Source organism: Molothrus aeneus, chromosome 2, assembly GCF_037042795.1.
Source record: "Molothrus aeneus isolate 106 chromosome 2, BPBGC_Maene_1.0, whole genome shotgun sequence".
Classification (NCBI taxonomy): Eukaryota; Metazoa; Chordata; class Aves; order Passeriformes; family Icteridae; genus Molothrus; species Molothrus aeneus.
The window spans coordinates 107612478-107684566 of record NC_089647.1 but is presented as its reverse complement, the minus strand read 5'-3'; the positions used below and the strand labels follow the sequence as shown (position 1 = coordinate 107684566).

The window sequence follows — 72089 nt, the reverse complement described above, 5'->3', positions numbered from 1 at the left end:
GGGGGATCAGTGAAAAGGGCTTTTCTTTTCTTTTGGGGGATTACACTGAGGCAGAGTCATGAATCATTCTTCACTTACTTTACATAAGTCATACTAGGGGTCTTAAAATTCAGGTTTTATGCCTTTTGATATATATTTTTGCACCTCATGTAAGAATCAGCAATCATGCAGAGAACTTGAGCAAACCCCAGGACTCCAATGCCAGTACAGACGTCTGGGTTTGAAAAAACACTCATTTCAGCACTAGATTTATGAAATCTGGAGGTAGTGGATTTCCAATTTCTATTTTTTATTTATATTAGAAACTTGTTTATGTTTATCTAGTAGAGACCCATGAACAGGCATAGACCTATGAACAGGCATAGACCTATTTGTACAATGAGTGAGGAGGATGCAAGGGGCTGAGTGGTGACCTACCAAAATTAATAAATGTAGATTCTGTTTCCATCTTTACCTGTCCCTGAGAATACAATACCTATCACCTGATTTTTCTCTCTGGGCTACAAATAGTAAAACAATATCGTAAAACAAAATCAGTAGATGTCTACTGTTTTTAAATATAACAATCTCTCAGTCATATTTTCTCTGCTTTGATTTAATTCTCACTATAAATAAACTTCAAAATAAAAGATAATTTTATTTTCAATTAATCCAACTTTTTTCTTTTTGAAAATGACAAATCAATGTATTTTGACAGCTCTGACATTTTTACCAAATGTAAATTTGGTTAAATCAATTCTGTCAACTGATGTATTCTGATCAAAAAGGCATAAAAACTAAAAGCAAAGTTCCTGGTTAAGTTAACTTGATAAATAGTTGGTGATTATTTATTTTTCTGCAATGAAGGCAGTTAGCGTTACCGACTGTTGAACATATGCTGCACTTGAAATTTAGTTGCTTAAATACATTTGCACTGAAACCCTACACGGAGACTGGAATAGGAGTATTTGCATCACCTTCCCATCCTCATCCTCCCAATTTTTTCCCCTGGTAGGCAGGTCTTGGGTTTCGTGTTGCTGGAATGGCTCCCGAGGTATTAAAGGGTCTTTTTTCCCAGCCCCGTGACTGAAGAAGTTGGGATTCCTCAGCTCTGATTATCAAGGTTGTTTATTTTCTTTTATCTATTACATTCTTTCTCTGACCTGCTGAGATCTGTCCAGCAGGTTGGGTTGAGGCACACTGACCACCCTTGGGGTGGTGTTATCTTTTTATATATAAAAACTATAAAACACTACTAAAAACTACGTGTACTTTATTTACAGTAATTTTCCAATACCTATCACCTATGTTAGACAGTCTCTCTCTACTCTAAACCAATCCAGAAGTGCCACCATCACAACAGAAGATGGAGGACAAGAAGAAAAAAGACAGGACACGCCCAGATTCCTCCATCTTGCCTCTTGAATCCCCATTCTAAAAACCCCAATATTCTACTTTTTCACCCTGTGATAAATTCACTATCATTCTACTCAAACTCTTGTGGCTTGTAACTCCTCACACAAAGTTGGTAACTTTTTCCATGGGCTAAAATCAAAGGCACAGGTGTCTTTGACTGTGTGCCAAGGTCTCTGAGCCCCCTGCCTGGGTCTCGAGTCCTCCAGGGCAGTCAGAGCAATGTCCTGGGTTCTGACAGGCAGGCACATAAAGAGCAGTTTCCAGCATGGCAATCCCTATGTCCAATCCTGTTTGGGGTGTCTTTGGCTCTGGTCCAGCCAAATCCCACGTGGGACACAGCTGGAGCTGGGGGCAGCACTGTCCGAGTATCCCTAGGCAGAGCTCCTCCAGCAGCCCAGGGCAGGACAGGGAGAGAGGGGAGAGGGGCTGGATGGGGCTCAGCCACCCTCATGTCCAGTGTGTCCCTCCTTGGGGAGACAATGGCAGCACACAGCTGTTGCGGGGGATGTCCCCCCTACTCTGCTCATCCTGGACTTTCTGAGCCATCTGCCTTAGCTCTGGTCACAGAACCCTAATTCCTCCTGTAACTTTTCTTTGCAATAGGTCTAGATGTTTCCAAATCCCCTGCAGACAAGCTGTGCAGGGTGAGAAGGGAGCAGGCAGCCTCCGAGCTGGGGCTGCCGGGTGGGAACTGATCCCTTCCTTACCTCGGGAGAGCAAAGCTGTGGCTCAGTGCTGTGAAACCATGGTGTGCAACCAGCACCATACCCAGTCTCCCAAACACCTGCTGTTTGTGAAGCTGCTTGCTCAGGTGTGAATTAGAGGTTGTGAGAGCCAGGCAGGATCCCTGTTTGATTCCCATCTCTCCCTCCCTGCGTGGTACCCACATCTCCTCTACTCCCAGCGGTGTGTACGTGCTGAGAGCATCCCTGACTCCGAGCGAGATGTCTCAGCCTGGAGCATCCAGAACTCTCAGTATGTTCTGTTTGCTATTTGCCATTACATGATGCCTGCCTCTTTGATCAGCTCCTGTCACAGGCTCCCATGTGAATCTTCTTGAATGAGCAAGTGAGTGAATGTGCCTCAGAGACAGCAAGCTTTAGGGGAAGGTTGCAATTCCAGCTGACTCAGACCAATTTTACTGTCACCTTTTATCAAAGGCAGAAATCAAAACTTATGAAGGAAACATGAGTAAGCTATGTGCTGGAAGTGTTCTTTTTAAATACATAGGCACATTTACTAAATGTAGAAATACAGATATACCTACAGATCTGCTTATCATAACATGTATGCAGGTAATATGTTATTTTTCTAACTAGTCAGTTCAATTCACAATTTACAGATGCTTATATATTCATTAGGCCATTAATTTAACAGGTTAACTGGAAAGGAATGATTATTCTAATTTCATCTAATCGTGAATACCTCCTGGTTAGTCATCTAGTGATAGGAAAGGAATTGCATTATTTTCTTTTAAAGATGAGGGATTCAATGTTCTCTGACAGAGCATGGCTTGTATTGTCACACTGAAACCATCATTCCCAGATTTTTTTCGAGCCTGCATTTCCACAACTGACAGCTCTGAGACAACTGTGTAAACAGCATCATAAATAACAGCCCCAGTAAGGGCATATACACTGCTGTCACTGCCCCTCATTAGTGGAGTATTTACATTTTATGAATAAGTAGCAAAAAATAATTTTAACTGTTGACTGAAGTCTTAGTAATTCTTAGAAGGGGCAAAATTTCATGATGTCTGTGAAATACAGCTGCATGTGCATTGCACTTCCCTAATGCCTCTTCTGTTTTCTGAGTGGTTTAAAAGACAGAGGGAAGAAACAAATTTCCCTGTACTGAGCTTCCCACATCTGCCTGGCTGAAAAACTACACTGATAGATGGTGAAATACAGTTCTCATAATTTTTTTAACACAGAAGGCAGGAGATGCAATAGCTTTTAGACTACACTTTAACCCAAATTAGAGGCAAAATGCTTCAGCACACAACTGAAGCAGTACAAGGAAAGAAAATGCAAATCCCACACCCCCCTGGATAATTAGTAACCTACACAGCCCTGCACACTTTCTAAATGTTGCATTAAATAAGTACATGTAGTTCTGATTAACCATTAGATTGCTGACAATGTTTTTCTCCCTTTGATGAGCATTGGACAGATTTTTCTCTTGGGAAAAAAATGCTTCACATAGATTTTTGTAATTTGTCTCTGCTATTGCAATTTTCTGCTATTGTAATTTTCTGCAATTACTCTAAAGTCCATTACTTCAAACTGATTTTGCTACCTGAAAGAATATGACCTCACAGTGTGTCTAATGGTATTTTGATAGCAGGAAACCATAAAAATTAGAAATACAAGTAGTTAATTTTACACTGTAAAGGAAGTTAAACAAATCCCACCTTTTGTGTCTGGGAAAACAATCAATTTGCCATGGGAGCTGCTCCAGAGATATCACTGTTGGTTTTGGTTTGTTGTTTTTTTGGGGGTGTTTTAATATGTTATTGATTTTTTTGAACAGTTGAGTGTGGTTTATAATAGCAATAATCTGCATGAAGCCAGCCATCACACAGGGTAACACCAAGTTTATAGAACGTTAACTTATTAACTTTTGCCTTTAGTAGTTAACTGAGAAATTAGCTTGAAAGGTGGGGGTTAGTTTTTGTTCATTTTGTTGTTAGTAATGAGTGACATTAAGGTGAACATTACTTGCATATTTCCAGGTGCTTTTGGAGTGGAGGGAAAATATAAATGATCAGCTGTCACTTTATGGTTTTCTAAGGGATTAGCTGGCCAGTAGTTTTGCAGCTAAATCACATAAAGGCTGCATTTCATCAACTTATTTAAGTATGTGTTTACTTCCTACTGGAGTGGCATGGACTGAAAGTTAAACATGAATTTAAGGGTTTTGGCTGAACTGGTTTGTTTAAAAGAGCTTTGTTTCCTAAATGAGATGTGGCAAGGGGTTGATTTGCATGTATCCTAACTCAAAATATTGGAACCTGGTCTTCATGTTTTGCCCTAAAGCAAGAAGAATACTGGCCAATTTATCATGTGCATTAGATGTGAAGGATCCTGGGTTGTATTCAATTCTGGTATTATTAAGAAGCCTTAAGACAAGAATATTAAAACTATGAAACACAGAAATTATTATAAAAGCATATTTCAAGTGTACCTCACTGCAGGGTGTAGCTGTCATCTTCTCATGCTCTGCTACCTGCCCTGCAGCACTTTTTACTGGCTCCATCTCTCTTTTGCTGCTTTTTATTTTTTACCTTTTTTTAATAAGCATATTGTTTTCTAACACACTTCACCTGCAAGTTTCGTGAGAACATCATGTTAGTTATTGCTGGTTGTAGCTAATTTATTATTATTCATCTTGGTGTGGAAACTGAAAGTCAAGATTTTTTAATCCTGTAGCCACAAAACTGTTTATGCCATGGTGTCATCTCTTGTACTGTGTCCTAGCTCATTTCTACAGAGGTTTGAAGAGTTCCAGGATAATTTTGTTGGCTTATCTCCCTACTGGTTGTTTAATTTTAGCATATATGTACTAGAGTTAATATTTTTGAGAAAAAAAAAAGTCCAGTCATTATTATATAAAACATAGCAAAATCCCATATTCTTGCTTGTTTGTTTGTTTGTTTGTTTGTTTGTTTGTTTAAAATATGTTCAAGTTGACAGGGAGTTACTTACAGATACAGACTGTGAAAATGTCCAGGCTAGGATATGCTCTGACCCATAAATATGAAATACTACAATAGTAATAACGATAATCTGCAATGGTTTGATTCTGTTCTTCAGCCTGAGGTGCTTGGTTCAGGCCTCTAAGCTCATTTGTCTTTAATCAGCACCTGTAAAACCTACAGTTTTAAGGGAGTCATTATTCATAGAGAAAGCTTTTCTTTCTTGTAGAAGCCTGAAAATTGAAACAGCAGCCATGCAGCTCTCAGCATGTACAGAACTGAAATATATTCTGTGTTTCTTGGTGAAGTACTGGGTTTGGGGGGCGTTTCTTAGTTTTTGTTTTCACATAAATGCATGATATGCACAAAAGGTACCACTTTTGAAGGATATATTGCTAAAAGGATTCTGAAAGCCAAGGGGCAGTAAGCATTTAGGCTCTGTCTATCAAGTCTGATATTTTGACCACTGTAAATTGTAGTCTTCTACTTTTGGCACTATTTTTGATATTTTTTTAGAATTAATTCAGTGGATTTAGCATTCAAATAACAACTTAAAGGTAGGTAAAATCTAAGCTCTAAAGGATTGCATATTGGTTGTTAAATAGTTTATTATGACACCTCAAAAGATGTGTTTGGATGAACTTAGTGGAGCTATTAATTACTTTCTGTACTTATTACTATTAATATCATTTCTATAAGCCTTGGAATTAAAAATGTAAATAAGATATTAAGCTGGCTGAGTATTTAAAAGGTTTAAGGGAAAAAAGGCTTATTAGGCTGTTTAGTGTTTAAGTGACCTCCAAAGGACAGATAACAGAGTAGACCAGCAAATTCAGATATTTACTGCAAAATAAATTAACTTGTTATTATCACATATTAACACATTATATATCCCTCACTCTGCCAAATTGTGATTACATGTCTGAAAGCTGTAAAAACATAATTAATTTCTTCATATTTTTATTAGAATGCAAATATATCTACACAGAAGCAGGGTGATTTGTTGGTGGGTGGATACCTTGATTTCTTTTAGCCTGCAGAGTAAAAGCACAAAGAGAAAGACAGGAGAGACAGCACAGCAGAAGCTATGGATTTGGAAAGAGCAGAGTGCATTAAGACAGTTAAATCTATAAAGGCAAGCTTTGGTTAGGTCCACATTACATTAGATTTTGTTGCCAGCTTAGTATATTTTCCATACAAAGTATATTTTTAAAATCTGTAGTTTTATTCATAAACTAAGAGCTATCAACTTCCATATAAACTGAAGTCATTCCTCTTTCAATGGTTGCTCTTCAGAACCTCCCCATCCCAAAACTGAGGGAAGCATTGCACAGCCCAGCTAGGTTAAAGCAGATTAACAGACGTGTCTACCAAGCAGAAAAACATTTGGAAATAAATTTCAGGGTAGCTCAGTAACAGCTGCAGCAATCCCTGGATGAAAGGCCCTTTGTGAAATTCCCACTAATGGTGTGACAGTGACCATCCAGTGAGAGCCCTGGCACTGGCTCCTGGTGCTCCTCTCAGGAAAGTGTCACCTGTGGGCTGGGACCCTGTGTGTCCTCAGCAGGCTCCCAGCTCTCTGCAAAGGCACCATGCAGCTCCCTTGGCACAAACCTGATGCTGGGTGTGGACTTTTCAGGCATCAAGTGGAGCCATGGTCATGTTGAGAGGGTATTGTGCAAAAGCTCACAGCTCTGCAGGGACTAGAATTCCTTGTCAGATAGCCAGTACTTTCCATTCCACAAGCACTGGAATCTGTCTACAGAAGTTGTTAAAGTCCACTCAGAATGCTTTGCTTTTAACTGAAAATTCTAGTAAACCACTGATTCTGAAAACCTCTTGCCTTTGCTTTTAAGCAGAAAGATGAGAGCCTACCTTTGGATTCTTAATCTGAATGGAACAGATCTTAATCTGTTTTCTGATTATCTGATTTCAGATTTATCTGAAATCAGATAATCAGAAAAGACACATTTATTTATCTGATTAAAGATAAATGTATTATCTGATTTCAGATATTACTCAGCTTTTCAATTTGCAAATCTATTCTTATTCTATATGTCCAAATATACAATTGTAGTATAAGTTATTACATTGTGATTTTTAAATAGCTCTGGAATGTTTAGTAATTGCCACACTTGCAGCATATGAATTATTTTCATCTGTCAGTATTTTAAGAGAGAAGGAAACATTCAGAGGGAGAATGGAAATATTTTTCTGGGAATCATGTGAATTGTGTTGAGAAAATAGAATGCAATCTGAAAACAGAGAAGACCAGAGCTGAAGTAAATTCCCTGACAAAGACCTAAAGAAGTCAAAGGCAATATGGTTATCTTTCATAAAGAAAATATAGCCTCTTATTGAATCTGATGCGAAGTATAAAACCTGGCCGATTCCTCTACTGCCTGGATGATTGCTGTTCTCAGCAGCCATAAGAGAGACAGCTCTTTCTTTGTCTCTTGATCTTGTTAAGGACACTCCAGGCTTTGCTCAGCCCTTGAGAAAGGAAATGTTTTAGTCTGCTCTGCAGTGATTGTGTTATTGCCTGCAAGGAAAGTTGTTTACCTGGGGATTGTATTTTATGCAATCATATAAGGACATGGCACAAGATACAAAAAATTTTGGAGACTTGGAGTTAAAATCTGATAATGCAAATAAATTGAGGCATGTGGAGAATCATGTGGAGAATATTTCACATTTGGAAGACCCAGGCTTAGCTATGAATTTCTTTCATCTCTGTTTTTTGTTGGTTTTTTTTGTTTGTTTGGTTGTTTTTGTTTTTTTTTGTCAAACAGGCTTTTAAAAATCTTTTCATGCACTTCTTTGGTGCATAAATAACAACAAGTCAACATCAACCATCTGTTGCACATTAAGAATTTTCATTTTAATGCATCCACTGGTGCCCTGTTTAATGGTCTTTTTGACTTAGTTGCCAGTATCAGCAGGATGAGCTTGATAATTGACGAGGACATGTAATTGATTGTCACAGGTGGAAATGCACCACTTATTACTGTGTACACTGAGAACAGAGTCTCCAGAGATGGTGTGGTTTGATCTCTAAAAATGTAAATCATTTTGGCTTTGAGGGATGAAATTTGGACTTTGAGGCACAGTCGAGGGCTAGCTGAAGGAAGGATAAAAGGGTCCATTGAAGAAAATGGAATCTGAGCTGCAATCTTGCTGTAAATTTCTGGCAAAATACCTTTTCTGCAGACACAGTTTTCAACAGCAGCTTTGACAAAGGACAGCGAGCAGCAGTGGAAACTCAAGAGCAGAGCAGGTGCTTCCAAGAAAGTGTCAGTGCCGTCATCCAAAAGCAGTAACCAGGATCTTGTGTCTGATGACAGTTGAAAAGGCAGAAAAGGGAAAAAAATTCTTGTCAGCACTGGAATTGCTTTTAAACATGATGTTTGGCTTGTTCCACAAGGACAAAGGGGAAATATGCATCATTGCTCATATCTCAATCTGAACAGAAATGGTAAATTCTGCTACTTTTTGAAGGAAAATGCAGGCTTTCAAGTGCAGTACAGCAAAATACAAGATTAACTGTGCTTTTTTTTTTTTCTCACCTTCACAAATGGAAACTAGAAAGAGCAATAAAGTAGTTTTCTTAGAAATAAACTGGCACCATTCTTTGCACCCACATATTTAAAATAGCTCTTTAATCTAAGAGTCAAACATCTGCTAAGCTCTTTCATGTTCAATACACTTCAAAATTTTCACCACAGATGGTTCACCTGTGGAAAATATTTCTCATCACTACTTGAAATTTCCCCTCACACAGCAAGGTAGTAACTTCACAGTGGAATTCAGGAGCTACAAATTACAAGGGGAGACAGGAGATGTCCAAAGATGCCAAGGCAGCATTTGTTCTGAAGCTGGGAATAAGATGTATGACCTTCCTGTCATCTCCAGGAATGATAGATAAGTGAAGTGGGCTAATGGAGCAACACAAAAGTGCAGTGTGAGCTATTCATCCAGAAAAAAATGTTATCTGCATTTTAATGGTAGGGGTGGTAGCCACCTTTGAAGCTGGTTTAAGAAAATAAGTTTTGGAAGTTTTGCTACTTCACTGTAATGGATGACAATGCAATAAAGTCAGACCTGTTACAGTATCAAAAGAGCACCACTACTACAAAAGAGAAGTGACACTTCCATGAAGTTGGGCCAATACAGCTTGCAGGTTTCTCTGAGCTTTTGCTTTCCCTAGAGTTTTTGTGACATTCTCTGGGTAATTTTATATGCACAATAAGTTCCTTACTGGGAGCCAGCTTCCCACTTTAGCAGGTTTTGTTTTTGGTAAACATGCCAGTTTTACTCTTCTTCATCCCCCATTAGCTTAACAATGGGGGAAAATCTGCTCCAAAGAGAATCCTGCAGCACACCCTGAATGTCATCATTAGTCTGGAAGTCCATTTATCAACTAAATATTTCAGCTGAAATATTACATTTTCCTCTCTTGAATACTTTGAGACAGGTTCTTTAGCTTAACTTTTCCCACAAGATTGCAACCACCTTGACACATCATGGTCAAAGACTTGTCTAGTTTGACCCTACCTTGCTGGAGTTGTTGAAAGTGAACCTTAGGTTGGCATTAGAAGTCTGCAGGAAGCTCACAGAGGAACCAACACAGCAGCCCTGCTGGATCAGGAATATGCCATATATGAGCTCCCTTCCATTTCCATCCCTGATGTGCTGAATGTCACCACTCAGACTGGAACTCCTCGTGCTGGGACATGGACATGAACGGGGGGTCTGTGGGGCATTCCCAGGTGCCTGGGCCAAGAGAATTTTGTCTGTGCTAAGTGTGAGAGAGCTCCAGAGCTGTGCATAACTCTCACCAGCCACAGAGCCCAGGCACAATTCCTTCAGACCATTTCCCTGTTGCAGCTCTTGGAGTTTCTGTCCTGCCCACATGAGGCTCTGCTCTGGTCTGCAAAAGGTCTTACAATTTGTTGGTGTCCTGTACTTTTAATGGCAATCCAATTAATCCTTTTCCTTGGGGCATCTTTTGTGACTGAAGCCTGTGAATTTGTTTTTCTGGGTTTATGATCTCACTGATTTATTTATATATACTTATTAATCTTAATCTGCATAATAATTTTAGAAAAAGTGTTTTCTTCCTACTGGAACTGGTCTCCAACAATTACTTTTATCTAAGAATTTTGTGAAGAGTGGAGAAAGGAAAAATTCTTTTAAACTGTAAAATGCCATAAGTGACCTCATTTTCATAAAAGCTGTCAAAGTTTTGTGAATCATGAAGAAATTAGTAAGACTGTAACCTGTTTGTAGATGTCTTGTGTGGACCATTGCATACATTATTTTTAATGGCCAATTTTACCACTGTTAGCTCAATCAACACAACAATTATATTTCTGAAAGCTAAGACAACTTGGACAGATTTTCCAAATTTCTTTCCAACATGTTGGAAGCAAAGAAAACTACTGTGTTTACTGAAGAGGACAGCTTTCCTGTGCAAGTTTATTTTTATTCCTCTTCTTACTCAGTTTCAGGGAGAGATCCTATAATTATCGACTATCTTTTAGTGGTGATTTACTTGGCAAAGATTGATTAGCACAATCAGTCACTCTAAAGCAATTTTCATCACCAAATATTAGATGGTTTCTTTTCCTGCTTGATTAGCAGTCTTGCTGCAGGTTACACTGTAGATGTAATTCTATAAACATGGCTTGCAAAGTGTTGTTATATGAAAAATCCTCATCTAAATATAGAAATTCTTAAATATTTATGGGTACTAATTGTGTGCATGCACATGTGTATACATGACTGTATATATGCATATGAAGAAAATATGAAAATGTTGATTCTATTCTAAATATGGAGCTAAAGATTTGTATTCAGAGATTAATCTTCCATATGTGTATATGAATAGTATTTTTGTTTGATCTTATCATCCTGCCCCAGCATAATCTGGGTAAAAGAAATAAAAAAATCCTTACATGTGCTTAGCAGAAAATAATTCAGATTTGCCCTTACAAACACCACTAGCTTAATACATTTTGACTCAGGGAATGTGTTGTGCTGCTTCTGGTTGGAGTAAAGTTCTCCATCCCTTATTCTGCACCATTTATGTCATGCTCACATCCTACAATATCCAACAATTTAAAGGCATGTCCAATACAATCTCCACCCCTGATCATTCTGAACCAGGCTATAGCGTTTACCATCACAATTAACTCCTCCCCTTGCTCCTAGCCTTCCTGCTATAGCAATTTCATAACACTCCACTCAAATCATGAGTTATTTTCACATAGGTTTCATGTAAAACCAGCCAAAACCAGCCCATATTGTTCAGACTGATTTGATTTCTTGTGTTTTTTTGTTTTGCTTTTTATTTGGAATGTTTGCTTGTTGAGCTATTTTGTTTTAAACTTTTAGCTTTAAAGGCTCCACAGTTTGTGTCTGTTTTCTAGGTCTGACTTGGGTGAACTGCTATTCCAGCTGAAGAAATCATGTGTAATTCCTATCCTAAAATCTTCCTCAGATTGATAAGAAAGCAGAAGCAACTGTGATCAACTACAGATTCAGCAGAGCTGCTAAAGCGTCTGCAACTCCATGGCAAGGGAGCATGCATGGTATAGATCAAATAATACAGCTCACTCTCAGAGCCATGTAAATTATACATTTGCCTATAAAAATGTTATGTGTGCATTAAGAAGCCACATTTTATGAGCAACTGAACATCATTGATTTCGTGTTTTGGGGCAGTTTCCTCTGCTGTGCAAACAGAAGGGTGAGTGAACTGCAGGTGCTGCACAGGAGGCTCAGAACATCTGTCTGAGAGGGGGCTCATTGCCTTGAGCAATTTCTTAACCTGGGGCTGATCTAGAAAAAGGAGAGAGACTTCTACTGCCAGCATGCCTGGGGCAGGAGCCTTCCCTCAGCAAGGAGCTGTGGCTATGCTGAGAAAGGAGAGGCTGAGTGGAAGCCACTGTAGGGGATGCAGGACTTGGGAGGGGGACGAGTTCCAGGGGCTGCAGCAGGGCCCTGTCTCCCACCTGTGCTGGCAGCCAGCATCAGGATGTTCCAAGCCTCCTTCAGTTCCTGACATCAAATTATTTCCTGATTTCCCCAGAATTGATTTTCCTGATGAGTAAATTCAGTTTTTCACTTTGTCCTGACTTTCCTTTCAGTGCCTTGACTTTCTGTTCAGTTCAGTTGGAACTGGCTACTCAGTTCCAGCAGTGGACACAGGATATCAGACCTAAATTTTTTTATGAAACAGAAATGAAAGCTTATTGAAGCATCAGTTCACTTTCTCAATATTCAAGTGGGACAAGTCTTCCAGTCCATAGTTAAGCAGAAGTGAAAATATCTGTATCTATATCTATCTCTATATATATTCTATTCTCCTATAATTCACAAAGGAAGATAAATCCAGGAAGACAATTTTTCCAAAACTGAAGAAGGCTGTTGTTTTTCCTTTGAATTGCTAAATTTATAGCCCTGTTTTCAGTGAAAACTTAGCTCTATTTATATGTTACTTTTCTGTGTACACATGTTGTATCTAATATAAGAGTTAATGGAGTTGTAGCTTACCACATACAATAAGTGAACATTAGAAAATTACGTTTTTATGCAAAATCACATAATTGATGTCTTATAAAATACTGAAAAAAATCATATTTTTGCACATATATCTAGACTTATATAAACACCCAGTGCCAGAGGAAAGTGTGTATCTCTCTGATCTGAGGACAAAAACTGTGTGTTCCCATAGGAGTCCAAGTTTGAATTCTTGCTTACCAAGTTGCAAAAAATAATAAGTAAGCAGGCTAGTACACACAATTCATTTTTCTATGCACCATACCTGGCTGTAAAATTATAAATACAAAAGACTGAGGAAAGAAAAGCAGATATGTAAAATTTTAGAAATGTATCTCTGTTTATTACTCTAACACCAAAAAAAAAAAAAAAACAGTGACAGAATTATCACAAAGAAATGTTATTATTCTGTTTAATTCCATCACTCTTCCTGACAGACAGGCTTTAAGTCACTAGTGTACAACACAAGTTAACAAAAAGATTAGAACTTCTTGAGTCTCCAATACTTCATTTTTCAACTTCTAAATGCACAGGATATTTGGAAATATCACTTTTAAAATGTACTTTTTACAGTGTAAGAGATGTCAGTAACAGAAATTGTCAGCTGTCATGGTTTAAGCCCTGCTGGAAACTAAGCTACACTCAGCCACTTGCTCAGCCACCATCTCTTCCCCTGAGCCCACTGGAATGGGGAGGAGAATCACAGTAAAACTTTTCCCTTGAGATAAGAAGAGTTTAATAATCAGAAACAAAGTAAAACACAGTAAAAATGGTAAATGATAATAAGAATGATGAAAAAAGTGAAAAATAAGTGATGCACAACAATACAGCTGCTCACCACCTGCTGCCCAGTGCCAGAGTCCCCCTCTGAACACAGACCAGGTCCCACCTTTTACACTGAGCATGATTCACACAGTCGGGAATATCCTCTGGTCATCTGGGTCACCTGTCCCAGCTGGGACTCCTCCCAAATTCCCACTCACCCCCAACTTCCTCACCAGTGGGACAGTGTGAAAAGCCACAAAGGCCTTGGCTCTGTGTAAGCCCTGCTCAGCAACAGCAAAAAAATCTCTACACTGTCAATGCTGTGCTCAGCACAAACCAAAACCACTGCCCTGTACCAGCCACCGGGAAGAAAATTCACTCCACCCCAGCCAAAATCAGCACACTAGCATTTTAATTTCCAACTGTAACCTCTTTGCATATTTTTTTTTAAACTCTCACCATTAGAAGCAGTGATGGCAGCAGGCAGCACGCAGCGGGGTGAAGGTTTTCTTGTCAGGCCTTATTCCATTTCTGAATCAGATAATCACCTCTGTACCACTAGTACTATACACACACCACAGGTTATAACCCCTAAAGTTACACCAGGAATTTAGCTGAAAGTGAATGCATATAGAAGGACTGCAAAAGTTTTTACCTAGCTGAATGAGAAATGATGAGATTATTTCAAGTAGTATTTGTGGCAAATCACTATATTCCACTTGAAAAAAAATGAAGAAAACTCACTGATCTGTAATGATTCCTGTTTCTTGCAGAAGCTTTGATTATTGAGCTGGAGAAGATCTCTCAGATCACTCAGTACCAGCTCCTGTGTGGAGCACAATGTTCCGGTACAGAAAGCCAACAAGAAATGTACCTAACTTATTTCTGAACACCATTAGTGAAAGTGACTAAGGTGCATCAGTAGAAAGCATTTTTCCATCATCTAATCGCTTGTCTGCTAAGAAATGTTTCCTTTTATCTAATTCTGACCTTTTATTTTTAAACAGTTAATTCTGATTTGATTTCTTAAAAGAAAGCAAGCTGTTATTCCTTTAGCTTTCTCTTCAGATGTAAGGAACTGGTTAATAGCTTCAAAGACTATTAAGTAATGCCAACTTAGTGCACCAGCTCCATGATATATGATAATCACCTTTGCCATGGCTGAGATTTAATGGAGACAAAAAAAAAAAAAGAAAAAAAAACAATCTGGAAAGGTATTGGATTTAAAAAATATCTCCCAAGTAGACAAAATGAAAGTATTAGACATAGAAACCAAATCCAACCTTTTATAAATAATGAATTTTCTGCTGAAGTGAGGGATACATGTAGTTTTTGTTAGATCTGTGTGGGTACTTTCAAAATACTCTGGCAGACCAAATATTGGAAATCTCAATAATGCATTTGCACTGAAGAACATACTACTAAATCAGATTTATTAGCACAAAATCCTGTGATAAGCTGTCAAATTCATTTGAATTCTCCCTGTAACTATTAGAATTCACAAAAGCAGGAATTAGAAAATGCATAACCAACCTCTAATTCAAGTCCTGAGCTGTGTCATTGAAATGTGTGTTGTAAGTTGCAAATTAAAGACGATATCAAATCAGGAAATAATAAGTATCTTTTATGACTGGTTTTCATTGTGATACAAATTTTGCAGGAAACCTATTAAATGATAGGCAGGAAATGAAGGTTTTCTGCTGTAGAACACCACAAATTCCCATTTCAGTGAGTGATTACAAGCATTGCCTGATGTCAACTGCCAGTGTGGTTGTTTATACCCTGCTCAGCTCTCCTTTTAGATCCCAGGCTTATATCACAGTATTTTCTCTAAACTCATCAAAGTTAGGACTAAAATGTGCCTATAAGTCACAACATTTTCCTAGAGACCATCTGGTGTCCAAAGCCACGGGAATGTTGGCTGCCCTGCCTGACCCAAGAGGACATTAATCTTAATGTATTACTCTTCATTTAGTAGAGGAGAAAATTAAGTCAAAAATTTCTCCTTTGGTTTCAAAGAAGAAAAGTCAAAAAAAGGAAGCATTTGAAATAGATGTCAGAAAATTTAGTGATAATATCTAATCCTGTGGAGCTGAGGTTGAGCGCTTAAGAAGCTTGTTTCTAATTTTCAGATGAAGGGTAATTATTACACAGCAAAAAAGATAAAAAACCCCACAGTAAATGCTGCAACATGAGAACTGAGACAAAAGACAAGTGATTACAGAGAAACAGCCCTTTTCTTTTGGTCACAGATGGATTTATGAAAGAGTTCATCCTTTCCAAGGAGTGAAAGTCCTGCCTGCTGCTGTGAGGGGCTCAATCCTGCACCCCATGAGCTGCTGGATGTGTCGCCAGGAGCTGCCTTCCTGGAGCTGGGGGTGTTTGCCTGAGAGCCCTGGGCTGGAGACTGTACCTGGGGACACTTCTCTGAGGAGATGTGCTGTACTCCTGCTGGGCAGAATGCTCTGTCCCTCCAAAGAGAGCTGTCACCAGCAAAAGGGGATTTCTGCTTCCTTCCCACCTGTGAGCCTCAGCCACAGCCACCAGCTCCGCATCCTGCACCTGCAGCTCCTCCTCTCTGCATGGCTGCCTGGGGATGTCTTCACCCAGCAGTATTTTTGGGCCAGTTTTCCCCTTTGCCTTCAACACAAAGCTAACCCATCATTTTAAAGCTGCCCAGGGTTGGTTGAGAATTGTTTCTTGCACTCTCTAAGGAGAATCCCAGTGTGTAGATGATGCTCAGAGCAAATTCTTTTTATCCTGATTCTATGGGGAACTAAATAGAGTACTTGCCTGCCAGTGTTAGTATTCACATAATCAGACATGGTTACTTTCTTTGTATTTATTTTATACAGTGAAAAATACTCCATTCTTTTTCCAGAAGAGATTAATTTTATTTTAGTTTTTTGTTGTTCTACTTTTGGGGTTTTTTTTGAGATAAAATATCATATCTCAATTGAAAAATGTACACTTAAAGACATTATAACACTGGAAATAATACAGCAACCACTAATCCAGCAAGAAGTCTGGGCATTGTCCTTAAAGACAAATAATAAAACCCTGATTTTCTGGTGGTGATGCCAGCTCTAGACAGACAGTGACAGTTGAGCATCAGTGATGGATGAAGCAATTTCTGTGTGTGTATACATAAGCTGTAGTAAAGCCACCAGGACTTGGTGTTCTTTCCAATTATTTTAATTGGGTTTTGCCATGAAAATTAGCAGACTTAGACCCCTAATCATGATGAGTCTGATTCTAAACATCTACAAGAAAGCATTTAAATATATAATATTCTTAAGCCTCTCCAACTATATAAATATCTGACAAACAAATATTTTTAAAGTGAGATACACAGAGACCTTCCAAGCCTCTGCTAAGTGGTTGATTTTAATTAACTAGAGGATTTTTGAAGCTGCAAAAAGATTTAGAACATAAAAATCTTGAAAAGAAATGCATTAATGAGCCTACCATTGGTTGTATGTATGACCACCACCAGAAAATAAGAATATATGTATTTTCTCTTACCTGCACAGAATTACTGACATTAAAAAAAAAAAAAAAAAGTCCAGATACACCAATGTTGTGACCCTCTTTACCAGTACTCAAAGTACTTTTTGTTATTTCTCTGGCATTCTGGATTCTAGCATGGGGAAAAATACTTAGAAAGGACTCTGATCTGAAAGGCACAACTGTTTTAGAGACTGACACTTAGCAGAAATGATGATTAATTTTTGCCACACCAAGTATCATGGCTGAGCAGTGCAATCTGTTTCTTTATTGTAACCATTTGATAGCAATCTATGCACAATGTTCAGATCTAAAATTATTAGTTCAACTATTGTAAAAGAACTTTGGCTGACAGACAAAGTCTGATGGAAGATAACAATACCAGGATCCCTGCTAATAGTTGTACTTCCTGTGGCTAAACTTATCTGAGTGGGACTAGAGTACCAAGGTGGTCACAAGGAGATATATGAGTGATTCATTTAAGGGACTGAAGTTCCTCTCAGTTTGTCCTGTGAGATGTGCTTTCCATCCCACACTTTTAAAATGCACAGGGACAGTAAATAGTCAATGATAATCCCACTACCAAGAAAACTAAAGTTTACTTTCATTCCAACTGAGCTCTTTTGGAAGATATCTGATCTTGCTTTAGGAGTTTGATAAAAATACACAAAGTTACAAAATTAATAGTCAATTGTGAAAATTTCTGCCATTTATATACAGGCCCATATATCTTGATTTGTGTATCTTGAGTTATCTTGTTTATAAAGATTAATAGAATTATAGCAAGTCTCATTGCCTATGAATATAATTACCAAAAAATTGACATGTAGTTAAACAGGAACCTTTAGCAGGTCCTGCTGCTGGGTACATGTTGGTCTATTAGAACCTCCCTGCTGAAGTGCAGACATTCATTTTTACCAGTGCTTCAATGAAATGTTGGATTTTGAACCAAAATGAAGTAAATTGAAAGGAATAGTGGGCATCAATACTATTTAAATTATTTCTACATTTTGCATTCATATGGGACTTTAACCAGGACAGAAGAACATGAATTTCTGACTCTTTTCTTCCTTCACTGAAAATATACACACATATATATATACACCGTTTATAAGCATATTACATATATGTTGTATTTTATATGCATGTGCATACATACATTAAAAAGTAAAGTAAGAGTATAAAATATGAAATTTTCCATTTATTTACACTGTTTTCCACAACAATAAGTATGTGAAAAGGTGATTTAAAAACCCACTGTAATTTAAAATAAATTATAAGGCAGTTCCGACATCTAAATGAATGCCTGTGTTTCTGGAAAAAAATAGATTGCCTTTTTAAAAGGATGAAGGCACCTTCTGCTGTGACTAATCTTATCCAACCATCTGAGAAAAGCATAGCAGGAAGGAATTTATTGAGTGTAATTATTCAGTATGCAGGTAGCAGTAAATAGCAAACAGAAGCTTCTTAGGGCATAGAGTCAATAGAAGAAATACTTATTTACTGAGGGCTTTTGCTAGTCTGTTTTCAGAGCAGAATCAACATTCAGCTCTTAGGAAGGACACATAATTATCTGCTGTGGAAAGACTTTGGACTAACAAATTAGCATTGGTTTTTGTCCCTGTACTATCACTCTTAAATATAGCAAAATATGGATAATATAGAGGTCTCATTTTATGAAATATAAGAAACCATAGTTTCTTTTAACAAGCTGTTAATGCAATAAAACCAATTCTAATTAAAAGCTCCTGCCACATTATCCTCTTCTCTGGCGGTAGAGGATGTATATAATTTCAATTACAATATTTTGAAATCTATCAATTCATCATCTTCTAGATGGCTATTGTCAGAAGCTTTATGATCTAGAGATATAGGATGGCTAAAAATGTCATTTAGACTTCATAGTCCCTCTGAAAGGAAATCAAGTATTCATGTATTCATTACATTGATCACCATATAGAAGGGAGCCTAAATGTGCCTTCCAGAAATTTGGCATATGCAGCTAATAGTAATTTTCCTCTCCTCCTACTGTTCTGCTCCTTTTTAGCCTCCTTTGGCTGCTTCAAACAGAGAGGTGAGTCTTCTGGTAAGAGGGTAGTCCTTATTTCTTGGCCTCATTCTAATAAGATAAGAAGTTACTGGAAATAGTCTGTAGCTCTTGTTCCCCTGAGAAAGAAACTTCCTATTTTTGTAAAAGTTCCTTCCTGTCCCTCACTCTATCTATGTCTATCAATCCTAACTTATCTTCCAAGGAATTGAAGACCCTTTAATTTTATAATTTCATTTTAATTCTACACACATTTTTATCTTTTCTTTTAGCTCCTCGGTAATGCAAATGGAATAAAATAATTTTTAATTTTTAATAAAATATTTTAAAGTATATTTTATTTCTCAGTACTAAAATGCTATTCTAAGCACCTTTATTAGAGAAATCAAGGAAGCTTAAAGTAAAGACAGTGCTGATAGTATCACCTTTCTTTTTTCACTTCTTTCAAACCCGTGAAAGATTTGCACATACATCACTTGGATATTTTGCTTTATACTGTCTTGTAGATTCTTCAGGGAATATGTGAAGAATTTATATGGGTGGTAATCTTATAGACAATGCCACATTGCCTAGTATTGTAAAAGCTTGACAAAATTTAATTTGTTAATGGCCTAGTGAATAGTCACACTGGGGTTTTACATATTTTTTCCTTGTGTGCTGGTATTTTTGATAGTGGTTAACAGCTATTCAGATTGCAATTTTATATTTTAAATCAAATTTAATCACCTTTACTTAAATGCAGACTCATTTTTTGTCATTCTTCTTTGTTGCTGGTAGCACATAAAGAAATATGGAATAATCCCCCAGTAAAAGCATTTAATTCACAGCAGCTCTGTGGGTTTCTGGGTGACCCGGATGTGTTATTGCACAATATTTCATCTCCTTCATCCTGCCTCTTTTGCATGACATATCTATTATTTAAAACATAGGCTGGTGTCTTCCCATATCTTTTTCAGTTTTCAATGTCTTTCCTCCCATAAATATTCTTTGCCCTCCCACTTTATGGCTTTTCATTGCCATGATATGAGCTTAGTCCCATTGCTTCTCTCAGTTCTGTCATCCTCATATTTACAGCCTTGCTGTTATCAGGTGAGGTATCTCCTCTGATGGTCCAATTTACAATCCTGTGCTGCATTTTTATGTTGTTTTGGTTTATTTTATACTTTCAATTGAATTACAGCTTTCACTAGTATTAGACTTTGACAACTTAGGATGCCTTTCATCTATTATCTGTCCTAGCTCATGTTATTCTTAAAGCCTTATACTCACAGCTTGGTCTCACTGTGAACTGTATTTAAAAAAAAAAAAAAAGTCCATGTGTTTTTTTGCTCATTCCATTCTCATTTGAACATTACATTTTTAATATGATATACCTATTAAAAGAGCACTAATTTTTGCGTCTTTATGAGTAATCCATATTTTCCATGTCAGTGATAAAGAGCATACAGACTACCAGGTGTCCAAGCCTTTGAATTCAGTGACATCTGTGGGAATCTGAGTTTCCACAACTGACTACTCTTACCATTGTGATAGGGATTACAAATCCCATTGTACTGCAGTGACATTTCTGCAGTTTCATGTTAGCACTTCAACCTTGCTGCCACTTCTTGCACAGTCTGAATACCTCCTTGAACATAATAATTCTTTTCATCACTTTGAAGGTATTTCTGGTGTTCTATTTTTTTTCATTTTTACAATTTCTGCCAGTATCCTTGACATTTAGTCCCCACCCATCTTCACCTTCCACTCCAGCCTTCTTAACTTTTCATTGCATTTCTCCCTATTACCTCCCCAGCATTTCATCAGCTTTCCTCATAGCTAGCAGTGCAAAGGGATTTGGAAGGCTGTTGTATTTTCTTTTAATTTCTCTGTAGACTCTTTCCAAAGAAAAAACACATAGTTTTGAAGCATGGAAAAAAGGCAGAGTTCCCAGACACCTGAGTAGGTAAGGTAAGCCTGATCCTGGAGCTTCCATAAAATCTTATTAAACTCCTGCTACACATTAAGTTGTTTTTTAAAGTTCCCAAATGCAAATATAACAGCTACCAAAAGCAAGAATAAATCCATATGGCTCATTAGTACAAAAAATAAACCAAAGCATAGAGTTAGAGTCATCACTTCAAAGGGATGTGAGATAGGAAGACTCTTCAATATTGGACAGAAATTATTGTCCCCAAATTGCATATCTATTTCTAATTTTCAACACAGTACTTTGTGTCTTCCTCACACTGGGAAGTATTTTTCTTGCCATAGAATTCATCCATTTTAATTAAGTAGCCAATTTGTAAAAACCAACACATTTTGCTACTACATTTTGAAATTCATATTCTTCTTGCTTCTTTCTTGGAGTGGGAAGAAGAGAAAAATTCACTATGACAAACCCAAATTTGCATATTTTTGAAGCCAGGGACATGGAGTCGCTCCAAGTCATTATGGAGGTGCTAGTTTATCATGTCCACATGCACTTGTTCATACACTGCACCATCTGATGCTTTTGTGTGAAACAGAAATATTGGCGTTGAGTTAAAGTTGACACAAAATTCAGCAAGTTTTGAAAATAATTATGGCACAGACAGTTTGGATCTGATCCCAGCCTTCAAGGATGTCACAGAATTTCCATAAAGCTGAAACTTATTAAAAAAGAAAAAAAAACCAAAAAAAAAAAAAACCCAAAAAAAATCCCAGAGAAAACAACCCCATAAATTTAAAACCTTTGGTCATACAAAACAAAACATTGTAGCTCACTTAAAATAGCAAGGAATGGAGATTTATGGGAAAATACTTTGAAATTAATTTCTGTTTTCTTTGGTAATAGTGAGGCCTAAATTTGCAGCATTTAAAAGTTTCTGCTCTCTGCTAGATTTTTTCTGGCAGCTTGTGAGACTGGTTCCAGCCCTGTTCTCCTGGCAGATGGAGCACAAGGAGGGAAACATCTGCCTCTGTCTGCCAGGGCACTGAAGACACATCTAACCTAAAGTACGTGGGTAGTCCTTCCAGAGTGGGAATTGGTGCTATAAAGCACAGAAAGAGGCTAGACAGTATTTTCTGCTGTACCAAAACAAAGTGAATTGTTTCAGTGAGAAGGTGACCCAACACTGATGTAAAATCATTGGCATTCCCACAGAGAATTCCCTGTCAGGCACACTATTTTCAGTGGGGAGGCATGAGAGTGGGATAGGTGTGATGTAGGCTGAAAAGAAGATCTAACTCTTGGAACCAACCCCCATCTCACACTTGTGGCATTCACATTCTCTGAAAAAATCCCTTTGCCCAGGATTTTTCTCCTGGGAAGATGAGAAGCCTCAGAGAAAAGGGAAACAATTCTTATCTCATTTGCTTCTCCTGTGTTGTGCTCACATGTGGAATGTGTTTGGAGATTGTTTATCAAACAGGAGTTTGTTTCATTGGATTCTGCTGTGAGTTGTTTTGACTCATTGGACAATTACGGCCAAGCTGTGTTGAGACTCTGGAGAGAGTCATGAGTTTTCATTATCTTTTTAGCATTCAGTAAGTATCCTTTCTGTATTCTTTAGTATAGTATAGTATAGTATAGTATTCTTTAATATAATACAGTATCATAAAGTAATAAATTAGCCTTCTGAGAACATGGAGTCAGATGTATCATTCCTGCCTTTGTCAGAGCATCCCAGCAAATACAATACACACCCTTACTTCAGAGTGGTGGGAATCAATTTGCTTTTAGCATTGTGTCGCTGTTTCTAGTCAGTTTTTGGGTCCCAAATGCCATTTTTCGAGAGCCAGACGTACGATGTAGCAGGGCCATGGGACCTTTTCTTCTCAGCCCCAGACCTGCAGCTGCCTTCAGGCAGAGGCAAGCCCTCACCACTTGGCTCCCTGGCTTCCTAATTCTCCTTGTGCATTCAGGCTGCATCTGCTTGTGAATCAGTCCCTTCATTCTTCACACCAATGGGGCTCTTCAGACAGACGAATCCCACTCAAAACAGAGAGGCAATTTCCAACCCACATTTTGGATGAGCAGTGTGAAAGGTCTATAATGGTTCATCTCTAATGAGCAGCATGCCACAGACATCTGTTCTGTGTGTGCCGGTGCAGGCACTGCTCACAGCCAAGGGCAACACCAGCCACGCCGCTGCCAGCAGCTGGCTGCCATCCCACTGTGGTCCCACAAGGACAGAAAGCTGTGGGGATTATATAAAGTCTCTGTAAGTGATAAATGAAAAGGGAAAACCTCACTGCAACCCTGTACTCCTGAAACTGAAAAGGAAGTTGAATTTTTAAAAAAATTATTGATTGATATAATCAACACCAAAACACAAATATTTTCCCCTGTGACAGGATAAGAGGGGAGAAAGGAATGAACCCATACCCCAGAAGGGTATGGGTTATTTATTACCAGTGCTTGTTCCCAACTAGTGTGCATTCCTAATGCATTCATCTACTCAACTCAGTAAGAGATTGGGGTATGCAAAGAATCTGGGACTGGGTTTAATTTTCAAGCTAGTCAAAGTGATTTTTCTTCAATCTATCATATACTGTATTTGACATATGGCTTTTCCCTTAATCAGTAATTGACTAGTACATGCTTTGTGCTCCAGTGAAGGTAGATTTAATACACTGGACATCAGAATGAGCTATTTTTTTTCTTTTGAATGACAAATTTAATTTTTGTACGATGTATTGTACCATTTTTTCTACTAATTTCACATGCTTCACCAGCTCTTTGGTCCATCATTTCATAACTAATGTTTTCCTTCAAGTGAACAAGGATCCTGAAAACATCAAAGGTGCCTTGACATCTCTCAATAGACCATGACAGCCTCTTTCATTCTCCATATTTCTTAATGTGGAGACATCCAGAAAAGGAAGAAACACAGGACTGTGGTAAACAGACTTAGGAAAAGTGAGTCACTGTTTTTTCAGTGATTTTAAGAGTGGAATTTCACTGTCAGATTAAGTGGACTAGGAGATTGAGCAATTTACCTGGCCAGCTGGTGGAGAGACACACATGTTAAAGGAAAATTTAAGTCACCTTCTATGAGAGAGTTTTAATTTAGTTTCCTAGTCTAAAACTGATTTTTTAAGTCAAAATAATTTTTCTGGTTTCATTCTGAATCTTGGTTTATGTTATGTTTTTGGGGTTTTTTCCCTTATGAAAACAAAGCATTTTGGTGGGGAAAAAAACCACTTAAAATAGATCTAGGGAAAAGTCTTAGTAAATATCCATTATTTTCTCAATTGTCTAATAATTTATCACCTTATTCGCTTTGCATTCAATTCTATTAAGAAATGAAGTTTTGAGACTTCTCAATGCAAAACTTTTTTGGCTGTATTTCTGATTGCAAGCTTCCCTTCACTTTTATTTTCACTACTTCTTGTATGACTGACAGAAGCCAAATGAAACTCTTTTACTGGCAGTCATAATATGAATAACAAAGCAACTAGAGCTGTGAAGCACCACTTCCTGGCTAAAAACAAGTGGTGAGTGTACAGTGTGGAGGAGGGAGAAATAGGAAAGGGAACTGCTAGGTCTCAATTTTCTTTTTCTTTAATGTTAGACATGCATGAAGTTAGTCTGACAGAAATGGAGATTACAAAAAATGGGTGGAAAACACTATTTATAGATTCTCAAGGTATCAAAAAAAAAGCCAGACAGGGTTTAAAAAAAACCCCAGCCAGGTGACTGTCCTTTCCCTCATTTAGGAGAAAGATCGGAACAATTTGCTTTGAAGACAGCACAAAGACTATGACAGAAATTCTGCCATATTATTATAATAAAATAGCCTTGCTAGATTAGTAATAGGATTGTCCTCAACAATCAGCCCTCCCCTTCCTCATCTGCATTTCTAGCAAGAGCAATACAGAAAGAGAGGAAATGCAAGGGGACAGAGAGGCTAGAGGTTAGGGAGAGGGAACTGCAGGACTGCTGCTGGAGGACAGGCCTGGTGCCTTTGTCAAATGCCAAATGGACCACAGGAAGGTGTAAAAAAAAGCTTGAGGGAGCACTGCACTGGGATGGTCACACCTGAAACAGCAGCAAAACTTCCAGGCTTGGCTGTCCTTCCCACTAGCAGGAGACCTAGAACCACAGGATGGATGCTGGGAGGGACAGGTTTTCTAGGTGACCTTCATGCTACCAAAGAGCACAGCAATATACCCCTCTTTTCAAATGCTGAGTTTTGTCATTAATTTTAATTAGATTAGCTCTAACATTGCAGTTAGAAGCATTCTCTTAATACAGCAGAGTAAAATGAACCAGCTTGCTCTCTTTAAATACTTTATCATTTAAAGTAGAGTACTAGGAGAAAAAAAAACAAAACAAAACAAAACACAAAGCAAAACAAAAACAAATGTCACATTACAAATGCAATGAAGAAACAGCAACATCAATTCAGCCAATGAAAAATACATTTCTGTTGATGCTCGAGGGCATATGAAAAGTGTTAAAATATATGAGTGAGGAAATGCACTCAGTCAGATGTACAAATGACAACGATTTGGGGAAAGATTCAAAACATTGTGAAAGAAATTCCAACAGGCATCAACAAGCAGAACAAATATACTTTCCCAGATATGATGTCTGGGATGTTGCACAGTAGCTCATTTGGCCACATGAGGTGACAATACATCAGGAGATAATGTTCCTACAATCCCAGCCTCTGCAGAAAATGAAAAAAAAAAAAAAAAGAAAAGAAATGAAAAGGATATTAAAATTTGCAGCAACTATGCTCCTCTTCTTAGCTTTGGATGAATCAGTCACATTGACTTTTCTGTTTGACTTTTCTGTTTGTCACTAACTTAATCATACATTTCCCCTTGGTATGAGTGTACCACCTGGTGCAAAGAGTAGTTTCAACTCACCTTTTTATTTTCTTTGATATGTCATATTCTGTTTCATCACAATTTTCAAAACACATTTTGTTTTCTTGCATGGACATAACACTATTTTCCATTCCTACTAAGGTAAACTTTTCACATGCTTTTTCAGTATCTGCTTATTTTTTTTCATAGTGACTGTGCATTTTGTGTCGCAGCCAATACTAAACCACCCAAGGTTTTCTCCTTCCACATTGTGACAGGTTCACTGTGAATAAGGGGAATGCAGCAGCTCTTAGGTGCTGCTGTACTTCCCAGTTTGGGTGCTATTTGGCTTTGGAGTCTAATTTAAAACCATGCATGTTAGCAGCAGTGACCTCAGCCCATGCATAATTCAGACCCTATCCCACTCCAGAGAAAAAGAACTGAGCTGCTGCCTCAGTGCTCCTGATATTATCACAGGGCATGGTGCTAGGACACTATGCAGAATAGAAGTCCCACAGAAACCAACATCTTGCTTGCTTGGATCCTTGTTTAAAGGTTGCAAGGCTGGAACCATCTCAGGGGACCTCTGTCACACAGCTTTTCCTATTGAGTCTGCAAAAAAATGATAATAGAGGCAGCTGTGGGACCAGGCTTTGACTGCTTGCTACTGCTCTCCTTGTAAGAGCTGTGTTTGTGACAGAAGAGGGAAAAGCTTAAATCCCTCACTTTTCCCTATGCATTGTCCATCATATTCAGGCCAATTCCTTCAGCTCTTTGACTTGGAAGGACCCTTGACAAGGAGAGTGACTTAGGGTGGCATGAAGAGCAACTCTCCACAAATCTGCAGGTGGCACTGACCCAGAGGAGGAGCAGGCAATGCACTGGAGGGCAGGACTGGGATTCTGAAGGAGCTGCTCAGGCTGCAGTAATGGTCTGGCAGAAACCTCACAAAGGTCAAGGATGCAAATCCAAACCTTGCACCTTAGAGAGGATTATACCACACACCAGTAAGGCTGGGGTATGAACAGCTGGGATCAGCTCTTGATCTCAGGATGAAAATGACCTGGTGATCAAGACGGGCAGTGAGGTGAACAAGCACCACCAATGTCATTAATTTTAGGGCTCTTGCCCTTGTAGCTAAGATGGCCAACAGCATCCTGGCTTGCCTTGGTAAAAATGCAGCCTGCAGGTCCAGGAAGGTGATTCACCACTTCTATTCAGGATTTGTAAGATGATTTCTGGAGAGCTCTGTCCACAATTTTGGCTGCCCAGTGCAGGAAAGGTACAGTCATGCTGAATGAGTCCTGCTGATGGCAATGAGGATGGTCAGAGCACTCTATATAAAAAAAGCTGAGAGAGATGGGATTGTTGAGCCTGGAGAAGTAAAGGCTTAAAAAGATCTCACTATTTCCTGACCTGAAGATACAAAAATGGTGGTGCCAGACATATGAACTAGTACAACAGTAATAGTAGTAGCAGCTCACTTTCTTAACATCTTTTTGTATCTTGGAAAAATAGTACTGATAGGAAATGCTTTAAATTAGAATTGTTCCATTTCAAGTAATATGCAGAATAATACATCGTACTTTGAAAGATATTGTTGCTCCAAAGTGTGGCACTTAGAAGTGAGGGAATGACAAGATTTAGATGTATTTAATTCAGCCATTTCTACATGTGCTCTGACTAATGTAAATGGTGGCATACTAATTAATACATGAGCATGAGCTATGTTTCCCAAGGATCCCTGCCTCTCCAAGGAAATGAAGCAGGCAGACAGTAAGGCTTAGAACCTTTACTATTAATTCATTGAATTTTATCCCGATACTGACTTTTTATTGAATACAACAGTATTAATTCTCTTGAAATACTTTGATGGTTTTTGTGACTTTAGCATATGGTTTCTCATAAACAGTAATTATCACGGTTATATTTTCTGGAAAAATCCCTTCACCAGGATTTCTTCTCCTGGAAAGCTGAGAAGCCTCAGAGAAAAATGAAAAAAAAAAATTATCTGATTTGCTTTTCCTGTGTTTTGCTGCTTTGGAATGTGGTTTGGACATTGTTTACCAACTGGTCAGTGTTTCATTGGTTTCATGTGAATTGTTTTAACTTAATGACCAATCACTGTCAAGCTGTGTCAGACTCTGAGGAGAGAGTCACAAATTTTCATTATCATTCTTTGTAGCCTTCTGTCTATATCCTTTCTCTATTCTTTAGTATAGTTTAGTATAGCATTCTTTTATATAATATAATATCATAAGATAATAAATTAGCCTTCTAAGAACATGGAGTCAGATTCATCATTTCCTCCTCCGACAGGGGACCCAGAAAATCCATACAGTAACGAACATCTCTGTTAGATTTAGAGATGGTGTATTTTTCCCTGTTTCCTGAGAGAGATTCCATGTACAGACTTACTGATATTCATTGGAACTGCCCACTTATGGTAAGGGTGGGCAGTGCTTTGCACTTGGTATTTGGAAATATCCAACAAGCTTTTAATGTCTTACATGTTAGAAAGGTCCTTGTAATTGATTTCATTTTCCAGTTTGAGCTCCGAAGATGAAACCAGGTAAGTCATTCAGAGATTTCAAAAAATTACTTATTTGTACAGATGAAAGGCACACTGTGTGAAATTGTGAACTGAACCACAACTTATGTCATCAGCAAAGGTCAGGTTTTCCTGGGGACACAGAGGAGATCCCTATCACTTGAACTAACAGCTTCAGTGGCTGTTCCTTCTCTGGACTGACCACCCAGGGGGGCAGGGCAGACTTTTGCAGTTGATTTCACATCCATTTACCATAGGAAAAGAGATAGTCACAATCTTTAAGTCAAAGAGAAATTTCTGAAGCAATGGTGCTTGTTACTTTGTTATGAACTCTGCTACTTCGGCTTTCTCGCTGTCTATTCCCATTTTGCCTCTATTCACTTAACCTTCCTTGTACATTTATGCTGCCTCTGCCTTCTTCTCAGCCCTCCTTACCCTTTGTGAAGCCCAGGCTTTCCTAACCCTTGAACCCCCAGTGCTGGGAGGTGCCTTAGGACAAGTGGTCCCACCATGTGGGCTGTTTTTAATAAGATCTGTGAGTGTCTTTGAGGTGGGCTGACATGTCCCTGTTCCTTTTCACTCCCAGACTGGCCCCAGCACTCTCTGAGGTACTTTGTGAACAGTGGGTGGCCAGAAGGTGGAGGCTGGAGCCTGCCCAAGCATCCATTTGCTGATACATCATTTATTCAGATAGAGAAGCTGTAAATGGATTCCGCACACTCACCTCAGATGAATTCTTGGGAGACTGTAAGATACCAGAGCATCTCTCTAGAGCACAGCACACTGCGCCGAGGTGTGCAGGCTGTGCTTGGGGCTGTTTTTGGGGGAGGCTGTATGTCAACCTTCTGCTTCTCACTGAGTAAAGTGTTGAAGTCTTTGGGATTTTTTTTTTAGATGGTGAAAATGTCTACTTTTCAGACTACATATGACTGAATTTTAGCTGTAACTCTTAAACAAAAAATCAACCTGAGGCAGGTATCTTGTATAGGCAACTCCAGCCCAAACAGCAAAGGTTTAATTAAATAAAAACTGAGTTTTTACTGCCAGAAAGTACTGGCAACATTAACTATAGGTGCCAGTGTTATTTCTGTATATAATATCACAAGTTTTCACATAGTCTAGCAAGGTGTTTACTTTTTCTCTCCCTTTTATTTGAAATACTAGATCAGAACCATGATTCTGCACTTCATGTGGTTTTGAAGTCTTTAGCTTGGCATGTCTATGTTATCAATTATTGTTTAACTCCTTCCTCTTTTTTTTTAATTATTTTTGTTAGGTTCTTCCAATACTTTACACGTCTTGGAACGTAATAGAAACATGACTCAAACAAACAAATTGTTTAACATATGTGTCTGGTACATACCTAGTGAAGTAAGACCACACATTAAAAAAAATCCAAAAAACAACAAACTCCACAAAATTCCACCTCCAAATTTCTAATTTTTTTCCAAGTTCTAGCAGAAACAGCTTATGGAAATGAGTTTCATTTTCAGGATTAATTACAGACTGGTGGTAGTTGAATTCACACCTATGGCCAAGAGCCCATTAGAAACACACCAAATTCTGCTAACATCAGAGTATTATATGCACTGTGATACACCTGCTATGGAATCAGGGTACTGAGCTTCGGTGGTTGTGCTTCTAGCAGAGGAGACATCTAAATGAAAAGGAGAAATTGTTGCAATATGCTGTAAGTGTTCTCTAACATAACACCACTGAGAAACCAGGACTAGACCTCATATGCTAACTCCTACGAGCAGCTGTAAGAGCAAAGCTGTTTGTGCTCTGAGAAGTTTGTCATGTAAATAATATTTTTCCTTTCTGTTTCAGCCTTAAACTGTGAACAAAATGAAATTAAACTTGGAAGGAAGCAAACCACTAAGTTTTAATCCTGCACCTTTCAAAATTAATGTGAATATTCCTATAGTTAGAAGGTAAAAAAACCCTCTAAGTACTATTAATAGGGATATAATAATTAGCACTCATGGACAAGATTTTCCCTGTTTCTTCACTAGATAATGGCTTTTCTGGCTTAACTTTTATCTTCCCACTTGCTAGCTCTCCCTCAAATGTAAGTAGCAACACTCACTTTAAAATCTACAGGTTGAATCTTTCTGCTCTTCTTTTTTTAATAATCCTTTATGGACATTACACTCCACCTTCGTGCCTGTGTGTGTTTGTATCTCGAGGAAGAGCTCCTTTAGACAGTGAATTATACTAGTGCCTTGTTTAATAACTAACCCAAACATTTGCCCTTGACATTCTTAGCACCTCAGTGCTAATTAAACAAAATAAGCAGAGACTAAATGGAAACCGGGCAAAGTACTTATCCTTCCTCAAAGATTTAATTTAGGATCAGCAACGCCGCTGACGGGAGACGGAAGCGCGAATCGCAGGTAAGTCTACACACGAATAATGAAACGCTGAATTATTTTTTTAAACCCTCCACTAATATCTTGTGATTTAAAGGTCACTCCAGAAGAAGAATCAAGGTCAGGCACGGCTAATCCTGCATCCGAGGGGCCTTTCCTTTCGCCCAGTTCCTCGCTGCAGCGATACCGCGGCGGGGCCGGGGCTGCGGCCCGGGACCCCCCCAGTGCCCGGCCACACCGGGGGCTGTGGCTCGATCGCGGGGCTGCCGGGGCACAGCCGGCGCTTCTCCCGCTCCCGGGGCGGCCGAGGCCCCCAGGGAAGCCGGGGAGGCCGCTCGGGGGCAGCGGGAACCGACGCGAGGCGCTGCGAGCGGCTCCGGGCGCCGCCTGCGGCCGCTGAAAGTTGCCCAAAGTCGGCCCCGGCGGGGCGGAGCGGGGCCGGCAGGGGCCGCGCCCCCGCCCCTTCCCCGCGGAGCGCGGCCCGGCCTCCCCCGGCAGGGGCGGGCATGGGGCGGAGCGCGCCGCGCCAGGCCGGGCCGGGCCGGGCGGCGCCGGAGGGCCGGGAGAGCGGCTGCACCTGATACACCGGGGCGGGAGCGCGGCGGAGGAGGGCGGGAGGGAGCGGCGCTGCCGCCGCCTGCGAACGCATCTCGCCACCGTTAGACAGCGCTGGTCTCGCCGCTTCTCCCTCCGCCCGCCCCTTCTGCGCGGAGCTGGGCTCTCGCTCCTGTTCCCCTCGGGGCCGGCGGCAGCGCGTCCTCCTCGTCTCCCCTGGGCCCCATGGCTTCGGCCGGCAGCGGCATGGAGGAGGTGCGCGTCTCGGTGCTGACCCCGCTGAAGCTGGTGGGGCTGGTTTGCATCTTTCTGGCGCTGTGCCTGGACCTGGGAGCTGTGCTGAGCCCCGCCTGGGTGACGGCGGACCACCAGTACTACCTGTCCCTCTGGGAGTCCTGCCGCAAGCCCGGCAACTTGGACAGCTGGCTCTGCGAGTCGACGCTGCACAGCGGTGAGATTCGGCTGCCCCCGCTGCCCCGCTCCCCTCCGCCGCCAGCCCTTGCTGCTTTCCCCCTTCTCGTCCGCCTCCGGTTCCCTTGACCGCACCCCGGGCACTGAGAATTCTTTCCCCTCGCCGTGCCGTGGCTAACCCACCAGAATCCCTCAAGCTGCCTCTCCTTCACTCTGGTCTCCTTCGGGAGTGTATCCCAGCCCTTCCTGGGGCCAGTCCCCCCGGACCGGAGCAGTGCCCGGGGCCGTGCCCCGCTGCCCCCGCCGGTTCCCTGCCTCGCCCCCTGCCGCCCCTGGTCACCGCCCGGCTCCCAGCGCAGGCAGGAGTCCCCTGCCTGCACCTTTGTCCGCCCGCCCTCCGCACCCCTTCCCTTCCCGGGCTTCTTCACCCGTCCCCATCCTCCTCCTTCTCCCCGTCCTCCTCCAGCCTCCCCGAGCCGCATCTCGCCGGCGGTCGGGCTGGGGCGGAGGCGGCGGCGCTCCCAGCGAGCGGCGTGTGCGGGAGGGGCAGCGCCGAGCTCGGATCGTGCCCGGGGTGCGGGAGGTGTGAGGCTTCAGTGAGCGAAACGAGTCACATATGGTGACTGGTTCCCTATGTGCCGTGGTACTGTCACAAAAGATCCCGAGTTTGAACTAGTTTTGATTATTTTTTTCCGTGTGGTGGCTTCCCTATACAGTGAGAAACTGTTTGGGATCGAGTATCTTATACTGCCCCTCTGCCCCCATCTGAGAAGTCTCAGGTTCCGGAAAGTTGGGGCTTCCTAAACCAAAACCGGTTGCTACTTTGTCCAGAGTGGGGACGCCTGGGCTTGGACTCTCTCCATCACACCGGGTGTGCTTGTGTGTGTCTTTCTCTAGCACGTACTGATCTCCCCATCGTCTTTCACGCTCCTTTGCCTTCATGCCACACTCCCCGTTGTGATTTCTTGATGCTCATTCGTACTTCACCTTTTTAGGTCTTTGATCACAGATAGTTGTTTTTTTTAACGTCATTTCACTATTGCTTGGAGTACTTCAAAAACGGGTTGTGAATAATAAAAACAAGCTGCCTGTTGAATATTTTTCAGTAAATTCTTTTGTAGTGTGATAATTGTTTTGGTTTTCATGGGTGGTTTTATTTACTTTATGCCTGATAGCAACTTCTGGAGCCCCAACAGAAACACTGACAAATGCAGCCAGCCTCCCTCTACATCGTTTTTATCCCTGTCCATACACACACTTGCATTGATAAATCATCTTTTTGGATTGCTGTGCTTTTTGGGTAAACCGTTCAGGGACAAGATGTGTGTTTTGGGAGGGAAAGCCAAGGACTGACTATATTCTTGGTGTGTTTTGTTTTCCTGTGTTCTCTGAAGTCCTTGTATAGGTTCTGGGAAATAACTGATCTCAGTTTGAGTTGGAATTACACAGGTTCCTTTGCTGCTGTGCTTATTTTGGTTTTTCTGTCGTGTGCAGTAATATTTGAGGGTTAAAATGTTTTTTGGGGTTTTGTTTTAAGTAATATAAAATGAATTGTAAAGAAATGCATGTTTCAGTCAGTTACCAGGGTGTCTGCACAAAGTTTGGAGTGCTTTCTTTTCCTTCCCTGGTATAAATGGAAATTTATGTAGGAATGTCAGCTTCTATGTGTCTCCTTAGCAACGTGAATCCTTTGCCCCTTCTCCCTGTCTCCTGAAATAGTATCCCCTTGATTACAGAAAGACTTTTCAGATGGCTTGAATGAGAACCTGCTTCCAGTCCCCCCCAGCTCCACACGCTCTGCTGGGCTCCCCCCTCCATCCATCTCCCGTCATGCATGCGTGTGTACACACACACACAAAAGTGGGACGGGGAGAGAAGCAGGACAGCTTATGGAACAGCATAAAAGGACACTAATCTCTCTTGTTCCTCTCTTGGTCACCTGTCTGTCTGTGGGGATGTGGAAGATGAATGGATGAGGATGGGTAGGAATGAGATGTAGTTTTCTTTGGATGCTGTGTGTTGAAAATCTGGTCTGTCCTCTGCTGGTGCCTTCTTCTATCGTGCACAAATTCCTGCCTATCCGGTTTTATTCAAGTTTCTTAAATGAGCTTTACCCATTTTCCTCAAATACTTTCCAGTCTAGTATGATTGTTTTACTTGAGGTGACTGGGATAAACCCTTCACTTTCCTTGTGCTCAGCACAGAGTACTGCATTCTGACCAGACCTGAAATATGAGAAACTGCACTGTTTTCCTCTTGCCTTTTGCTACTGTGGTACAATTGCCATTGAAGCCAATAGGAGGGCTCCCACTAAGTTCACCAAGTTGGATTGGGCTCATATTTAAGACCGTTTTGTGTGCTGGCATTAATATTTTAAGTGCACTTTCCACCTACATTGTGAATCCAGCAAGCAGGATTTTGCAGATAGTGGAGAGCTCCCACAGGGAAAGCTCTTTTAGCTTGATACCAGTGCAGGCAGCTTTGCAGCTAGCTGTGAGAAGCAGCAGCGCACACAGGAAAAAAAGCATCTTCACCCATGGTTTTAAGAGGTTTACTTCATCATCCCTTGAAGGAGAGCACCTCAAGTGGCACCATCAAGGGCATGCTCACACTGGAAGCTGTTAAAGCATATTCAAGGTTTAATTAAAAACTTCTGTTGTAATTAGATGTAGGACCCCTGACTGCTGTCAGAAGGGCAACTTGATAGTGGAGAGCTGAAGGAAATGCACAGAGCATGGTTGCATTGGCTGTTGTAGCAGGGAATAATCTCATTTTTCCTGAAGCATTGCTAGTGCTTGGAGCATGTGTTCACATTCGTTCTTTCACTGTTCCAATGGCTTTTTTGTAACTTGCAAGTGTTGTTTGCTCACATACTATTTTTAAACTTGTGGAAGTACTTCACAATAATAATGGTTCAAGTATGTAAAATAGTGAGTCAAATTAATTTTTGTACACCTGAAAGTTATAAAATATCTCATCTTAATTTGCTTTTTTTTTTTTTTTTGGAGTCTTTAGGATCTGAGTAAATCTCCCACTAGCAGCAACTTCAGGAGATGAATAACAAAGTTGCCAGTGTGGAAAGCTTCATTATGAAATCTTGAAATTCAGAAATGCAGTTGTAAAGCTCTGAAGTTTCACCACCTGTCTTGGCATATAGCTGTTTTCTGTGATCAAAGCTTACCTTGGCTAATGCACAAGTTGTCTTTAGACCCACTGTATTTTAAACTTGTGTCTCTTTAAACAAATTTATTTTTTAGACCTTATTTGAAATGCATTATATCTCATTTGTGGTGGTTTATTTGCAGATTTATCAAGAGTTATATATGAATATTTATTCCTGTCACAGCATTAAAATTAAATGCATTCTGTACAAAACTGCCTGGTATATCTATACCGTCACAGGTACTTTTCTTCTTCCTGCAGATTAATAACAGTAAATTTGAATTTTTGCAACAGACTGCAGCCACTATGGCTCTTTAAATCAAAGATACACAAATGTAATGTAGAAGAAATAAAGGGCTCCATAGAATTTAACCTGCAGGTGAACATTGTCTATTTTGACTTAAATAGGTGTATATTCTATTCATAGAAAACAATGGCTCCTTTGCAGCCTTTCAGTTTATTGTGAAAACAGCATATATAAAAATACATTTGAATGGTTTTGATTAACTGTATTCATTTTGGTGAATGTGGGGTATATGGCTTTGTTACTTTACAACCTGTGGATTTCTTTATGCAACATTCAGTTTTCTTCAAGAATATTATGCCCTTTTACAACTGCCCATGAATACCTGAAAAACAAAGCATCTCCAGGAAATACATGCAACAGAGTCTCTGAGTCTGTATTAAACTTTGTGATGAGCAAACAATGAAGGTAAGCTTAGCCTGTAGCATAGTGCAGTAAACAACTTGAGTCTAGTTTTATGCTTGTAATTTTGTTCTAATTTGTTCTTAAAATAAAAGCAGCACCAGAGGCTGTTCATTCGGTAGCACTTCAAGGGGCTTAACCTTAATTACACATTAGATGCAGATATCTGAATTGACATGCCAGAATACTCTTGGATGGTATCTCCTTGTTCAGAATCTAAGGAGCTGTTCCAAGGGGAAATTGCTAGCTCAAAAGCAGCTTCCTCATTAGAAAATCTGGATCATTGCTCAGATTTGATGTTGACATGTATTTGTAAAAAGCTCAGCAAGGCTGGTAGTTTGCTATGAAATAACAGAAGAATGAATGTGATTTTACTTACCTGTAAAAAGTGGCTCATACAATCTAAGGAGGAATTAATGTTCCTTCTGGTTTTGAATACTGTAGTCTTTCATTTTGTGTATTAGCTCTAATAATCATCCCCAGCGCTGTATCTGAAGATGAATATAAAATCCAAAGCCATGCTACTTCACACTCAGTGTCTAAGGCTCTGAGCAGGCTGATCTAATTTTGAAGTTGAGTCTGACTTGAAGGTTGGCCCTGTTTTCCATGGGGAGCTGAACTAGGTGACTTCCAGATGCCCTTCCCACTTAAATTATCCTTGATTCTGTGATGACTGACACTCTGTTTATGCCTGATGCCTATCTGGCTTCTTCAAACTGTGCAGAATGCCTTGAATTGGCTTAACTACCCCTCACAGCAGCCCCTGATAGAATATTTTAAGGAATGTTCCCTCTCTTACAAATGGACCGAAGGCCATGGGAGCAGCAGATCCTGTTCAGTCTGGACCTTTTAGTATGGTGGAGGCTGCCATTGCAGCCACCCTTCTCCAAGCAGTAAAAGATGTGGTTAGAGCACATCTGTGATGTTTGTGTGATCAGGGCAAGAGCACCTCACACCTTATCAGTGATAATACTCTTAAAAAATAAATAAAGACTTGTAGCTATAGTGGGTTATTGCTACTGCTGTTGTTCATTGCAATTTTAAAATTAGTAATGTATCCTGTTGCTTTAAGTTCTGTTTATTAAATATGATGTCCCTGGAGTTAGGGATAATGCAAGAAGTTTTAATATTTGATGAGATTTTTATATTTAGAATTGCATAGAGAGTGGCCTTGCCTCTGCTACTGATTTGTGGCCCAATATGACCACATGGGATTCAGAGTAACAGGAGGAGTGGTAAAGTCCAGCCAGCTGTATTGCTTTATGTATTTCACTTGTTCCACTTGAAGTCATCATTCTGATGGGAAGTACACCTCAAACTCTTTAAAATGCTAATTGTTCTTCTCAAGGAACAATGGAATGTGTTTTGAAAGTTGCAGAAGATTGCCGTTTTTCTGGAAGAACATTGATAACTGTGGAAAATAGTTACTTCCAGTTCCAATGCATAGTATTTCAGATTGCTAAAAAGTAGTAGCTTTTATAGAAGAGGTCAGAAATACTGAGCTTACTGTGAAAAGCTTGTATAACACATCTCCCACACTTCTTTCCTAATGGCAGAGTTCTAAGAGTTCCAGGTTTTTGTGAAGTTCTCAAAGTTGTGGGTGTGTGCAGTTGTTTGAGGGTTTTTTTATTATTTTCATTGAATGAATGAATATACAATAATTAAAATGACATAGTAACAAGCAAATCTCAGAAGAATGCTGTGTATCCAATAGAGGAAATGCCTGAGTACATGCTGTACTATTCTGTGAATGAATTATAGATTACATGATTTTCTGTAATGCTGTGCTTGTCTTGAAGTCCTCTGTTGGCAAAAGCAGCGTGCAATGTGTGTGGCTTATAAATGGTAAAATAAAGATCTATATAATGGCACCATTTAATTTTTTATTTGAAGTTGTGCTATGTTTAAAGGACTTGGTGATTTTAGAAATAAAGATGGACCACAGAGCAGACATACAACATTCCTCATCCCAACCCACATCTCTGCAAAGTGTATATATTTCTTATAAACAAGGAATGCAAGCTTGATTCTTCAGGAGAGGTGTGTGTCCGTGGGCAGATGAGCAAGCACCTGCTGCATTTCAAGTTGCTCATGCATCTGCACCTCCCCAGGCATTTAGACCATTTTGTTGTCTTGCTGTCTCTTTCCCACAGCAGTAGAGTTGCTTACCATATTTTTACAGATAGAACCCAATTGTTCCCTGCTCTCCCAATGGCATCTTTGGGTGGAAGGTGAGGCACACTGCTTTCCATGGCGAGGTGAGCAGTCTGAATAGTGGCTGCTAGTTCTTCCCCCAGACTATCAAGCATGTTCTTTCCAGGCTGAGGAGGGTGGCTGGGGGGAGAGCACCTTCTGCCTGGAGCACCCTGCCAGTGGGGGCTGTTTGTTACCTTACCTGGAATAGTCAGCCTCTTCCTCTCTCATCTCAGTTACTGTCACCCTGATTTTTTAGGATTTTCTAAGCCTTCTGGATGTTTACATTCTTGTAATGAACTTTTTCACACATTTTCTGTAAATAACTTATTGTTTTGCATTGTTTTATGGAGGAGGAGAAATTTGATGAACTGTTGGTTTGTCCAGTGTCATTGGAGAGGTGGCACTTTCACCCTCCAATCCACTGTCACTTTTGGAAATCTATAAATGTTGGAGTCAGAAAATAAACTTCCCCTTTTTTACCTTGAGAACAGCAGTGTGTGCACGTCGTGTTGTTTCATGTCTTAGAGTGACAAGTTACCTTGCTCTTGAGAAGAGGAAAGCCACAGGAGGAGCCCAGGTAAGAGGATAGCAGCTTTGTAGGGAGCTGCTAAGGCCTTTTTCCCTCAAAGGTGAGAGAGCCTTGAGTCTGGGCCACCATCCAGTGATGGTCAGCATTCCTGTGCAGAAGGGGAAAGCTGCATCAACAGCAACAGAGCATTGGAAGGGACCAGTTAAATAAGAGGTTCTCTGGAGCAAGACTCAGATCTGGATTTCCTTGTACCTATTTGTTCATGGAGCTCATAAATCTTTTTGTGCCTTGGGTCCAACAGACAGAGGAGGGCAGTTACAGCATACCCTAGCAATCAGGAAATCCCACTGGGAAAAGGGGGCAGAGGTGTGAGGTTAGGAGTCTGGAGCCAGAGCTGGGAAGGAAAGGCCTTGCAGCTTCTGAGAAACTCTCTAGCCCCTGGGTATGGCAGCTAAGGAGTTCTCTGCCTTTCCTCCTTCACTGGTTGGCTGCCTTCATTATCCATTAGCATTCTACACCTCTGTAAGACACAGGGTCTGCACTGTTTTTTGGATGTCTCTCTTGTTCTCTTTTTCTTTGACTGATTCTAAGTGACTCTTCACTTGGCATCAGGAACACTACAACATCCTACAAGCCTCTAGTACAGTAAATGCAAAATGACTGATGCCTTATGTAGAGCCTCTGAATTATCCTTAGGAGGCACTTAGGGATTTTTGCACCCAGCATTAAATGCTTAAATTTCTCTTTGGGTGTTGTCAATGTCCTGGTGAATTGGAGCTATGGGAAAGTCTTCCTGTTAGTCCCATGGGTGTTGTGCAGCACTTGGGTTACCCAGGGCTTTGTCCCACATGCTGCTGTGTGTGGATAAAGACAGACTTAGGGAAAATGTCATGTCCTTCTTTATAACATATCTGTGACTTAATGTAGCTGTTTCATTTGTTTAAATTTATGGCTTTTAAAAGAAAGCCTTGGTGTGAAGTGAGTTCTCTCGAGGAAATTGTGCTTTAAACCAGAGCTGGCTGGTTTCTGTAGCTCTGGTAATGCTTTTCAAGTGTCTGAGTGACTTGAGTACCACATGCACAAGTAATTTTCCTACTTCAGAAAAATCTTACTCTCAATCCATAAAATAAAAAGAAAATACAAAAGCCAGAGTATGTCTGCAGCAGCCAGCACTAGTAAACATACTATACTAATCAATGAGCAGAAAATATTTATTGTCATTTTTGTACAAGGCTCAACTGTGAAAAGCTGTGGCTAGAGCAGCTTATGGAGGTTTGGTATGGATCTTGCCAGGATGCACTTGTGCCTGCAGAGTGCAGAAGTGTCCACTGTGGGATCCCAAAGGGCTGCACGTGCAGGCTGGCTCTGCAGGAGTGTGGACCCAGGAACTTCCAGGCACTGGGCTTCCCAGCTTTAGCCAGCATCCCCTTCACCCAGGGCAGAATTCTTCTGAGCAGCTCTTTGAAAGCCATCATTCTGCCTCGGGTAGAGGCTCCAGAGGTGACCTCTGTAGAGTAATTTGACGTGAGAACTTAATGGCCCCTGCTGTTCCACAGCTTTTCCACAGAATTCAGTGGATCTTCACCTTGCACAGAGGCTTCTGCTCATGATCCTGCTGAAGAAAGAAGAAATCTTATTGATCATGCAACCAAAGCACTTTTAGGAACTAGAGTTTGCCTTTATGTTTTTATATATCACTACACTTCTCAAACTTTTGTTGGCTATTTGATATCTAAGTTTGAATATGAAGCAATTGGGAATATCTCTAGCTATCGTATTTATTTAAGTTGGATTTTATGATACTCAGTGGGTTACATTTAATTTCTTATGTGTGGGTGCCTCAGGTTTCTCTGTTTCACACATTATTTCAAAATCATTATTCTTGATTTTAAATGCTATATTGCAATTTCTTAGAGTATTTATTGTCTGAGGGCAGGTACTTGACAAATAGAAGCATTGCAATGAATCAGAAAAACTTGAGTGTTATGTTTTTGTTTCTTACCAAGATTTTGTTTTGTTTAGAAGGTCAGACATTGCCTTCATCATGTAACAGCTGCATGCATTTTGGTACTTCAGCCTTTATGAGAAGACTTGTTGGAGAGCCATTGTATGGAAGAAAGGAATATGTGATTGTTTCTTAAGAAATTAATTCACTTCACATGCCCTGTCTGGAATAGCCCTATACACCAATGTTTCACATATTCCACAGTATGTTTCTATGCCCACCACTTCTTCTACTTCTTTTGCTTGGTAGAATATCATGTTGAAAAAAATATTTAATTTTGGGGTACCTTACTGAAAACATGACATCTATACTAGCCTTTTACATTGATCTCTCTTGTATTAAAAAAGGACCTAGTTATTAAAATAGACATTTCAGGACTTCGATGTGATTTCTTCTTCTTTTATGACTTTCCCTGATTTTTTCCTAGTAGTGAAGTATTATTTTGTCCAAGGAATTGAGGAAATAGCACTGCTCTTAATTAAAAATCACAGCTCAAAGCCTTGGGTCATTTCTTTTGGGGAAAGAAGCGAGGAGAGTTAGACATGTCAGTGTACAGTTGACACTGTGCCTCTGGGTCACTAAGAAACAGGCAGAATTTCCAAATAGCAAGGAGACCAAGCTGTCCCCCAGAAAGGCACAGACTGTTGTATGAGGAACTAACTGAAAATAAACTGTATCATCATGGTTTGGTGTTTTTTTGTTTTGGTTTTTTTTTTTAACTGAAGATGGTAATTTTAATAATTTTTTTTCACCAAATATGTATTGAAAATATATCTCAAGTGCCTAGGTTCATATTGATATATATTTCCAAATACTGAAGCCCACATTCCCAAACTAATGGGCAGATTGTTATAGTCAAAAATATGCAAACACTGTAATCGCTGTCAGAACTGCAGTATGTCTTTCTCATGGTTATAGACATTGGAATGCTTCTTGGGGATTTTCAGACCTAAAAATAGGATACATTAAGTGAGCCTTTTCTTAAGAAATCTCTCGAGTTACCTAATAATTGTCAAAAATGTCTTAATTCTAGTTTGCATGGGATAGGTGGCACTACTGGTGTAGTTCATAATGTATTGCTGAAATGGTGGAACACTGAAAAGATCTCAAGTTTATCTAAACCAATAAAGGAAATCTTATTTAGGCATTAGGTCACAGTGCTTTTTAAAGTCTAAAAATTTATTAACATTTCTGTGAGTTTTATTAGTTTTTTTACAAGTTCCTAATACTTTTCTTAGATAATAGATGTGTAGTTTAAAAACCTGTAGTGGTGTACAGTGAAAAAGACTGATGTGTACTCTTCAAGTGTAACCAATTGTGTTTTGTATGCAGATGAGTAATAATTATCATCTGTAAGGCCCCATTTTACCTCTGTTTTTTCATATTTCTATCTCTGTGAGAAAAAGCAGTCTCACTGAACTGCTGAGGCTCCTGAACTTACAGTTCTTATTAGTTACTTCTTTGCAAGATTGGTGCATGCCTAGAAGAGGTACAAGCATATTTTGGATGCTCTAAAGTAGGTTTGTGATGTTTATGTTCTGTGTACCAGTAGCACTGTGTAACAGAACAATCTCCTGAACCCATTCTGATGCTGTGTCCTGTAAATCACTCTTGGGTAGTCTGAGAAACACTACAGCTCTTTTTGTAGAAAAGCTCTGTTTGCTCTATGTGTTTATATTATAGATACTTGATTTACAGGGTGCTCTGCCTTCAGAGGTAGTGGTTCTTTGGATCTTTATTTTATTTTCTGCAAAGACCAATGGCCTGCATTTAAAAAAAAAAAAAAAAAAGTAAAAAATTGCTGTTAAGTAGAAGACCCATGCAGAATATTTTGCTTTCTTAGTCCACCATAAGCTTTATTTTGTCACCAGATCAAATGGCTTTCAGAATTGAAAGTTAACATTTTTTCCAAGATGACACAGAGATTTAAACATGTAGTTACTATGGCAGCCACTATAGGAAAGTTTAGTCCTATATTCTTCATGCACTAATGTCTGACCTTCACAATGTTCTTCAACCAAAGTCCCTGCAGCTCAAGGCAAAGGCTGTATGCTCCTGTGAAAGGGACTAAAATAAACAGGCAATTCCAGATGTGCCCAGAGCACAGCATTCAGTACCTGGTCCCCAGCTGGTAGTGGGGAGCAGTAAGAGCCTTGGTTTTGCCCTGCTGTCAGCATCTCTGAGTAGGTTGTCTTACTCAAGAAATTAATTTTGTTTATTCAAGGCAGTTCTTTTTTAGTTAGGAGTGTAGGTGTCTCCCAACACTCATTTGTCCTTTTGCCTCCCACATCAGTGCTATAGTAAGGTAATTTGTTTAGTTTTTAACCTTTCTAAAATCTGTATATTTGTCCTGGAAGTTAAACTTTATTCTAACCCTGCACTTATGTCATCTTTGCCTAATTTATGATCAGTTTTTTGGTGGTTTTTCCAGTGTGGTTTTGGAAAGCAATAGGATGCTTAACCTGTTTTTCCATTTAGCTGCTACTCCAGTGTCATACACATCCCTTTGCATTACAGTTTGGCACCTGATCAATGCCAAGATAACATTTAATATTTAATTATTTGTGGTGACTTTCAAAAAATTTTAGTTTCTGAGTTTTCCTGTCTGGCTCTTTGATTTATTTAATCAATTTTATGTGTCTTTTAACTTTGGTGTGATATGGATTTATGTGGCTGGTCTATCTGTGTAGTTCTCTAGTGCAAGGATTCCTTTCATATTGTTCCAAAGTGATCCATTCTGTTTATTTATTTCTGGGTTTTGTATCTGTAATGCACTTTGATATTGGAAAAATCCATTCTAAATCATCAGTACACTAACCTCTTGGAGTTTCTGAAGGCTCATGTTAATATTAAAAACCACTTGCAGAAACATCTCTGTCCAGTCCTAAAATCATATTTCCATCCCAATAGTGATAGTGTAGCAGTGGGACACACAACAAACTGGCATTAGAGATTTAGAGATTGCATGCTGATGATAGAATGAAAGATTGTTCCCAGGGGTTAGTCCAGTAATAAAACAAGGAGTAAAATAGTTTCAAAGGTTGAGTACCTAGTAATTAAATTATTAGTAAAGGACATGCCTGGATTTCTGAAAAGAATGAAAATAAACATGTGTACTTGCACAAACCCCCCTTTAAAATCACTTTCTTTTCAGGCAATGCTTTTATAGCTCTTCAACCCACTTTCTTCTTCTAATCTCCTTCATCTTTTTTCATGTAATATGTGAGGGCTTTTTGGTGATAATAGGTGCCAGCATTCCATTCCCAAACTCCACAGCTGCACTGTCTTTATCTTCAGCAGATTAGATTCCTCTTGAAACTGGATTCCTTGTTTATTTAAAACAGTGCTTTTTACTCATTCCCAAAAGACAGTGTTCGTTGTTGTTGTTTTAGTAACCTTAAGATACCTAAATTTAATTTGCAAATAATTATCTCATTTTCTGTGAACTTGGACATTTTATTCTGAGTATCATGTGACTGGTAGCATTTTCAAAGTAGTGAGATGCAAATGATCCATAGGTTCTTTTCTCATGAACTGAATTTATATCATCTTCTAGAACTAGTAAATAGTAGTGATAAGCAGTAAATAGTGATCTGATTCTTTTTCCTGATGCCTTCTACTGGAGAGAGGAAAGGTCTTAGATATTCTTTTGGGAAAAGAGACAGCCCAAAGCCTGTGCCTTTCTAAAGTCCCACAGAAGCTCTTAAGTTAGATTTTGGATGTTGTAGACATGAATCATGGCCATCAGCTTACAAATGGATTCTGATTTATTTGATTTAAGACTGCAAATATGTTGTTTATAACTGCATCCATTATATATCAGAATAACTAGAAAATAGTCTGGACAAGTGCAGAGGTTGATTTTGGGGGAAGAAAAACTGACTCCTGAGGATAACTGGCATTTTAAAATGGGCTTGGTATTTGACTGGGTCTGCAGCTAATGATTGTTACTGCCTTTAGAAATTCTTGACTTCCAGCTATCTTTTAGTGTTGAAAAAATGTATATATATATATATATATTTTAACCTTTGAGCATCTCCTCAGTTTTGTTACTCATACTGTGTGGCCTTGGTATTTCCCAAGGGACAGGTGTGTATGATGAGGCTCCGTGCATTTCCCTTGCTGTGTCATCCTGATCAACTCATGCAGGGGTTGGAGTTTCACTCTCTTTTGTGAGAAAGTTACAGCAGACTGAGGGGCAGCTAACCCAACGCCAGCTGATTCTGAGCCAGCCTCAATTTCTCATTCTAAATTGGATAAAAACCAGGGGACCAAATTACTCAGTTTTACTTGAGACAAAATCCCGGCGAAGCCAACTAAGGCTTGAGTAAGCGTGGGAGGTTGTGGCACTTTGCTTCTGAGTTACATCTGTTTTATGAAGGTGATTCACTAATTAGGGGAAAAAGAAATTCAAGACACAGCTCTTTATTTACTCAAGCCTCGATGCAGCCTCTGTGTTCCTCATATTCTCTTGTTTCTGTCAGGCCTGTGGGCTTGTTTTACTGAAATTGTATAATTATTTTTTCCCCTCTTTGTTTTTTCTTCCCCTTAGACTGGCAGATAGCTACTCTGGCTCTGCTGCTGGGTGGGGCTGCCATTATTCTCATAGCTTTCCTGGTTGGGCTGATCTCCATCTGCGTGGGATCTCGGAGGCGGTTCTACAGACCAGTTGCAGTCATGCTCTTTGCTGCAGGTAAGCCCTGGCATCATTAAAAAGATTTCCTGAGAGCAGCTGGACTTTCATGGAGGGAGATATGCCTCATTCTGCATACTAATCCAGAGGTGTTTGGTTACTTCTTTCTTAACTCCAGTGAGGTTTCTCAGGCTGTAAGTACTGCACAGCATTGATCATTTTTGCAGTTGCACTATTATTAGTTCATAAACAATTATTTATTTGCATTATATTTATTGTTTTATGAAGTACATGCAGCAGGAGAAGCTACAGAGGATAAATCTCAAAATACCATTTTTAATCTGTGACTTTGTGCTGCTTGATGCCCCCATTTTTATTCTTCGTGCAAAGCCATTTTTATTTTAATGTTCTCTCTTTTGCAATTTTAAAACAGGGAAATTAATACCCAAAGGTGAACCCTGGAAGCTCTACATGTGAAAATAAATAGGATTATCTTTCAAGGTGTTTATATATGCTCCTGTGCCATAAGGAATTAATTTTGTTGTGTCATCTCACTTGGTTATTAATTTAACAAGCTGTCACAGTGCAGTCCCTGTTTGGTTTTAAAAACACAAAAATGGAACAGTTTATATAAACTATCACAAAATCTTAAGGGAGACCTAAGACTCTGAATTGTCTGTAAGACTGGTCCAGTGAGGTACAATTACAATATCAAATCATCTCCTTTTATATATATTCTGGTGCTTTGGGGCTTTGTCAGCATGGATGTTTCAAATTCTCCTGAGATTCACCAACCATGGTTTGCCTTCATCCTGTCACTCACATCTGCAATGGAGCCAGCAGCTTAAGCCCCTTCTGATAGCCCGAAATGAAGAGGATGACAGAACCTTTGGGATGTATTAAAAAAAGCCACTTATGAGGATATGAGAGGATGAGAGCGTGGAATTGGAGGGAGTTTGGGATGAAGCAGAACTCCGGGAAGGCTCCTGCTGCCCCCTGCTGATAACATTGCCTTGATGGAGCCAAGCCCTTCAAGATGCACTTTTATGTGCTCAAGACACATTCCTAGATTGCATTTCGTTTGCTTTTAGGAAATTAAAGCAACCTAGGATCAGATTCCCTGAGTGAAAATCGTCTGGTTTTGTTCTGTGTGTTGCATTGCTTGCTTGGTTAAATGAATAAAGGTACTGGTGCCATTCTTTTAAAATTCAGTGTTGATTCTGAGGTTTATAAGGTATGCTGGGCAGGTAACTTTGAAGGAAATGGGGTTATGTAATTTTTGTAGTTTGGCTTTTGGTTTCTTGTTTGGCTTTTGGCTTCATTTCTCATAACATCGTGTAGTAACTTGATAATTATTCAGCCATACATGCCTGTCTTGCTGTGTTGCTCATTTAGTAAAGTTTGTACTAAAAAGAGAAATGGCTTTCCACAAGAAAAGATTTCCTCAAATCCTACTGTTTCTCTTCATGTGCTCTCCTCTGCATAAAATTGCTTCTAGTCTTTACTACAAAAGGTTGATGGTGAAGGGTTTTAATGCTTACTTGAATCTAAGAGGAAATTAAATTGGTTCTTTAGCTTATGATGGTGTTTACATCTTCCCTTTGCCTCTGTGTGTGTGCATGTGCATTTTGAACAGCCATAACCTGAAGCATATGAGAGGAGAGATGATGAGCCCAAGACAACCTGCCCCAGTTTTCTTCATTATCTAGCAAATCTGAGGAGAATCCTTTCAGGATTTGACACTTACATTGTTAGAAGACATTTCCTGCAGATTTTATCTTTGATGTCAGCAATTGTAGAGATGAATATGGATGATGTGTCTTGAAAGAATTATGGAAAGAATCCCCCACTGAAGAGGGGAAGGTTAAGATTGTAGCAGCTTGTGCCTTATGCAGCTTTCCATAGATTCAAGCCTTCATCTGTGGATTTCACAAATCTTTCAGGATAAACACCACCCTGACCTGTGAATGTGCTGGCAAGACCAAATATTCTGTGTAACTCTGGTTGGGAGTCTATCAGCTGCCTCTGGAAAAAGGGCACCGTATGAATTTCCCAGAGACGTTTAATGATGTGTGGGTGTTGGGTAGAAAAGGTCTCTGTGTGGAAGAAAGGACAAAATGGAAAAGTTATTTCCAGGTGCTTTATAAGAGTCTAAACAGTTGGCTCCAGGCTGGTTTTTTTCCTTCAAGTTTTGATTTTTTTTCCCCTCAGCTTCAGGTTTCAGTTAGCAACTCTGTAGATGAGGGAGAAGATTGGCTGACTAGGACTGGAAGAGATGAGAAAGAAAGGGACCAAAAAAACCAAAATTCAACCTAGATGCTGAAAATATGCCAGCAAGTAATGAAAATATGTGAATGTGTCCTCCTAGAGCTGACAGTATGTATTTTAATGTTGAGAGGTAGAGGAACACCTCAGGAAAAATGTGGAGCAGATGGAGAGGCAGTTGCAGGAAATTTTGCATGAAGCCACCTTGGCTTGTGTGCCTCTGTGCTCTAGGAGAGTCTCCAGCTCATGGACCTGCTGGGGTGTCTTAGAGCTCATGAATCAAACTGGCCCTCAAAGTGCAAGCTCACAAACTTGTCAGTGCAGGAGTTTCATGATACACTTACTGTTTAACTAAGTGCTAACCAAGTCTAATTTAGGGGCAGAAATAGGAAGTGTGCTTGCTGAAAGTCCATAAAAGAAACAAAAGAAAAATTAAAGATGCTTGCCTTTTGGTGCTGTTTCAACAATTGTGACAGTGTTTGGAAGACTATCCTGGGGACATTAGAGAGCTTTTAAAGCATTTCACAAGATACTCTTACATGCAAGATAGGGAAAACAGTGGCTAAGTGAAAATATTACAGGTAAGAGAGTAATATAAAATGGTGGCAGATAATAATTGAAGAATACTTAAGGAGGTATCTTTTAATTCTGATAGAGAGAGCACAGTTGGATTGCATCCTTAGTACTGTGCTATCACCTATTTTCATAATGATGTAGAAGACAGAATGAAAGTTTACTTGTCAAATTTTACAGTGGAAAAACATTTTGGAAACATTGAAAACCAGAATTTGATTTCGTGAAGTTGATGGAATGGTCTGAAAAAGTAGGACTGATTTCAGTAGAATGTAGTGCAGGTTGCTACAGGGCAGCAAAAAGAGTCATAATATCAAAGAAATACTGTTGGGGAAAATACTCTCTAGGTTATGTGCTCCAATCTCCTTTTTGAGGCAGCATGGTCACTAACACTGACAGTTTTGTCTGGTCCAGTTTTGAAGAAATTCAAGCATGAAGATGTCACAGTCTTTCCAAGCATGTTGTCCTGGGCCCTTACTGCCCTCCTTATGATACTTTTTGCCTTGTTGATGTCCATCCTGACTCTGAGATTAGTGTCCACTCTCATTACTGCCATCTTTCTTGGCACTGAAAAGAGGAATATTTTTTTTTCCTATCATTGTTACAGCTACTTTTTCAGGTAATCTGTGAAACACCCAGCACTTATTAATGAAGTGCTTTATTGATCTGAAATAAGCAGGAGGTAGAGAACAGAAGTGCAGAACTTACTAGCCAGAACCAGCATTTTCATAATTACAGATAAATTAGAAAGCCATATCATAAGTGGGGTTTTTTTTTTACGTCAAAATTTATAGTCAAACATTTGGACAAAGAAAAAAAAAAGATGACTGAAATTATATTTTCCTACTTTTAAAGCATTTCTTATGATTTCTGCATGTTTAATATGATGAGTATGTATAATTGCTTACATTTCATGTGAATGGAATAAAACCAGTATTCCTGTTCCCATATTGCAAACATCATAGTGCTTCATAAAAATGTGTCTACATTTGAAGAGAACAATCAAGTTTGAGATGATTAGTCTTCTCTGAACAGCATTTGAGTAGCAGATTTTTAAAGATTTCCTTGCAGCCTGTTTTTTCTGCAGGAAAAGACTTGTGCTTCTGAAGAAAGATAGTACAGTAAAGCACTTCCCTTAGCAGGTCAGCATAGCATGGAATTCCTGTAAATTCATTAGAAACAGACCAGGAGTTGCAAGCATTGCTTTCAACATCTTTTGGGGTCATGCTGGTCATTTCTCATAACTTTGCTGACTGCTGTCTCTACTTGCACAGCTCCCTTCCTGCTCTACAGGGAAAAACAATGACAGAAGGCAAAATCAGTGCAAAGTGATGACAGTGCTATGGAGGGTGGCTGCTCCCACCAGCCACTTGCTGCCAGCACTTGCTCTGAGTTCTACAATAGCAAATCTGGATCAATAGTAGGGAAAGCTGGAACCCTCACTATGGAAATGTCAAAAAACCCTCTTGTGTGTGTTGCTGCTTTAGCAACATGTTCCTCTTCCAAGAGAATCACTTTTTTTTTTGGTTGTGTTTTGACAAGTCCAATCTGTAGATTGAAATTAAGCATACTTCATATGTTACACTGTGGAAGGTGGAGACTTCCTTGGTTTGCACTTGACACAGACACACATGGAGCAGTTTCTGCACTGACTCAGCAGAGATGCTGCATCCCCAGTGCAGGAAGGCACTAAAGAAAAACTCATCTATTTCCATACATTTTCAGAAATCCTTTTTGACCTTGAATGGTCTTAAAGATGTGCCTGAAAGCTGAGCATATGTTGAGGTGCTTTTGGATGCAAAGATGCTCTCATTATACAGAACTGGAATGCATAATCTTTTCATAAGAGTAGGTGCTTTTCCCAGTGTACCCTGCCAGAGTTTCTCAAACGTTGCACAGTATTTTGTGAGCTGACAGACAAAAAATTATAATCAAATGGAATAATATTAAGTAACACTTCAATAAGTGTATAATTAAATAAAAGTCCTGTGGATTTTGATATCCACATCAGAAAATCCACTGTGCAAACATTGATTGTCAGTCTCAAGTAAGTGTCCAAAGACTACTCTGTAGGCTAAGGTGGATGAGCTGAAATTTCCAGTGACTGCCTTACAGAGTTTTATCACTGAGGTTCTGATGAACATGGGGTATGATCTCCCCATAGCAGCCCTGTTCTCGGGACAGGTGAGCATTTGTCTCCAGGGCTAATGAAAGGGGCCAGTTTGCAAGGCTGTGTGTGTGAGTGAAATGGCCAATGTTTGTCTGTGGATCTCAGTGCTATAGGAAGTATTGATTTTGAAACTTTTAATGTTTTGGATTTGACCTATTATCTTTTTTCATCAAATAGTATTTCTGACCCACCCCCTAAATTCATAATAGTTTGCTGGCTTGAAGTTTAGTGACTGATCAAATTTTATAGTTTCCTTGGTATTCTGTGCAAGAATGCCATTAATTCTTCTTGCAGAACACAGTAATGAATATGAAATATGTGATTCACTGAGTCTCTACTGAGCACAAGTATATTTCACCTATGACAATGAATTATTTCTAGGCTAAGTAAATTATTTGATTCTCAGCAACATTTCTTAATATGTATTCTCGCTTCTTGTTTTGACTTATTTATAATGGCAATAGAACAAGTTTTGCTGTTAGGGAAGGAGTAATGACTGCAAACTAAAATACAAAGGAGAAACAGAAAAGAATTTGGCAAATACTACTCTCACTGTTTATTTTGTGGACATTTGAAGGATCATCATTATATCACAGCCATAATATTTGTTGATCAGCAAGGGAGTATGGAAGAGCTGCTCTGTTGTCTGTGAATGAAATGAAGGTGATTTAAAAAGGGCAGCACTTACAAGCTAAAACTTTCCAAAAGCATTTTAAATGTGAATTTCAGTTATTTGATATTTTCTTTGTTTTAGGGAAGCAAAATAAGGCTTCTTCTGACGTTTGTATTTTTTTTCTCTTTCAGTTGTTCTCCAGGTCTGCAGCTTAGTCCTTTACCCAATCAAGTTCATCGAAACGGTCAGCTTGAAAATATACCATGAATTCAACTGGGGCTATGGCCTGGCATGGGGTGCAACTATATTTTCATTTGGGGGTGCCATTCTTTATTGCCTGAACCCTAAGAACTATGAAGACTATTACTAAAATCATTTAATGAAAAGAAAAATTAAAAAAAAAAAGGATTTCCCCATCTTTTCTAGCTCACAGTTTTTTTAGAACACTTGTGGAGCACCAAACAGTCTGCTCTGTTGATAAAATAGCCTTTGCCTTTTGGGTGTGAACACTGTAACCAGCTTTTACAACCATTTAGAAGAACTGCAAACACTAGGATTGCTGATCTTTCATAGGCAGATGCTGCAAGCTGCTGATACATAAACTTCATTTTTCCTGACAACAAGCAAAAGGATCTACGTGACAGCGATCATTGTGAGAAAACTAGTTGGAATGAGAATGCAATGACTGCATCTGCTATTGCCTTCAGGGGAGCAGCTGGTATGGGCTCCATTTAGAAGTTTCCCTGTAACATAGAGGATTCAGATGTCTGATAAGCAGGCAATGGCATCCTGTACAATAGGCTGAGTTGGCCCCTTGTTACTTGCTCAAAAGCACTCTTAAGGAATTAGTTGCAAGGGACTGTGTTGAGGGCAGTGAATGTAACTGGTTAATGACTTGTCTAATATCTGCATTCAACAGTCTGCTGGTAGAATAATTAAAAAAAAAAAAAAGAAAAACCCAAACAAGCCACCAACCCACACAGGATTTCATGAATTAGTAATTGACATCACCGTGCCAGCTGTAGCAGATTGTTGAAGGAAGTCCAAACCCAGAGACATGTGCTTCTGACTGTGTAGTTGGAAGTTGTCTCAGCTCTCAGTGTTTTGCTGGAGGGGTGAAGATAAAGGGGAATAGAAAAAGACCTGTTCTGTCCCTGGGACATCTAAAATGTGTGAATGAATTGCAGTTGTCCTGAGTAACCATTTAACTTGCAAACATTGTCATGAAAAGAATGCATATGGAACAAGTTCAGTTATATTTTTGAAAGGTATTTGTTAGTATAAATGAATATATATAATGCAAATATATATGCAGAGGGAGAGAAATGATTCATCCTAAAATTGTAATATGAGCTGTGATGCAGTGGTTAAAATACTAACTTTGTACACATTCTTGAAAGTCTTGGATTGGTACCCTCAATTTTTATTGGTGTTACAAAATAAACACACAACGGTTTGTCTTCTGTATATGCCCTTGTACAGACTCTGTGTTATGGGAAATGCTTAAAAGTTCACATCAAGTTAAGGTAGAACTCGACAAAAATAACTTCTTGCTATTCCATATGTAATATAATACTTGCTAAAAATTCTTTTCTAAGGGTGTTGCAAATTTAAAAACTGCCATTTTTTAAAAATCTGCTTAGGTTGTGAGTGTCCCTGATCATCAATACAGCTAAGACACCATTATGTCCATATTAAAACATTAGCACTTCAGGAGGTAATCTCTTGTTTTTAAAAACTGAGTTTCTAGTGGACTCTTTGGTGATTATGTACATCTGATTACTCCTGACTTAGTATGTTTCCCACTTAAAACATCCAGAGACTGTACTCATGAAATGAAACCCAAGATAAAATAGGGAGAACCTTCACATGAATTTAATCCGCATCACTTTTATTTTTGTTTACAATTTGCTTATTTGGATATTTTCAATTAATTATAAGCATATTTTTATACAATTGTAATCTTTAGAAATAACTATTTTTTTTATTGGAGAAATTTAAAATATATTCTGTGTGGACCTCTACACAAGCAGATATGCTGGGGTTGCACATCCACCTCTACACAAACGGTTTTGCTGGTTCCATGGAAAAGGCTCCTGAATTACTGGGTGTTAAGATGGCATCTCTTGTGTTTCTGCTGGGCCACCATCTCCAGGGTGCTAAGGGTCTGCAATGACCACAGGGCTGCCTTTAGGAAGTCACTGTGCAAGTATTGCTGGCTTGTGGAGATGGTTTATAAAACTCTGGCATGCTCTGGAGTTCAGTCTTTACTACTGTGGCAGAATATTCCGAATCTGCAGTGGTGATTAATTAGATTAGACGGAGCAAAATGACAGCTTGACATGGAAGAGACTGCATGGAGATGCCTGGAGAACAAAAAGGATGAGAGGAAAACTTGGCTCCAGTTATTTCACAGGCACCAAGAGAGCATTTGTAACTCTGCTTTATTTCCTGAGACTGACTTAAGGCAGATATTCACTATATAGTTCACTCAGTATTTTTCTGAACAGCTGTGTAGTTCTGCTTTTATTTAGCAGCATGGAGAACATTGTAGTTTGGCATGGGAATTAGATTAGTGCAGAGAAGCCCACTGTGAGAAGATGTCTGTACCTTTCTAAGGAGATGGTGTTTTGGGGCCAGCATTGTGGCATTTTGTGCTGACAAGAAGGTACAATGCTGAAACCCACGTAGCCACTAATTTATCAAATTGTTTTTCTTTATGTAGAGTTTGAGTGAAAGCAGCTGCCAGGCCTAAGGCAGATGCAAATGAATGGTGTGTGCTCTGCAAGTCACTGGCTGTTAATGTGAAAGGCGTTCAGGCACAACAATTTACAAACGTGAATGCCTAAAGACAAGGTTCTTGATTCACAGTTGAGTCAGAGATCTGATTTTCAGTCCCAACATCTGCTTTTCCTCTTGAAGGGGATGCAGTCTATTAGGACCCACCTCAGACTCCTCAGGACCTTTGTGTTTGGGCATTCAGTACGTGGATTTAGGTACCTACCTTTAGCTTAGGTTGCTACTGCAGTGTCTTTTTTTTTCCTCTTTACCATTGCAAATTTTGACAAGCATTATGTTTCTCAGAACAGAACTAAAGGTAAATGCAACTTTGTGCTGATTCTTGGGGGTTTTTTTAGCCACAAAAAAGATGCAAGTCTGTGTCCTGAGTGTACGTACGACAAATTAATAATTTTGTATGTTGTGCTTGTGTCATGTCACTATTGTTTCAGTTGTTTGACTTTATCTCACTGGCAGAATGATTCTCTCCCACAACAAATCCATTTTTTTTCTTCCAAATATATATGAATAAATATATATATATAGCAAACTTGCAAGCAGGGCTAGTTATTTGTATTTTTTAAGCTTAAAGTATACCGTCCGGTGCTGACAAATACCCAGCACCTCTTCTGGATTTCTTGCACAACTTCGTTTAGCTTTTGTAAATTTTAAAAACAAATATAGAGAGACCTATGTGTTTGAAATATAAATGATATATATGGATTAGCATGTAACTGTATATTATTAAACATGCAATGAACTGACTGGTAAGTGAAGTCTAATCTTATGGCTAGCAATGTAATTTATTCAGACTGTATTTTTGTACAGCGCAGTGCACACTAACCTATTGCCTCTGTGTCCTCGATAATGCCTAAAACTGTGCCTAGAAATTTCATTTATGTCTTTCAAAGAAAAGAAAAAAAGATGATTAAATGCTTCATGTTGTTGATAGTATTGGTTTTTCTGATGTTGTTCTTTATTTATTTTTGAGAAGTGTATGGTATGTTTATTAAATGAATCCATCAAAATATGGTTCGTTTTAAATGGTCATTGTTAGCAGGGAAAGACTGATTTTTTTTTTAATCTAAACTTTTAAGTTTGCAGTTTTAATACCATTTCTGCATTTCACGATTTTTGTAGCTTACATAAAGTTTTATGTGAAAAAGTAACTGAAATAAAAAAAAATTGTTACACTAAGAAAATGTGCCTGTTTTACTCTGAATAGAAGATGTATGCAGCTCAGGTGGTGTGGTTTACTGAGGAGGAACAGGCTCCTTAGGCTAATGAATATTCCTGGTATTCAGTTAATTACATGCTAAAGGAGTCTTACCAAAATACACAGAGGGAGAGAGGGAGAGATGGAGGGGTGTCATTGGCAGGTTCCTGTATCTCACCTGGCCATAAAGCAGTGGTACAGGATGAGTTTCTGGGTGTCACAGAGTCCACACTGCCTTTATGAAGATGCAAGCATTATAACATCAGAAAACCAAATGCTTTAAATGTAAATAACAAGGCTGTGTTGAAATGGGAATCTGTACCGAGCACCTTGCTCCACTGGGGGGATTTATTCATTACACACAGGTTTTGTTCTTGAATTTCCAATAAGTAATACTTTTGTCTATTTTGATTCTGAAAGCTGTGTTACTTTTCACTGTGAAAAAACACAGATGCTTTGAGCCTGAAAGGTGGTGTTGCAAAAAAGGGAAAGCATGTTTAAAGCACTAGGGACATGGTACTGTGTTTTTTCTACTATTGGGTGTTGTATCTACTTCATCACTGGATATCCCCCAGGTGGGGGGCAGCACCCTGAGGCTGCCAGCAGAAACCAAGGGGAGAATGGGAGGCAAAAGCCTTGCTTGGCTTCAGCAGATGAATGCTGAGTGAGTACAGGCACAAGAATGGGTGACAGAGTGGAAATCAACTCATAGGAGAAAAGAACTTGGAGCGGGGAACAAGCATGGTGGGGGTGAACAAGGATGGGAGGTGTCTGAAGCTTTGTTTTCCTTTGAAATGTGTTGAGAGAGGATGCTCATAGGGAACTATGAATCCACTGGGACTGAGGGATCAAGTCAGGGGTAATGAAAGGCATATTTCATGAAATCTGCATTAAAATTCTGGTAGTTGTGCCTTTAGGGGGTTCATTACCCAAGGGTTTGACCTTGTTTTAATGCCCAAATTTTAGGTAACTTGTGTTTCTACATGTTGGCACAAGGTCTTGCAGCCTCCTCCCTCTCTCCAATGAGAGGGGAGGTAATAATGCAGCACTTCTCTGTCAAAGCTGCTGAGTAGTGGTGTAACTTAAAGCACATGGAGTGGGAGTATTGGGACAGGCAGCTGAAGTGTTTTGGATACCTGATCGTGGTTACTTTGTGGTACCATGTATGTTATGTCACACTAAAGGGTCTGTAAAAGAGGGCAGCAGGGAGAGAAGTTGTCTTTTTACCCTGTGCACTCTGGGAGGGATCTGATCATCTGCTGAAAGGGGACTGCCCTTCCCTGCCGTCAGCCAGGCATGGGTAAGGTTTTGGAGCTGGGGTACAATGAACAAGAGGAGCACAAGTGAGCATTAAACAGGGAGCCCACTGGCTCAGGTCAAGGTGACAGACACCTGAGAGAAGTAAGTGACCTTCCTGCCTGTGGAGCTGAGCCTCAAGGGTGACAAAGACACGCAAAAGATCTTAGTTTCAATCCCCTGAGAGGAACTGGACAGCAAAGCAGCTTTGGAGGCTTTTGTGAGCTCAAACCCTTGATGCATTCCCACTGAATGTGAGCTTCCTTTGGTGCTTTTGCCCTCGTGGGTGCCTTTGGTCACTGTGCACCTTGTGAGAGCTCTCTGCCCTTCTCTGTGCACCACTGATAGAGCCCTGTCCCACTGTGCTGGGACACTGAAGCTGGGCAGGACATGGAGGGCTCTGGGTTGCTCCTCAGTCCTGCCACAGATCAAGATCCCACAGATGAAGATTAGATGCAGACAGCTGGGACTCCTGGTGAATGTGAAACCAGCTGGAACTGACATAAATTGTAACGGTACCGTGAGGTACAAAAGATTTTCTGCAGCGAGAGAAGCCCTGGTATATAACGATGAATGGATTCATAGATGTCCTCCTCAATATGAGGAGCACTTTCTGACTCAGAGCTGCTGTGGGCTTAAAATATCTTTGTCTTCAGGTTGGTGTCACAGGAGGAGAATCAGAGCCGTTTTCTTAAAGGTTTTTCATTGAGAGCAAGTCAAGTTTTTTTTTTTTTCTCAGGAAATTTAATAATATTGGAATTATTTAAAATACTTAAATGCGTTCAGGTTGTGAAACTTCATCTCTTCTAAAATAATTTCTTGGCTGGTACATCTGTTTTAGGTTTTGGTTTCTTATTTCCCTTTCGACTACTTATCTATTTTTCACATCAATCAGAAAAAGAAAGCTCAAACGTTTGAGTCACTTGGAAGTTAAGAGAATAGGAGGGCAAGGCTGAGCAGTATACTTATCTTGGAATTACAGGAGTGTGGGGGGGCTAATTTCAGCTGTATCAGCAGATAGCTCTATAGTATAAATGTCTGAAAAAAAGGTGAAATGAATAGCAGCTGAGGAAAGAAAGGCCTCTCTTTCCTAAACACACACACTTTGTTTCTATCTGTTCCCATTTCTTCCCTTGATGCTACAAGAAAAGAAGAATTTATTTCAGGATTTGTCCTGGTTATTTTTTGAAGTATGTGTGCTTGCTGCAAAGCTGTATAACAAAGTAGTTGTTAAACTAATATCAAGAATTTCTAATGGAAATGTTTAGAACACCCAATTTCTGAGGCCTAATTGGAAACAACTTAAATTATTAGATCAATAAAATTTGCTTGAGGGAAAGCCAAAAGGGATTCCTGTAATGAAACAGAAAGTTCTAGCTGGAGAAAATTATTTTCACTGTGGAACATCTGAAAAGCTTTGCAGATGTTGGATTAAAAGAAACACTGCTGAATTTTTCTGAATCTTTTCACACATGGGTATTTTAACATAAAATATCGTGCAGCTCACAAAAGGAACAGGCAAAGATATTCTGAGAAGCGTAAGAGTGAACAGATTGTGCTCCATTTGTTTGAAAACAGCCCTTACCTGATGGAAGTGCAGTGCTATTATACTCCCTTCCAAACATCTTGTAATTCCAGCAAGCTTATTTTTATGGCTGTTTTTAAAGCTATAAGAATGTGACAACATGGATGTTTCAGCCTCAGGTTTTAGAATGCCAATTCTCTTGGGAATCAAAGACACAAATCCAAACTTCCCTCAGCTCCTGCCTTCATCCTGACAAAGTAGATTTTGTGAGAAACAACTGCTCACTTTGAAAATTTAAAAAGGTCTATTAAACCTTAACAAAAATACCACAAAAGGACTACATAAGGAAAAATTCACAGTGCTGGGAACTGCTCTCAGGGACACCACATAATCAGTTCATTTTCAGGATGGATGCTCAGTCTTTTATACCCCTGGGGCTTGCATCAGCTGGCCCTGGCCCCTCCCAAAGTCTGTCACTCAGCTCTTCTGTGCCATTTATCAGTGCAAACTGCTTTCTTGTCACTGGATTGGAGCTCAGGTGTTGCCATGCCCACCCCCTAAGCACCCCCAAGCTTTTCCATTCCACCTGCCCCAGGCAAGGGACACCTGTGCAGCTTCTTTGTACCTGTCCTGGACAGCCCAGGCTGTCTGATGGCAACAATACAGGGGGAAAGGGAGCTGTGAGGAGAACAGAGGACATCTAAACCACAATAACATAACTGTACATCACTAAAGCTTTTCTTAATACTCACACAACAGTCATCCCTTAATTGCAGGAGCCAATCATCTCATTATCCATCTATAACAATTTGATGCTCTGCAGCTTCTGGTTCTCGAGTCTCATGGAGTAAAGCTAAACCCCCAAAAGTTTGGCTGTTGTGTGTCTGTACAGAAGCAGTCATTGCAGCAGATGTGGGAAGGAGGTTGGGAGGGAACCATTCCAATCTTCTCACTGTGACAGATGAGTAATATGATGATTGACTCTCACAATTAAAAGGCAAATATCATGTATATATGTTAAGAAAAGTTTTACAGATTTATAGTTATGTTTCACTGCGTTATTATTGGGGACAGCCTGGGTTTGGGACATTTGGGAGGGTCAGCTTGTCACTATGGCAACACATGACCTCCAATCAAGATTTGAGGAAGTGAACTCCACCACTGGACAGCGAAGAAGGAATTGATGGATGGAACTTTGGGAAAGGCAAAAGGGTTAAAAGGTGAAACCTCCACAGTGTGGGTGAGCACATGGTGGAGGAAATCTTGTGCTCCTGACACCATATTATTTTCTCTATTCAGTCTTCTGTTGTATTTTTGATAAGGTTTTAATTAACCTTTCTAAATTTTTGGAAGTGAGTAGCATTTGTCACATCACAAATTCCACTGTGTCCCTGCAGTGATCTGCGGAGCTGTGCATGTCTGTGGACACGGCTCTCCAAGGGGATGTGATCCAGCACTGCTGCTCCTGGAGGGCTTTGGCCAGCAGCTCTCACAGATTGGCAGGTTTTCCCCTGCTTGGCTCCGTGAGGATTTGTGCACATTAACTGTGAATTGGTAAAGGTGTAACCAGCTGTTCAGGTGGTGACTGACCAAGTCCAAACCCCGTCAAAAAATGATGAAATTGTCACTTGGCAATTCTCAGGGGCACGTGTGTCTGTAAGAAATGACCCACACTCACACACTTCAGTTGATGAAGCTTTAGCCACATGAAAAATCTGAGGAAATAAAATATTTTATTATGTTGGCAGAGAAGGATATGCAACTCTCATGTCTTACACTTATTCTACATACAGAGAAATGGAATAGCATTGAACACATCTACATGCTTTAAAATGTATAAACTTAAAATCAGAATATATATCAGCAGAGAGTACAGAAATGCCATTATAGAATGTTGTTCACACTATGAGTTTTTAGCAGAGCTTAACAGAACATAAAATATGTGACCATCTTAATAAATTAGCAACAGGAAGACAAAAAATGAGAACTTCACAAACAAGGAGCAAGTGTAAAAGTTTCACGGTTTATGGGCTTCACACATTTTCCCACAAAGTTGGAGAAGAATGTTTTCTCAGATTTGGGTTTTAATGAGGAATTTTACTTGCTCTTTGGGCAAAGATTAAAACTAATGCTGCTTTGCAAACCTTATTTTCTGAGAAATCTAAATAGATACAGGTTAATTATTTGCTTACAGTTTTTCACACCTCTGGTTCAGTTTTGTGGGTCTCATGCAGCTGAAGCTCCTGAGAATAGTTACACTGGTTCTTTCAAAGATCTCATTTTTAGTGCTGCAGCAAAAGTTTGCAAAAAAGTCAGATCAGCAGGCTCTGCCTCCCAACACAGTCACATATCTGGGGAATTCAAAGCAGGGCTCTCTAGAAGCTGCTAATTGCCTGTCAGTCATCTGGTGCACCAGCAGTTCACACGTTTTTGCTATCGACCTAGCAGATTAATAGTATAACCCAAACAAAGGAACAAAGGCTAAACTGTTCAGTTGGGAAGGGTACTGTGTGGTCTTTTCAGGCCAAGATTAGCAGAGAAACAGAGAAATGGTGTTCTTTGTAAAACTAAAGCTGCAGTGACCTTAACGCTGGCAAACAGACTGAATGAGTTCAGCACTATTTGCCAGCAAAACCTGAAACAGCAGTGCTTTACAAAAAAAAAAAAAAAAAAGAAAACAACAACAAAAGAACAAAACAAAAAGAAAACCCCAAACCCTGTGTTAAAAAATCTTTCCAAGCACAATGAAGTAAAATTAAAATTAAATTGGTTTCAATTTTAGGAGTCAGCAACATAGCTAAAAGGATTCACAGAGCAGTGCTAGAAACTGTTGACCATTATGCTGAATGTATTTATAGCATCTGTAAGAGGCTATTTTCAGGACAAAAAACAGCACTGTTTAAAAAAAGAGTGTTTAAATTTTCCTCTGGTATCTTTGGGACTTGTATTCTTGGATTGAGGTCAATCAGAATAAGGGCACTATTATTACTGAAATTAATATTTTTTTAATTACTGGTAAGTTCATCATAGCTAGGCATTCCATCTGAGGCTAAGACTCTGTTGTGCTAGAACTGAACCAACACCAAAGGAGAGCCCCTGAAAATTTCCAGTCCCTCTGTACTGTGGAGTTTCCAGTCAAATTCATAATTAAGATGGCAGTGAGATTTGCTCTCTAAGTAGGGCAGTGCTGGTCAAAGAGAAAAGGGTGATTTGTGTGAGGAATGGCTGCTCCAAAAAGTGTTTTAGCCACCTTTACTGACATTTACTTGGGATTAATTAGTTACCATCTGGAGGTAAAAATTCCTTTCAAGCTAAAAGAGAGAATATAGAAAATGGTCCCCTGGCATTTTCTGATTTCTTGCAGCAGATTTTGTTTTCAAGGCTCTAATGTCATATTTCCCTTTGGCTTCTTGTTCCTGCCCACCACACCATGCCCACAACCTCTGCTGTTCTAATACAATATTTTTCCATGACTGCATGGTAAATTCGAATAATTCCAGTGACCCACTGCACAGTGAAGTGGTTGGGAAGTGAGTGTTGTCATCTCTGACCATTGCAACAGCACACCAGGAGGGCTGGGCTGCAGCAGGGGGCAGGGGAGAACTGGTCCCAGCTGCACTGCTGTATCGATACAGGGAGCTCCTGATGCGGGGAATAATGTGCTCTGACTCCATGGGTCAGAATGCTGAACAATTGCTTTATCAAAATTATACTATATTACACTAATACTATATTATAACTGTACTAAAGAGATACTATACTGTACTAAAGAAAAACCCATGACTGTCTGAGGCAGCCAGGACACAGCTTTGAGTGATTGGCTAATCACTCAAAACAACTTTCACCCATGTCCAATTAACCAAATCACTTTGGGTAAGCAATCTCCATAACACATTCCACATGTGCAAAAACAGGAGCAGTGAATAGAGATAAGAATTGTTTTCTCTTCTTCTCTCTGTGCTTCTCACTGCCTTCCCAGGAAAAATCCTTGGGAAGTTGTGCCTGCTGCTGTCTATGAAGAGAGCTGTGGCCACACTGCAGGCAGCATGCCCTGTCCTTGTCACACCCCCAGCCTCTGCTGTGACCCCTCACTCAAGACAACAGCTATTCCTTCACTGCTGCTGTGTTGCAGGGTGATTTCCTGTTTCACCTATCCCAACCCCTCAGGTGTGCCAACCTTTCCCCTCCCCCTTTTGCCCTCCTGCTGAGAGCTGTCCATCAATCTTAACATTCCAGTAAGGGCCTCGTGTGGTTGGCAGAAGTTCAAAAGATGCCCCTCAGGTCCAGGCTCATTGGCCTGTCCTAGCGTCTGTATCCCTTGAGCCTTCCCCTCCTCACACCTGGTTGGCCCTCACCTGTCCCTTCCCCTCCCCCTGTCCCTGGGGCTTAAAAGGGGATGAGACCATGTGGCTGGGAGTTCTATTGGGAGCTGTTACCACATTCAGAGGTCTGCCAGCCTGAAATAAAACTCTGGATTAAGACTCTACGATAGAACCCGCTCCTTTTCTCTTCACTGTCACCTGAACCTTTTCCACCAGAGGTAAACTGAGTTCCTACTTTGCCTGGATTTGTTCCCAGTGCCCAGCTGCAGCATCCAGCCAGCCAAAGGTATCTCTGAGGTAAAACGCCGCAGCTGCTGCCTTTGGTCCAGCAGCGAGGGCTAGACGAAGCCAGGCACAACAGACCCGGAAACATCGGGATTAATATTCTCTATACTGCTGTTGCAAGTCCCAGATTGTATTTGTTCCCCAGGGCAGATGAAACAGAAGCTCTGGAAAATGTTAAAAAAGCAAAAATCAGCGTGTCTGAAACAAGAATCAGATATTCTGATACAGTCTGACCCAACAGGCCACTAGGTACTCTTCTCAAAGGTTCACTTTGTATGGAAACCTGTCATTTTTCTTACTGATATGCTATTGCATCAGTGGCCTCAACAAACGGTATAGTGGATGAAAATGTGGAAAGTAGCTTATATTTCAAAATAATTAGTTAATAATTCTTGCAGCTTTTGATCTGAAAAATGCAGGTCAGATGGCCATCCTGAATGTTTGGCTTTGAAATTTTAAGGTAATTTAAATTATCTGTGTGACTCACAGCACCACCATTTTTGTTCCCTGATTCAATGCATAAGATTAATAAAAAGAGGATTTCTCAATTTGAATCCTATGGGTGGATTCAGTTTTTTGTTTTCTGTGAATATTGTATAATAGTAATTGGAATTTTTTTTGGTAGAGATATTCTGTTCAGTAAGCCCATCCATTTGCCTATAAAATGATGATGAGTTACAATGTATCCACTCTTTAGTGAAGGATGCAATTAGTACTATTTCATCTTGTAGTCATTAAAAAATAGGGAACTTTCAGCCTGGAATCAGAGCCAGGAGACTTTCAACTGCAGTCAAAAAAACTAACGCAAGGGCATATATTAAATGCAGGTAGAAGAATATCTCAGACCTTAGAAAATCAATTGAGAAGTAATGATCATTGATGAACATATAAAACTCGCAGCAAGTCTCATTTATTCATTGTGAGCTTCAATAAAGGACATCTCATTTGTCTGCTACAGAGCTGGAACAGGATGGATTACACGACATAGTGAATATTTTGCTTTGTGTTTTATTGATCTGAGTGGGAAATACAGATTGCACTGTAGAGTATGAACTGGATACAAAACCACTGAAGTCAACGAAAAGATTTCTTTTGGTTTTAGGGGCTTTAGAGCAGCAAACAACTGTGAAGTGTAAGTTGCCCAGTCCATGTAAACTGGTTACACAATCCTGGAACAAAGTGAAGAATATTCTCTCTCTGTCCCAAATGAACTGCAGCAATTTCCTACCCTTTTCTTCCATGAACCTAATCACATAGAATAAAACTACAGTCTAATTTCACAGATGCATGCATGTATCCTTCCACCTTGACTTACATGGCTGCCTCTAGAACGTGGGATTAAAAATATAAATTTGTGGCAGAAAGAGATGCTAGAGGAAAATTTTGTCCACCACCTTAGAATGAGACTCCCCAGATATTGGTGTAACCCTAAAATTAACCTTAAATGCTAATCTGAATTATACCAAATGAGTTGTGCCTGGACTAGCAGCGCTCAGAATATAGTTGAAGAAAAAAACATATTTGTGAGACCAATAATTGGATGCTGGAAGAGAGATGAGGGCCATCAGAAGGGGTATCCTTTGCCCCTATGATTGAGTCTGGTTGGAACATCTTCAGCAGGCAGGAATTTATTTTCTCAGCCATCTTCTCCTGTGTTTGAAGAATCTGAAGGTAAGCCCAACACTGAGGAAAACAGAGACTTCCCAAGCCAAAGTGCAGACAATGGGGAATGGATGCTGTCTGCAGAGACATTCATTTTAAATATATGTGTTCTATTACTTTTTTATTCCACTGATATCTTGAGGTAGATGTTTTTTCCAGAGCAAATGCACGTTAGGTAATATTTGGAAGAGCTACTGAACTTCACTCTGAGTTGCATCTGATTCTAACAGGACCTTGAATCAAAATTGCAGATTCTTCTTTGCAATACATACACAAAGACCATGAGATATCTCTTTTCCACTGGTTTTCTTGTTTTTTCAATTTTATTTCAAGGTATTGGAAAATTCTTTGTACCCCAAAGCAGAAGGACAAATTTGTCTTGATACTTGAAGGGTCACAAAGAATGTGGAATTCAGCTCCTATATGGTACAATCATGTGCTCTGAAATACCAGCAAGATAAGATAGATATGATATTCTGTGTGCAAGAGACAAATTTATCACTAAACAATAAAAATCACAAAGACGTTTTTGTCCTCTGATTTTGACAGCTGCAGTTTGTCTTTAGATACTCATGATGAAATGTTCTAGCTAAAGGTATCCATATGCATATTTTTAAAAAGCCCTTTAAACAGGCATTAGAAATCTCTCACCATGCTATTTAGTCTTTGCTGAGAATTGATAAGTCCTGCTGAGCTTTGCTTCAGTTTTGATATAAGTCATAAGTGATGTGTAATTTGTTTTAGAAACTGATGAGCTCTTAGATACGTGCTGGTTTTGGAAAGAGTGTAAATTAAAATGTCTGATGAACATGTGGCTACTTGTACCTCTTCTGCTGTATAAGTCAGTAGCAGAAATGTTCTTCTGGCAACAATAGAAAGTCCTGAACGGGTTTGTAATATTTGCTTAATGACAAGGGGAGAGAGAAGGAAGGTTTGGACTCCTGTGGGGAAGAGGATGCTTTTGGCAAGAGGACTGATTGCATTTCAGAGCTGGTTTTCAGCAGGACTGTGGGTGGCACAGGGAAAGCTTTTCACAGGAAACTGGGCAATATCCTCTATTCAGACTCTGATGCTGCTCCCCTTGCCAGGGCTGCTAAGGAATTAGAGATATGGTCAGATTTATGCAGTCTGTCAGAGAATCACATTTTGTCTCTTTCTTGTCTCCACACAAAAGCCCTTTGTCTCTGCTGGTTTGTACCTCTCTTCCACTTCTCTTCTGGCTGCCATCAGTCCTGAGTGGGGGGAGCTGAGCTCTGGGTGTGTTGGATGCTGGGCAGCCTCATCAGGCAAGAGGAGAGTCAATGGAAACTCCTCACCTCAAGACTTAATTTGGGTTTCAAACATGAGCACTTGCAAATGATTTAAAATCAATCACCTTAATTCCAGTGTAAGCTACAGTCTGACCCTACATTTCCTTTCTCTTTGATATATCTTCCACAGTGACAGAGAATAGACCAAACCTTTAATTCCATTTTTTGATTTTCAATGCTTCTTGAGTGTTTCAGTGTGCCATAGGCTGCATCTTTTGATCTCTATCTAAGTTTAAAATTTCCCTCTACTATGGCATACAATTAATTTCTTGCACTTCAAGTCTTGAAACAAGTCAAATCCTGTGTCTGCTTAGCATGTTCTATAAGTGCCAGATAAGAAGGCAGCTATTATGTCTCAACCCCTTTTTAGTTATGGATCCAATACTAACAGTCAAGAGAAGTGAGAAAGATTATATTTGACCCCATATGTTGTGACTATCTATAGTCAGTTCAAATACCAAGATAATAGCAGCTTCTCAGCATATCTATTCCTGGTGTAGTCTGCACATTAATTTTCTGGAAAGGTAAAGAAAATTGTTTTCTCCATAGGTTTTTCTGGGGCTTGAGTGATTTATCCACTTTTCTTTCAAGAGGCTGGAAGTCTGTGAGGATGGTCTTGAACCACCCTCAAAAGTTCATAATGAACAATGTGATCAATGGAGAACAAGGAAAAGAATGAACAAGGAAAGAAGAGAAAACAAAGGAAATCATTATTATTATTACCTTTTATTAAAATGATTACCTCTTATTAGCTTTTATAACAGTGATGAAGACTGCCAGAGTTACAGATCTTTAGTACAGAACTTCTCCACACACTTCACAGAAATTTTTCATATCCTAAATGTGGAGAATCTTTATACCTGCATCTTTTCTTAGCATAGAGCAACAGTATTTTTCAGACAACAGGGACACCACAGGGATACTTGATTTCATCCCATACATTCACATCCTAGGAATGAGATTAAATGGACTAGGTAAAACATTAATTTCCATGAGTTTGTTACTTAATTACCATCCCAAACTGCTGCAAGATCATCAAGCATGACGAGGGATAAGAAGAAAGAAAGTTGTCTTCTGTATTTTACATTCAGCAGCAGCCACACTGTGTTTATCTACAGTAAAAATGCTTGTGCATCTGCTTTCTTCCCAAGGCTTCAATGCATACTAATTATTTTTCCATGTATATTAACTAGGATTTTATAGCTTTGGTGCTTTGTGTGCTGTTTCAAATCTTTATCCCATAGTGTTTCTCCTATCTTGCTTGCTTAGAGCTGGGAATATTTTTTTCGTAAAAGTCTGGTGCAAAATCCTTTTTGTGCACAGGCAGAGTCTTTTAAGTTTTCTGCTAGAGCACAGTGCAAAGACCACAATGTTTAGAGGAGCCTGATGTTTCCTGGGTGAAGTGAAATACCAGAGGAGAGTACACTGAGGTGAATTGCCTTTGTTTAGGATGTTTCTTTTGTCTCCAACCACAAGCTGGACAGGTCCCTCTATGAATGTCAAGGGATTCCTTGCAAGCCCTCACCCTGATGATTAACCTTAATGTCACATATGTTGAGTACATAGTACAGATACTACAGGTATTTGACTGAAAATACAGTTCTAAGCTTTGTCCTCTTTCTCCTGGTTCCACTTCCCACCATTCTTTGTCTCTGCCTTGCTCTAATTGAATTCCTAGTAGTACATCATCTTTTTTGAAACAATTCAGCAGTCTTTCATGTGTCATCCTGATGTAATTGGCCTGCCTTTTTTGTATGAATAAGTTTAAGTGAGAAATGTATATTTTTTTCCTGTTGTTCATAAACAGAGAAACCAAGCATACCACGTAATGATTAAAGTCAGCAGTTTCCTCTTCTCTCTCCTCATTTAGCCAGCACTGGAAATATCCTTTTTTATATTACTACTTGGCCTAAATAATATGTAATTCACAATTGGTATTAATACTGCATCTGGCCATCATACCTTGCTTTGCTTCAGTAGTTCTTCCATGGTCCAAGGGTTGCCTTTATTAGCAGATCAGCCTGAGGACTGAGCCTGCTGGAGAACTGCAAATAGGATTCCCAATCCCCTCCTAACTATTCTGACATATTATCCAATCTTTGCAAGCCCATAAAACTTTAAATGAGAACTACCTACAAATTTAACTTTACAATACAGTCACACTTTGCTGATTTTGAACTTTCTCCCCACACGCATACAATTTGAACAGATCCAGTTTTTAATTTATTGTGGGAATCAGAGGGTGAGGATAATATATTCATGCTAATGCACTCAAAGCATTTATCATTGCTAGCTAACAGCTGCAAGCTTACCTTAAAGAGCTTTTCACATTACCTTGTGTAGTGAAAGGGATGGGGCTACACAGGCATTTGGCTGGGCCAGTCACCCCTTTGAAAGGCAGAGTCAAAACCCCTGGATTCTGTTTTAAAACATATGCTCTCAGTCTAGGGGCACCCTTGACTGGTTGGTTGATTCAACATACAGAGCCTAAAATGAGACTGGACTCTGGAAATGCTGTGAAAGTATATGAAGGGGACTTGCCATATGTGCAAAGTGCTGTGGTGTTTATTCCACTTTGCTTTTTCATTACTTCCATTCCTACCTTCATTTTCTAGTCCTACCCTAGCCATTGTAGTCACACAGTGTCACCTACAATAATCTGCCACTGAATTGCCTTCTTTTTGGGTAATTTGAGAGAGCTGTGGATTTTCAGAAGTTTCTTTACTTTTGCAAAATTACTCTCACCTCCTGAAGAAGAAAGAACACCTCTAAGTTTAGGGTTACACTAAAGATTCAGGGAGCCTATGTGGAATTCCAAGATTTCCCAAAATCTTCTTGTGTGGTTCTGTGAGCATCTCTGGATCTTTTCACATTTTTCTTCCTCACTCTTGTGATGGGGTGATGGTTTGGTACCTTTTTAATTAATTAGTTTAGGAGGCAGCAGTAAGAGGATGTACACCACATGATCAGATAAGCAAAGTAAAGGAGGCCCAGTGATCATTTCAGCAGACAGAGCCCATTCCTAAGGGTAACACAAACCAGAATTATAGAAAAAAAAAACCTCTGTAGATAGTTTAGGTAGGTGCTATATGCTAAGATATACCTCATTTACTTCTTTTGAATCCAGAGCTAGAATCACAGAATCATGGTCATCATGGGGTTTGGATGGGCTTCTGGAAACCTAGTGGTCCAGTCCTTACTCATAAAAGAGTCAGCTAGACAAGGCTGCCCTGCTGAAATTTGAGTAACTTCAAGGATGGAGTTCTGGATCTCTGTTCCAGTGCCTGACCACCCATTTTCCTTGCGTCTGATTTCCTGTATTCCAACATGTCCATGGTGTCTTGCATCTTTCCTCTGTCCATCTTTGAGAACAGTCTGCCTTCATATCCTGCAAGTAATTAGCTCTAGACTGCAGTAGGTCCCTTGACCTGTCTTCTGTCTGGGCTGAACAAACTCGCATCTCTCAGCTCATTCCCTCTGCCAAGTGCTCCATCCCCTGGAGCACCCTGGCTGGCCTGTGCTGGACTTGCTCTGGGATGTTCCTGTCTTGTGCTGGGGAGCCCAAAACTCACAGAGCTCCAGTTGTGCTCTCACAAGTGTTGAGCAGAGGTGAAGGACCACCCTCCTGGACCTCCTGGTTGCACTTCCACTGGCCCAGGGTGCTGTTGGTCCTCAGGAGCCCATTTCTGGGTCCTGTTGAATTTGTCCACCAGGATTCAAAGGCTTTTTTTAGCAAAGCTGCTCCCTGATCAGTCATTCCTATCCTGTGTCTTGTGTATTGGGCTGTTCCATCCCAGGTGCAAGGATTTGCTTTTGATTTTGTTGAACTTGGTGAGATTCTTTACCTTACTGAGGTCCTTCTGAATGAAAGCCCTGCTCCCCACTGTATTTTACTGTTCTTCCAAGTTTTGTGTCATCTGCAAACTTGCTGAGAGCACCTTCTGTCCTATAATCCAGGTAATTAATAAACCTACTGGACATTATTGGTTCCAGTTCTGGCTCCTGAAGAGAAGAATTAGTTTGTCTGGTTAATGGCCACTAGGTGGACTTTGAAGTCTGGAGATGAACCTTTGACTGGGCCGTCCAGCCAATTTTCAAGCCTATTTACTGTCTGTTTTTCTAATATATATATCTCTAATTTTGGTCTAGGGCTGCTCTAGGAAAATACATCACAGAGCTTAATAAATCCAAGATAAACAACATCCACAGTTCTCCCATCATCCATGCTACCAGTCATCCCAGCTGGTAGATGTTGGTAGAAGACAATCAGGTTGGTAAAATATGATTAATTTCTGATAACTCTGTCTGGTTGTTCCCAGACAGCTTCTTGATATGCCTGGAAAGAACCAAAAATTTAAGCTTTATTTTTAAGCCTTAGTTTTAGTGAGGTTTAAAAAACTGGTATCAAAGTTACAAAATCTGGCTAAACACTGGCAGAGCAAATCTACTGAGCTATTTCTGAATAGAACCATATTTTGCTTTGTGGTAGGAGCCACATAACTACAGAGGTAACTGGAGGATTTGGCAACAACTCCAGTATGAATAATTTCAGGCTCCTTATTCACACACAGAGCCAAAGATAAGCCATCAACTGATCTGAACAGATTGCATTAGCTGAGATCTGATACCTTGTATTCAAAGCTTATAATATTTGTACAGCTATTGAATTTTCTGAAGTGTAAGGATTGCAGATAATTTAACTTGTAATTGTAGTCCATTCTTAATCTTAACTGCTTTCTTAGGCTGTTATATTTAAATTCATATTCAAGAACTTCATGTTCCTTATATGAATGTTTCTTTTAATTAAACAGGATAAGTGCTTGCTACTGTGAGTTAAATTCTGAACCAAACAGAAATTGGATTGTGTTATCTCTGGGTGAATGTCTTTTGAGATAGTTCCTGTTTGTGCTGCCTCATTAAAGTTGTCTAGTGGATATTTAGCTGCTAAAAAAAACAAGATACCTTATAAGTATTCCACTTAAACCCATTTGGTAGGGTTTTCTCACCTTGTTTATAATTATCTGTACTTTTAAAATGTCAGTGTTATAAGGTTAACAAATCCTCCTTTCTGCAGCAAGTATATTTGAAGGAGACTGAGGGGAAGAAAAATCCTTCCTTTCCCTCTAAGTCACTAAGGTGGCACAAGCTGCTGCTGCACCTTGTCAAAAGTACTGAGAACACCTTATTAATTCCTTCAGCTTTTGCACAGCATGACTTATGCTATGGATTGTGTTCATGTGTAATCTATTTTTTAAGGCTAACTCACAAGAATTCAGTGGGATTTATTTCTGTATATATGATTGTTACCTAGGTAATAGCAGCAAATGGTCTCACTGTTCTTTCATCAGAACAGCGTGTGCAGTTAGGGAATAATTGTTTAGTTTACTATTGGAAAATGACTTTTTCTTTTTTAGATTTCTGTTTCTTTTTTTTTTTCCCAGTATATTTCTAGAATCTCTCTTAAGTAAAAATAACTCTGCTGCTACTTCTCTAAGTACCTCGAGGTAGAAAACATTAAAAAAAGGAAATGCAGGCATGAGGCATCTATATGTTTCAAAGGTGTCTTCATGTACAGTGGAGTCATTCTTTTCTAGGCCTGCTCTATACCACACTCAAGTCAGAGGTGGTAAAAAATCTTTATGTTCAGATGGCCATGCAGCAGCCTCAATAAAACAAATCCATATACTGTCTAATTTCCAGTGAAGACATATTAAATTAATCAAATCTTGCCATGAGTACAAATCCTTACTTTTCCCTCCCTTGCTTTAGATGCAAGAAGAAGTATTTCAGAAGGAGAGTAACCCAGAACTGTGGGCCATGAACCTTCCTATCAGAAGGGCAGGTGGTGTTTCTTGGAGTTTCTTGTTTCTTGATGTTTCCTTTAAGCAGTGTTAGCTGGTGTGATGGTCTGCTCCTGTAGGAGGGTGAATTTTCCTCGTGACCAAGGAACTAACAACATAGTTCCTAGATCTTCTCATGCAGGTCTGTTAATATGGGAACATTCTTTCTGTAGGTACCCATTATTAAAAATTTGGGATTACAGTTTTTTGTAAGTGGTTCCAGGTATAAAAGCTTATAATTCCACCTGAAGAGATCTGAAGAAACACCATCCTTTAGAAAGTGACATATGGCTTTCCATGAAAAACTTTGACTGACCTCAAGCTGAGTATCAAATATAGCTCAGGAGTATTAGGACCAGTCACTGTGAAAACCCTTTGTTATGATGTAAAGGATTTTATTGAAGTGGTGATATAGAAGGGCTGCTGTTGATGTAATATCCAGGAATAACACTCTGGCTTGACAAACCACTAGCAAAGCTCTCTGTGTGGACAGCTCCTCTAATGAGCTGAAAATGAAAACACCTGGCCATTATTCATTAAGAGTTTCTCAATACATCAAGTCAAGTTTTACTCAGATGCCTCACTGACTGCAAGCTTTCTTTATATTTACCAGTGGTGGCAGAGGTCCTGTGGTCATTCTGCAGGCAGAGGCACCACAGCTGTGTAAGGCACATTTCCAGCTACTGCTAGAAGGATGGGGGTGGGCTGGACAATCAGATTAAAACCACAAACAAAACCGGGTAGCTGCTAATGAAGCAACTTGGTGAAGTAGTCTATGTAAATTTATTTAAATACTTCATCTCCATCTCTGTTTCAGTTTGTTTTGTTTTAAGGTGAATAGAGTGACATAGATGTAGAAGAACCTTTGCAGGCTACTATAAATACCCATTGTGAACATCTTTATATGTGACTTGTATTTATACTCTTCTCTATTACATATCCTCCCTGTGCTTTTCTCCACTGCAGTCCTTACAATGCCTCCAGCATGCTCTGTGTCACCTCTCTTGAAGGAAAAGTGTTGAGTGTGGCCTTCCAGTGGGTTCTCAGAGTACAGATCCTGCTTCCCTGACACAAGGCAGACTTGCTCCTGGCTTCCCTAAAGCACCAATGGGTCCCTCCCAACCCAGAATGTTCTGTGGTTCTGGATTCTGCTAAAGCTTTCATTGTCTCAAACGATATCCCCAGGCAGTTTTGTTTTTAAGGGCACATTTTCAACAGCTTTTTTTTTTTCTTTTTTTTGCTTTTGCTATGCAGTTGCTGGGGTAAAATTTCATTCTTAAGACACTTATTTGGATCTATAGAAGCCAGATCCAATCTTATGCACTCTTTCAAAATGCTGAACAAACACCACTGCCAGAGG

General features: G+C 39.7%; 1 protein-coding gene across 1 annotated transcript; it reads left to right on the top strand.

Annotated features, from left to right (window-relative positions):
* Positions 1-31252: 31252 nt before the first annotated feature.
* On the top strand, positions 31253-54304 carry TMEM47 (transmembrane protein 47). The gene is made up of 3 exons (XM_066545466.1): positions 31253-31683; positions 44794-44934; positions 50687-54304. The coding sequence occupies exons 1-3, from the start codon at positions 31458-31460 to the stop codon at positions 50863-50865; spliced, it is 546 nt and encodes a 181-aa protein (XP_066401563.1). The 5' UTR covers positions 31253-31457; the 3' UTR covers positions 50866-54304.
* Positions 54305-72089: the final 17785 nt, after the last annotated feature.

Coding starts and splice junctions, on each gene's coding strand:
- TMEM47 (XM_066545466.1), top strand. CDS start 31,458: ATGGCTTCGGCCGGCAGCGGCATGGAGGAGGTGCGCGTCTCGGTGCTG. Junction 31,684..44,793: donor CGAGTCGACGCTGCACAGCG/GTGAGATTCGGC, acceptor TCTTCCCCTTAG/ACTGGCAGATAGCTACTCTG. Junction 44,935..50,686: donor AGTCATGCTCTTTGCTGCAG/GTAAGCCCTGGC, acceptor TTTCTCTTTCAG/TTGTTCTCCAGGTCTGCAGC.